The sequence below is a fragment of the Piliocolobus tephrosceles genome, chromosome 9 (genome assembly GCF_002776525.5).
Source record: "Piliocolobus tephrosceles isolate RC106 chromosome 9, ASM277652v3, whole genome shotgun sequence".
Lineage (NCBI taxonomy): Eukaryota > Metazoa > Chordata > Mammalia > Primates > Cercopithecidae > Piliocolobus > Piliocolobus tephrosceles.
In genome coordinates, this window is record NC_045442.1 from 103,430,779 (window position 1) to 103,500,348 (window position 69,570).

General features: G+C 38.1%; 1 protein-coding gene and 1 pseudogene across 1 annotated transcript; one reads left to right on the forward strand and one right to left on the reverse strand.

Annotated features, from left to right (window-relative positions):
* Window positions 1-6,688: 6,688 nt before the first annotated feature.
* LOC111528045 lies at window positions 6,689-7,485 on the reverse strand (annotated as a pseudogene).
* A 34,829-nt stretch (window positions 7,486-42,314) lies between these two features.
* LOC113219918 (armadillo repeat-containing protein 4-like) lies at window positions 42,315-59,763 on the forward strand. The gene is made up of 7 exons (XM_026448216.1): window positions 42,315-42,419; window positions 46,013-46,275; window positions 53,675-53,832; window positions 56,007-56,199; window positions 56,916-57,022; window positions 57,224-57,360; window positions 59,614-59,763. The coding sequence occupies exons 2-7, from the start codon at window positions 46,052-46,054 to the stop codon at window positions 59,761-59,763; spliced, it is 969 nt and encodes a 322-aa protein (XP_026304001.1). The 5' UTR covers window positions 42,315-42,419; window positions 46,013-46,051.
* The last annotated feature ends 9,807 nt before the right edge of the window (window positions 59,764-69,570 follow it).

Consider the following 69,570-nt stretch of genomic DNA (forward strand, 5'->3'; position numbering starts at 1 on the left):
ACTCAAGTCAGCAGAGGTAACCAGAGGGGAGGGACAACTTGTTGAAAGTTCAGGAGCGAGAAGTTGGACTTCTCACAGCATGATTGGATCACAGATTTTACAGGATTTTGTGTTTTGCAGCACAAGATGAAACCAAAGAAATAAGCAAGGGTCATATGCTGGGCTTCATAAACTCAATGGAGATTAACATGCTCTTTATATATGAAGAGAAAAGAAGTAATGCTGATGAGGAATGATGGTGGCCTAAACTAGGGTGGTGGCCATGGAAATGGAGAAAAGTCAATAGACACTGGAGAATCTTGGCTAGAATCAACAGATCATGGTGTTTTGGAGGTGTAGGTGGTTGGGGAGAAGGTATTACCGTGGGTGCCTAGATGATAGTGAAACAGGTTAAAGTGGGTAGGGAGAGAGGAGTTCAAGTTTAAATATGGTTAAGTTTGAGGGGTCTGTGTAGGAACCAGGTGACATTTGGATATATGGATCTGAAGCTCTGGAGAAATAACAAGATCTACAGCTCTTTGGAGTCATACATGTGAGAGTTATCACCATGAAAATGGAAATCTAAGGATAGAGTATCACCAGATAATGTGTAGAATAAGAAGAAAGGTAAGCCCCGGATGGACTTCAGAGAGTTGCCTGAATTTAAGGGACAGACAAAAGAGAAAGAGTGTCAAAGGAGACACGGGGAGATCAGCAACAAGCATAGGAGAACCAGGAGAGTACAGTATCATTCAAGCTCCTGAAATGAATGTTTAAAGGATGAGGTGGCCAACAATGCCAAATGCTGGTAAAAGGTCAAATTTTAAAACCATTTATTGCATCTGGCAACAAGAAGCTTGTTAGTGATCTTGAGAGGTTAAATGAGGTGCTGAGCAAAAATATAAGATTATAGATGGTTAAGAAGTGAGTGGAAGGGCCGGGCGCAGTGGCTCACGCCTGTAATTCCAGCACTTTGGGAGGCTGAGGTGGGTGCAACACGAGGTCAGGAGATAGAGACCATCCTGGCTAACAAGGTGAAACCCCTTCTCTACTAAAACTGCAAAAAAATTAGCTAGGCATGGTGGTGGGTGCCTGTAGTCCCAGCTACTAGGGAGGCTGAGGCAGGAGAATGGCGTGAACCCAGGAGGCGGAGCTTGCAGTGAGCCAAGGTCATGCCACTGCACTCCAACCTGGGTGACAGACTGAGACTCTGTTAAAAAAAAAAAAAAAAGTGAGTGAAAGCTGAGAAGGCAGAAGCTGTAAGCATAAAACCTTTTAGGAATTAAGTGTAAGCCTTTCGAAAATTAAGCTTAGACAGAAGTTGAAGATATGGGAGAGAAAGAGGCGATATTAAAGAGAGACACTGGTAAGGTGAAAACTAATTAAATCATTAATTCTTGAGGAATACTTTTCTGAAAAAAGGCATTTGAGCCAAGCCATGAAGGAAGTGAGGGAGTGAACCATGTGGACATTGAGGGTAAAGTGTGTCAAGCACAGAAAATAGCAAGTACAAAGGCCTTGAGCATACATCATTGATCAAGAAACAGCAAGAAGACCAACATAGCTAGAATAAGTATGAATGTTATGGTTTGAATATTTGTAGCCTCCAAAACTCCTGTTGATTCTTAATCCCCAATGTTGCATTATGGAGAGGTGGAATCTTTAAGAGGTGGGGCCTTCGAAAGGCAGACCCTTCATGCATGGATTAACTGATTTGTTAATTAATAAATTAATGGGTTAATGGATTAATGGGTTATCATGAAAACCAGACTTATGGACTTATAAGAAGGGGAACATATAATTCCCTGTGCCACCTCAGGACTCTGCAGAGAGTCCCCATGAGAACGAAGGCTTTCACCAGATATATCTCCTCAACCTTGGACTTCCCAGCCTCCAGAACTGTAAAAAAGAAATATTATTTCTTATAAATGGCCTAGTTTCAGGTATTCTGTTATAAGCAACAGAAAATGGCCTAAGACAATGAACAATATGAAAGTGGTAAAAAATGAGATCAGCGAGGTAGTGGGAGGCAGATTTTGGAAGACCTCTTAGATGGCAAGGGCTCTGGATTTTGCTCTGAGTGAGATGGGAAATCATTGGAAGGTTTAGCAAAAAAGTGATGAGTTTCATTTGGGAGTAAAGACATCTCTTCTATAATGGCAGGGAGAAGATAAAGAATTTGTAAGCTAGAAAAAAGAGATTCCCATTCGATTTCTTCTGAGATAGGGAGGTCAACTACCAAGACAGACATGAAGAAAGGCATGGTTAAAGTTTGCATAGAGTAAACAAGTGTTAAAAATAACATTGAGAGCATTTCTTGAATAGTAGATTAAGGACCTCCAAAATCCACAGTGAGACACTTGCAAAAGTGGTTAAAATCAACTTTATTACAACTTTACGACTTGCAACAATCTAAAGAATATTTATTTAGAAAAACCAACTGATTCTAGGTAAAGTAGCAACGTTTGTGATTTGCAGTATTTCCATTGTCCTCTCTCACCTCTGAGGTAACAACTCCACCATTAATTATGTGGGAACTTGAAAACCAACAGCCCCACAACTGCACTGAAAACCAGCAGCCTAGAAGCCACAGGAGGGGGCAAAATGGGACGAGAGCCCTCCCAAAGGTCCATCCTAAGGTAATTGCCACTATTTGACCTGCATGGCAGCTTCCCGAACAGTTTCAATAGTGGATCTTGTCTTTATTTAACCTATTCAGAACTGACTTAATATGAACAGCTGTATTCCCATGTCATAGTAGAACAATCAGTGGCAATTGTTTAGCACTACAGTTGTCTGAGGCAGCAATACCATTTGGGACTAATAAGAGGCTGACCTGAAAACATAAATGGAAAAACTGGAAAATCAGATGTTCACATGGGGCTTTCAGGAGCTCTGACATTCTCAGAAATCTAGAATGCCATGTTCATATGCAGAGCTGTGCACATGCTCAGGAAAGACCTGAGAAGAGGTGACCTAATCTCTCACTTCCAGCTGAACTTAAAGCTCTGAACAGGTAGAAAGCCAAGGCTAAGCTGGAGTTAAAACTTGCATGACAGAGTATTGAAGGCATAACTCAACACACCAAAAAACAATGACAACAATAATAACAAAAACAAACAAACAACCCCCCCTCCAAAAAATCTCCATAAAGGATTGGAAGCTTATTGGTTCAAGACATTTAAGGAATCTCTGCCCAATCGTTAGCTGACCAAACTAAACTAACCGAGCAAAGACTTCAATTGCTAAGGACAAGAAAGATACAAATTCTACAAAATTATTCCAGGAGAATCATTAAACAAGTAAGCAGCAATAACACAATGAACTTCAACAACACCAGAAACTGAGGAGGTGGCAGGTCATCTGATTTTCTGAGTTTCCACATCAAATTATTTTAAATATCCAGCTGTCATGAACAGATTGAGATATGGAAAGAAACAGGAAAATATGTCCCCCTCTACACACACACACAAAGCAAACAATAGAAACTGTCCCTAAGAAAGCCTAGACATTAGATTTACTAGATAAAAATTTTAAGTCAATTATTATAAAGAAGTTCAAAGAACTAAATAATACTATATCCAAAGAAGTAAAGTATGAAAACAACATCTTATGAAGTAGAGAATATCAATAAAGACATAGAAATTATAGGGAATAACCCAATAGAAATTCAAAAAGTATCAACATGTACAATAACTGAAATGAAAAATGTATTACCGGATCTCAACAGCAGGTCTGAACTATCAAAAGAAGGAAGAGGCAAACTTTAAGGTTAGTTGAGATTTTCCAGTCTGAGGGCCAGATTTTTTAAAAAGAATGAAGAAAAAGGAACAGGACTTCAGATACCTGTGGAATATTAACACATGCATAACGAAAGTCTGTTAATGAGAGGAGAAATAGGAGCAGAACAAAGTTCCAAATTTGATTAAAAAAAATTAATGTGCACATCTAAAAAGCTCAACAAACTCCAAGTAGGATAAGCTCAGAGATCCACAGCTACACAAATTATAATCAAACTGTTAAATTAAAAAGAGAATCTGGAAAGCTAGAAGAGGCAAAGAACTCATTAAATAAAGAAGACGCCTCAATAAGATTCGCAGCTCACTTAGAAATCATGGAGGCCACAGAGCAGCAGGGTAACTTAGTCAACATGCTCAAAGGAAAAGAATGTTAACCAAGAATTCCATATATATTAAAAGTATACTTCAGAAAAAAGGAATAAACCAAGATATTCCTAGATAAACAAAACTGGAGATAATTTTATATTAACAGAACTGCGCTACAAGAAAAAGAAAAGGAAATCCTTCAGAATGAAATTAAACATAACTTGAATCTACATGAAAAAATAAAGGAGCACTGATAAAAGTAATTGCATAAGGAAATATAAAAGATGCTATATATATTTTTGTTTGTAACTCTTTTCTTCTCCTATCTAATTTAAAAGAAAGTTGTGGAGACTTCTGCTTCTTGAAACATGGAGATGTACTTTATCCTGTTCCTCTAAGTTCAACTAAAAACCTTAGATGTTATATACATAACAACCATTAAAAGACTCTAAAAGTCGGAAAGAAGATAGACTGGCAAGGGACTTTGGGACTTGAGAAATGACACAGTGGTGAGAGCCCTGGATTTGTTTTTTTTTTGTTTTTTTTTTTTGTTTTTTTTTTTGGTCTCATATATCCCAGACTTGTAACTGAAGAAGTTAGAAACCCAGCAACACTAATGGGTGCAGACAAAACAAACAAACAAAATCCCTTAACAAAAGCCTGCTCTCACTTGACAAAAGAACAGAATAGGGGCAGCCTAGCAAGACAAAAAAATGTCAAGACAATAATTGCTTTACTCCAGCCAAAAATCCTAGAAAAAAACTGTAACTCCACTCCCATCCATGCTAACACAGTCCAAGAGGAGAACCTAGACTTATAACCCTCCTGAGACTAAAGTGAAGTATCCTACACCCACGCTGGGAAGGTATCAAAGAAGGCCAACGAAGGATCCAGGACTCTCATTCCAACTGCCCAGTGATGAGTCTCTGGTGATGTCAGTGGAGATCACGAGGGAAGCCTACACTTTCACTCCCATGGCAGATACCCCTTCTCCTCCCTGCTCAGGGACCTAGTGGAAAGTCAGGACTTTCATCATTGCCAAGGAGTAAGGCTGTGCCACCTTCATCTGCTGTTGGAGTGATGTCAGAGAAAGCCAGGTAACACAGAGGTTTTAAAAAATAGATCCAGAGTCTTATAAAGTAATATAAAATGCCCATGTTTTAATTTTAAAAAATCATTTATCATACCAAGAAAGAGTAGTCTCAAACTGAATGGAAAAGTATGACCAATGAGTAGCAACACCAAGATGACAGAGATGTTAGAATTAACTGCTAGGAATTTTAAAGCAACCATAATTTTTAAAAGCTTCAATAGCAAATACAAATATTCTGGAAACAAATAAAAAAAGAAAAAGAAACAAGTCTCAGAAAGGAAATAGAAGACCTTGGTAAACTGATAGAGCATATAATGAAGAACCTAAAGGAAATTTTAGAAGTGAAAAATGCAATAACCCAGGTAGAAAGCTAAGTTAATGGACTCTATTGCAGAATGGAGAGACAGATAGAATCAGTAAACTAGAGAATAGAACAATAAAAATGAATTAATCTAGACTACAGAGATAAAGTAGAGTTAAAAAAAATAAAAGACCTTTCAGGGAACTGTGTGATAACAAAACAGTTAACATATATTTCATCAGAGTCCCAAAGGAGGAGAGAAAAAAGGTGGAGTTGAAAAACATACTCAAAGATAAAATGCCTGAAAATTTCCTAAATATGGCAACAGAAGTAATTCAAAAGCTAAGCAAATGACAAACAGAATAAACCCAAAGAAATTCATGCCAATACACATCAAAAAAAGTTCTGAAAATGAAAAGGCAAAGAAAAAAAAATCCTGAAAGCAGCCAGAGACAAACAAAACCTTGCTTACAGGGAACAAACAACGCAATAATGGTTTTCTATCCAAACTGTCAGGCCAAAAGTGACAAAATATTTTCCAAGTAATGAAAAAAAAAGGTACTGTCAATCCAAATATTATACCCAGTAAAAATATCCAGGAATAAAGGGGAAATCAAGACATTCTGAAATGATGGAAAGCTAAGAGAAATCACTGTCAGACTTACTCTAAAAAAATGGCTGAAGGAAGTTCTCTGAACAGAAAAAAAAAAAAAAAAGGAGGAAACTTGGAACTTTAAAAGGAAAGAGAGGCCACAATAAGCAAAAATATGAGTAAATAAATAGACTTTCCTTATCCTTTTGAATTTTCAAAATTATGTTTGGTGACTAAAACAAAAAATATCTTTGGAATGGGTAAAAAGTGATAGCATGTACTGAATTGTAATTACTATTAAAATTCAAAAAACTGAACACATTCTTTTAACCATAAGCCAGTCTTAGTTAAATCAGGACTGCTCAACAAAAATATTTTGTAAGTCATTCAGGATCTGAATTCTGGCATAGGATATCTATTAAATTATGGTATGCATGAAAAAGTCATGAGACATTTCTGTTTTGAAATAAATAAGGCAGTAGCTAATTATTATTATTATTATTTTTAATTTTCCAAAAGCGTTGTTTTTATTTATATAGAGTCCTAACCACTTCAGTGGCAGGAGGAGTGGGAGAGGTTCCTTTTTCAATCCAGGGACCTCCATAATATTGGTTTGTTGTTACCAAACACACAGGTAAGTGGCATCACGGATCTGGTAAACTAACGACAATGTTTAGTCTCTCTCTGCTAGAGCAACAAGGTGAGCATCAATCTCTGCTTCCTTAAGAATCCTGAATTTAGGATTTTCAACTGTCACTACTCCAACTTCTATTTCTGAAGGTTTGAAATCAACTGATAAAACAGTAGACAGGCACGTAATTGCAGTTTCCACTGTCTGTTCAAATGTCCAATCAAATTTCTTCTTCACTTTTTTTTCAAGGAAGCTGGTTGACTCAGTTTGTTTAACTCCTGCTGCAGTGGCTTTAAACCCACAGTAGTGACCTGCAGGATCACACTTATATACCTGAGGGCCTTGCTCTTCATCTATACCAATTAAAATCATACAACAACCAAGAGGCCTCATTTCAACATTCTGTGTGCAGACGTGAGAAATATCGGCAATTCTTTTACACAACATGTCCACAGGAATCTCATAGCCATACTTGTATTTCCAGTTAGCTACCTCATAGCGTGCCCTCTGTACCTGGGATCTGCTGTCAGCTGTCATTCCGGTCATCACACAACCAATGTTTTCAGTTATCTTGAATAAGTGAGTCACTGTGCTGGAATCCAATAATTTGTCAGGTACTTTCTTCTGTGTGACAATTACTGCACAGTCTTTCCCTCTGACAGCTACTGATGTAAGACCACCCTGGTTAATAGCCTTAAAAGCATATTCTACTTAGTAGAGCCGACCTTCGGGTGAAAAAATTGTAATGTGGTGGTCAAAACCAGCGCTAGAACCACGGGACATGTTGGTAGAAGCACTACTTCAAACACAATCCCCAATTATTACTCAGTACCTTTTTTGAGGTAAGCTATCAGGTCTGCCCTTTCTACTTCATCTTAATGCCAGCAAAGATCATTTTAGCAAAGTTCAACTGTTCACAGAGATCTTAAAACCTATTGGAGATTGGTTTTATATTTATATGTATCTAATTGGTTATATGAATACATTTAAATATCGGAGAAATTCCTTCAATGTCTTATAACAAAGCAAGATTCACCTGTGTTTTGTGTTCATTTACCTCTCTTAAAGGCAAGGGCTGAAAATAAGGTAGCAATATCAACTTTATATTTTTGGCCTTATGCCAATCTAATTAGAATTCCATGTATCTAAAATAGTTCCTTTTACTTATTGAAAGGCATTTCAGTGTGGTTTATGTGTAATATCAGAGATTATTTAACACTTCAAAAAATTATAACACTCTCTGACGTGGTCCTAAATGTACATAGAAAAAATATTTTTAAGACAATGAAATTATCTGAAAGGTAAAGGGGTTAAAAGAAAGGTAAAATTTTCTGTACTTCACTAAAACTGATAAATTTCATTAAAATTGGTAAACTGATGACACTCATAGATGTGAGAAGTTATGTATAAGTTCTGTAACATACACAGCAACTGCTGAAACTGCTATGTAAAGAAATATACTCAAAAACCTCATAGATAAAATGGAATTCTAAAACATACGTAAGTAACTCATAGGAAGTGAGATAAAGAAGACAGAGAAATAAAAAACATTAAAAATAAAATCATAGACTTACGTCTACAAACATATCAATAATTATGTTACGTGAAAATGATCTAAATGCACAATCAAAAGATAGGTTAACAGAGATGATTGAAAAATATGATCTAACAGTATGCTGTCTACAAACAACTTACTTCAATATTATAATACAGACGCAGTGAAAGTGAAAGAGTAGAAAAATTATATTAAACATGTATTAATTAAAGGACAGCAGAGTGGCTTAACAGCAGATCAAATGAACTTCAGAGCAAAAAACATTATCAGGAAGAGAGACGGGAATGGTATAATGATGAAAGAATCAATCCACCAAGAAAATCTAGCAATTCTAAGTGTGCATGAAACAAAAAAATAGGATTCCAATTATATGAAACTAAAACAGATACAAAGAGAAGTAAACAACTCAACAATTATAGTTGAAACCTTCAAAACCTCTTCTCAACAACTGATAGAACAAAACCTGTTTCAACAATTGATAGAACAACTAGATACAAGATATGCCATTATGAAATTGAAAAACCACCAATCAACAAGATGGAATCCATATTTAGAGAATGCTCCACCCAATAACATCAAAATACACATTCTTTTTAAGCAGCCGTGCAATGTGCGTGCCAAGATATATCACATGCTGGGCTATCAACAAAACAAAACAAAACAAAACATCTCAGCGAGTTGAAAAGAATTGACATCACAGGGCTGTGTTCTCTGAACACAATGGAATCAAACTACAAATCAATAACATACATTATTTTAAGAACTCCAAAAACTTGAAACTAAATGACGTCCTTCTAAATAAGCCATGGATCAAACATGAATTCTCAAGAGAAATAAAAAGGAGTATATATAAAGTTATAACTATATATAACTAATATATATATAACTATATATGTTATAACCATATATAACATATATATAACTATAGTTATAGAAAACAGAACTTGGTTCACTATTAATATATAGTTCTTTATAACTATGCATTAACTGTTCTTTATAACTATATGTAGTCATGACTATATAATTCTTTATAACTATATATTTCTCTATTAATATATAGTATTGATTATATATTATTAATTTATATAGTATTAACAATATGATATATGATAGATTATTAATCACATATTTTATATTGTATAATATTCATTAATTATATAATATATTTAATGTATTAATTATATATAATTAATTGTATAAGACATTACACAAATTTAAAATATACTATATATAGTTATATATAGTTACAACTATATATAGTTATAAAGAACAGAAATTTATTTCTCACAGTTCTGGAGGCTGAGAAGTCCAAGATCAAGGCACTGGCTGTATCCTCACATGGTTGACGGTGGAAGGAGGTAAAACTACTCCGGCAAGCCCTTCATGGTGGTATTACTTCATTAATGAGGGCAGAGCCCTTATGGCCTAAACACTTCCCATTAGGCCCCACCTCTCAACATTGTTGCATTGGGGATTAGGTTTCCAACACGTGAATTTGGAGAGATACATTCAGACAATAGCAAGAACACACCCTCTAAACAAAGGCTTAGAATATTACAATTTCCAGAGGCCCTTTCTATCCCTTTAATTACTTACTCATGCCCACAGTGAACACGAGCCTGATTTGTAAGAGCAAAGTTTACTTTTGCTTCTTCTTAACCTTATTTTTGAAATGTTTTCCTTTTTAAAAATAAATTTTTAATTATTATGGGCACATAACAGTTGAATGTATTTATGAGGTATATGTGATATTTTGATACAGGCCCACAATGTGTAATAATTAAATTAGAGTAATTTGGGTATCCATCATCTCAAGCATTTACCTTTTTTTGTTAGAAATATTCCAATTCTACTATTTCAGTTATTTTAAAATGTACAATAAATTATTGTTGACTATACTCACTCTTTTGTGCTTTCAAATACTGTATCTTATTCAATCTGCCTATGTTTTTATAATCATTAATCATCCCCAACTTAACCTCCTTCTCCCTGCTACCCTTTTCATCACTCTATTCTCTATTTCCATGAGATCAGTTGTTTTTTTAAGCTCCCACATATGAGTGAGAACATGTGAAATTTGTCTTTCTGTGCTTGTTACTTCATTTAACATAATGTCCTCCAGTTTTATCTATGTTGTTGCAAATGACAGGATTTCATTCTTTTGTATGGCTGAATAATATTCTATCATGTATATATACCATACTTTCTTTATCCATTCACTTATTGGTGGACACAGGTTGATTCCAAATCTTTGCTATTGTGAATAGTGCTGTAATAAACATGGGAGTGGATATATCTCTTCAATACACTGACTTCCTTTCTTTAGAATATATACCTAGCAGTGGAATTGCTGGATCATATGGTAGTTTTATTTCGTTTTTTTCAGAAACTTCCATATTGTTCTCCATAGTGGTTGTACTAATTTACATTCCCACCAACAGTGTAGGAAGGTTCCACTTTCTCCACATCCTTGCCACCATTTGCTATTGCCAGTCTTTTAGATATAAGCCATTTTACTGGGGTGAGATGATATCTCATTGTGGTTTTGATTTGCATTTCTTTGATGGTCAATGATATTGAGCAAATTTTCATATACTGTTAGCCATTTGTAGGCCTTCTTTTGAGAAATATCAATTCAGATCTTTTGCCTATTATTCTTTTGGAGGAAACACAAAAATATTAATTATAACTAAATTTGAGTGGTGAAATTATTCAGAGATGATCTTTCCTTTTCTTATGCTAATCTGTATTTTCTCCCTTTCTTTTTCAGACTGAAAACAACAAAAAATTATAGAGTAAAAAAATGAATTCAGCATTTCCAAAGCACAAGAATGATACCAAATACTTGTTTTAGAATCCACGAGACCTGGTCTCAGAAAAAGGCCATTGTGAATGTTAGAAAACAGAAGTTTTACTTTTGCTTAGAAAATGAGAGTTATTACAAATTCTACACTTGTAATTACTGTCCTAATACCTTATGTGTACAAAAATAATTTTTAAAAATTTAACTATATTATGTAAGTTTTAAAAAAAATTTTCTACTTTTATTTCAGATTTGAGGGTATATGTGCAGGTTTGTTACACGGGTTTATTGCATGAGGCCAAGGTTTGATTCTATCACCTACCATCCAAGTAGTGAGCATAGTACCCGACAGGTAGTTTTCCAGCTCCTCGTGCCCTTCCTCTCTCCCACTTCTGGTAGTCCCCAGGGTATATTGTTCCCATCTTTATGTTCTTGTGTACCCAATGTTTAGCTTCCACTTATAAAAGAGAACACACAGTATTTGGTTTTCTGTTCCTGTGTTAATTCTTTTAGGATAATGGCCTCCAGCTGCATCCCATCCATGTTGACGTAAAGGACATTATTTCATTCCTTTTTATGATTGCATAGTATTCATGCTGTATATGTATCCCATTTTCTTTATCCAATCCACCATTGATGGGCACCTAGATTGATTCCATTACTTTGCTATTGTGAATAGCTTTGCAGTGAACATACAAATGTCTGTGTCATTTTTGTAGAATGATTTATGATTCTAGAAACTAGACTGATGTGGTCTAGTTTCATTTTTCTGTATTTGGATATCCAATTTTTCCAGCATCATTGATTAAAAAGACTGTCCATTCCCCCAGTGTATGTTCTTGGGACCTTTGTTGAAAATGAGCACTGTAGATGTGTGGATTTATTTCCATGTTCTCTATTCTGGTCCATCGGTGTATGTGTTTGTTTTTATGTCAGTACCATGCTGTTTTTGTTCCTGTAGCTGCACTATAATTTGAAGTTAAGTAATGCGATTCTTCTGGTTTTGTTCTTTTTACTCAGGATAGCTTTGGTTATTGTGGGTCTTTTGTCATTCCATATAAAATTTTATGATTACTTTTTCTGCCTCTGTGAAGAATGTGATTGGTATTTTGATAGGGATTGCATTAAATGTGTAGATTGCTTTGGGTAGTAAGGACATTTTAACAATATTGATCCTTCCAATCCCTGGACATGTAATATCTTTCAATTTTTGGTGTCTTCTTCAATTTCTTAAAAAGTATATTAAACTGGATGAAAATACAGCATAACAAAATGTGTGGAATGCAACTAAAGACAGTACAGAGAGGGAAATATATAGCACTTTATGTGTGCAGTAGAAAAAAAGGAAAGGTTTGAAATTAATAATCTAAATTCTCATTTTAAGAACCAGAAAAAGAAGAGCAAAAAAATCCCAAATCAAGCACAAGGAAGGAACTAATAAAATTAAGAGCAGAAATCAATGAAATTAAACACAGAAAAAAGAAAGAAAAATCGGTGAAACAAAGAGCTCATTCTTTAAAAAAATCAACAAAATTGACAAACCTCTAACAAGATTGACAAAGATAAAAAGACTGAAGACCAATGTACAGAAGGAAATAGTGGGCTATCGCTACAAACCATGCAGATTTTACAAGATAATGAGGGAATATATCAAATAACTCAAAACATATACATTTGACAACTTAGATGAAATGGACTAAGTCTTTGAAAAATAAAAATGAGCATAACTCTTATGAATTATAAAATGGATAATTAGAGTGGCCTTATAACTATTAAGGAAACTGAAGTCAAATTTAAAAACTCCCAGAAAAGAAATTTCCATAGCCAGATCATTTCACTAGAGAATACTTTAAAACATTAAAATGAATTCTACATTGTCTTCCAAAAAACAGAAGGGAGGGAACCCTTGTCAGTTTATTTTGTTAAGCTATTATTCTCCTGACACCAAAACGAAAGATAGTTTTTTTAAAAAGAATATTATGGAGCAATATTTCTTATAAATATAGACACAGATATTTTAACAAAATATTAGCAGATAGAATTCAGTAACATACAAAAAGAACATACACATGAGCAAGTGAGGTTTATTTCCAAGAAGCAAGATTGGTTTAATATTAAAAACATCAATCAATGTATCCACCACATTAACAGGCTGAAGAAGAAAAATTACATGATCGTATCTATTGATGCAGAAAGAGTATTTGATAAAATCTCACACAAATTCATAATTTTTTAAAAACTCTCAGAAAAATGGGAAGAGAGGGGAACTTTCTTCATATGATAAAGTATATGTACAGAAAACTATAGCCAGCATCACACTTCATGTGAAAGGCTGATTGCCTATAGCAGCTTTACTCATTATTGCCAAAACTTGGAAGCAACCGAGATATCCTTCAGTAATGAATTAATAAACCATGGTACATGTAGACAATGGGATATTCTCTTTAGCACTGAGAAAGAATGAACTATCAGGCCATGAAAAGACATGGAGTGTCTCAGTCTATTTGGGCTACTATAAAAAAACACCATAGGCTGGGCATGGTGGCTCATGCCTATAATCCCAACACTTTGGGAAGCCAAGGCAGATGAATCATGAGGCTAAGAGATCGAGACCATCCTGGCTAACATGCTGAAACCCCGTCTCTACTAAAAATACAAAAATTAGCTGGGCATGGTGGCATGCACCTGTAGTCCCAGCTACTCAGGAGGCCGAGGCAGGAGAATTGCTTGAACCTGGGTGCCAGAGGTTGCAGTGAGCCAAGATCACTCTAGCCTGCGATAGAGCAAGACTCTGTCTCAAAAACAAACAAACAAACAAAAACCCATAAACTGGGTAACTTATAAATAACAGAAATTTATTTCTCATGGTTCTAGAGGCTGGGAATTCCAAGATCAAAGCACTGGCAGGTTTGGTATCTGGTGAAGGCCTACTTTCTAGACAACCATCTTTTTCTGTAACCTCACCTGGAAGAATTCATGAACGAATTCTTTGAAATCTCTTTTATAAGGATACTAATTCGATTCATAAAGGTTGAAGCCATTATGGCCTAATCACCTCCCTAAATCCCTACCTCCTAATACAATCACTGTCGTGGTTGGATTTCAACATGAAAATTGGGAGGGCACATAAGCATTCAGACTATAGCATGGAAGAACCTTAAATGCACACTATTAAGCAAAAGAAGTCAGTCTGAAAAGACTACATACTGCATAATCCCAACTGCATAACATTCTAGAAAACGCAAATGTGCGGAGACCGTGACAAGATCCATGATTGGTGGTAGAGAGGGATGAGTAGGTGGAGCACAGAAGACTTTTAGGGTAGTGAAAAAATTACATATGATACTATTATTGCAGATACTTTACACATTTGCCAATACCCAAAGAATGTACAGCAACAAGAGTGAACCCTTTTGTATATTAGGAGCTTTGGGTGACAAAATCAGTTGTTTTAAGCACTACCCTGTAGAACCTTGGGGGCAGAACACCTGGAGCCTTGGTGGTGCGACCTCCACCCAGCAGAGCCAAGGAGGTGGGACCACCCACTTGGTAGGTCCGGAAAGTGACAAAAAGGCAAAGAGGATTAGTCTCACACCTTAAGGCAGAGTTTGCCTTGCTAGGTGTGGGACTTGCTTGGGATTCACCACCTCTTTCTTTCTCCTTTGGAAGGGAAATGTTTATTTTACAGCTGTCCTACCATTATGTTTGGAAGCACATACTTGTCTGATTTCATACAGGTTCACCATTGGGGAGAAATTTTGCCTCAGGATGATTTGTACCTTGAGTGTTACCCATATCTGATTTAGATATTTTGGTAGATTTTGTACTTTTGGAGTTGATGGTGGAATGAGTTAAGATCTTTGGAGATGTTGGGATGGAATTTTGCTTGTGAGAGGGGCATGACGTTTGAGGGGCCGGGTGCAGAAAGCTATGGGCTTCATGAATTGTGTCTCCCTAAATCCAGATGTTGAAGACCTGACCCCTAATGTGAAGATATTTGGAGATGGGCCTTTGGGAGGTAATTAGAGTTAGATGAATCATGAAGGTGGGACCCTCATAATGAGATTAGTGGCTTTATAACAAGAGGAAGAGAAAGAGATTGTTCTTGCTCCACCATGTGAGGACACAGTAAGAAGATAGCTGTCTGCAAGTCAGACAGAGGGCCCATGGTTATTTTTGTTATAGCAGCCCAAACAAAAAACACGGGTATGGATGCAGAGAAAATGAGTTTCCATACACTGCTGATGGAACTGTAATATGGCAAAATTATTCCGGAAAACAGTTTGGCAGTTTTCAAAGTAAACATGCAAGATCCATACTATGCAGGAACTGCATTCTTGGCCATTTATCTCAGAAAAAATAGAGTTATGTCTACAGAAAAACCTATATATGATGGTTTATAGAAGTTTTCCTTGTAATAGCCAAAAGCTAGAGGCAACTGTAATGTCCTTAAGTAGGTACCAGTTAAACAAACTGAAGTACATCTATACCATTGGATATTACTCTGCATCATTAAAAGGTAATAATCTCTCAATACACACAACAGTTTGGATGAATCTCCAGAGACTTCTGCTGAGTGAAGCAAGCCAATTCTAAATTGTTTCATAACAAAACAATTTATTTATATAAAATTATTGAAATAACAACATTGTATAAACAGAGAACAAATTAATGGTTGCCAGAAGTTAAGGGGAAGATAGAAATTGGAGGGAAGTGCATGTGGCTATATATGGACAATAAGAAGGATCTTCGTGGAGATGGCATATTCTGTATCTTGACACTATCAATGTCAATATCCTGAGTGTGATATTATACTACAGTTTTGAAGGTGGGTAGTGAGAAAAAGTTGGGTAACAGGTACATGAGAAAAGCTGGGAACAGCTGGGAAAAGCTGGGTAACAGGCACATGAGACCTCTATTATTATTTCTTACAACTGCATGGGAATCTATGCTTATCTCAAAACTAAAAAAAAAGAAGAAAAGAAAGAAAAACACACAATGCAATAGTAGAATTGTGCTGATGAGTTTATCGTGTATAAAAATGTAATTCATATAATAATAATGGTACAAAGAGGAAGGTCACAGAAGTATATTAGAACAAGCTTTTAAGATATTATTGAAATTAAATTGGTATTAATCTGAGCTAGATCATTTTAAATTAAATGTTACTTGCAAACCCTAAGGCAATCCAAGAGGAAAATAAGCAGACAAATATACTCTAAGAAGCAACAAGGAAATTAAAATGGCTAGAAAATATTTATTTTACACAAAAGAAGGCAGCACTGAAGAACAGAGAAACAAAGAAAGACAATGAAAGAAAACAAGTAGCAACATGGCAGATGTAAATTCGACTTCAGTTAATCAGCATATTTCTAGTCCCTCTGCCATGGATTATTTAGCAATGGGCATGTGACACAGGTTGATTTAATGTGAGGTTAGCCTATTCAGTGATTGGGGCGCTCAGCCTCCTACTGAACAAGAAAAAAGAAGACTTGGTTGATGCTGCCATCCCTCTGGCAAACATGAGTGGAGCCTATCTACGAATGTAGTTCCCTGTGGATGTAGCTGACATAAGGAAAAGCAGAACAGAGAAGTGAAAATAAACTGATTCTTGGCTGACATTGCTGAACTCAAGGGTCCCACTGTTAGCATAAGTCACTTTTGGATGGATTAACTGAGCAAAGTAACTTGCAGGAACATGGCTTTGTGATTAATTAGAGGCTTCTCGGTGTAATTAAAATGGTACCCTTTTTTCAGGGTTGGATGCAGCCCCAAGCTTAGATTCAGCTCCCACTTGACCTCTTACCCAGGCACCTCCATGCAGGACATAATCTATGCAAACAAACACCGGATCTCTGAGCCTTGAAACCTGCTCTCCTCTGGAGTTTTTACATGAACTAATACATTTTATTGATTAAGTCAGTTTGAGTAGATCTTTTATATTACTTGCAATCAAAAGTAGCACAATCATAGGGAATTTGCTATTAGAAAATGGGATGTTACAAATACTAGATCCTAAAACGTGTACTTATCTGAACTAGTAAGGTAGGCTGGAAGGTAATGAGAATGATTTTACCTACTCCAAGCAGGAAAGTTGGTGACCTTTGTATGTTGCAACAAAAGAGCTGCTTAAAATCTTTTCTATCATACGTTGGACTGCTGACCACATTTCTACCGGGACTATAGCATTAAGACATATGGAAGAGGAAAAAAAAAATCGGATTTTGGAGATTTTGAATACAACTTTTGGCTTTGAGTTAGGTCTTATACAAGCAATACAAGTTTAGACTACAAGTGCCTCTTCTTAAAGCAGAAAGGAACCTAATCTAATAGTTACTTTCTTAATCAGTCTCTATTAAACAGGCTTGCTAGTCACCTAACATGTTCCACACTTCTCTAAAACATCCTGACTATATCCCATGGTCGTCAGATGTTCTTGGCTATGGGTACCACCTTTAACCTACAAGCACATCTGTTCCCACAAACTGAGTTTTATGACTAGCTACTTTATTTGTTTCCAAACTTATTTATGGCAATTATGTTTATTGTAATTAAATAATTTAAGTCAATATTACAGAAACCAAGAAACTATGATTATGAAAACAGGAGGTTTCTTCCTATGAGCACTAAATTAAATGCTCTGGAAAGACTTGATAAAGGTCAATTGCTTAAAAATTGTTCTCAAATTATAAAAATTGGAGAGAAATTATGAAAATGCGAAAAGATTCTACTCTCATGTATTTCACAAGGGTCTTTACATTCTCACTCCACATTAAAAAAAAAGAAACTGAAACTAGAAACCTTAGATACTCTGATGCATTGTGGCTAAGGTTTATGCGAAAAAGACCCACGCTCAAAGAAGAGGCCTTAGTCCCATACCAAATTATTAGTGAATAGGAGATGAGTTAAAATAAAATACTGACCCTTTTATGCTTCCCTTTGAACTTAAATAGACCAACATGTAGTTCTACCACTTTGGGTAAGAGGCTTCTACTTTCTGGCTTCACTAAGAGGTACCTTTCTATGGAGCTGGCCATCCATAGCATCTGGGGATCCCGTAATCTGAAGGCTTTCAAGGTTGGAAAAGCTTAATTCTCCTTCACAAACTAAGGTTGTTCCTAGAGAAAGAAGAAAAGTGGGAATTATCTGTAATAGCAAATAACTTTGGCCGGACATCCGTGCTTCCATGCCCCATATTCATTTCAAAATCCTTTAGTTACGCATTAGTGACCATATGAACGGCAGAGGGAGGAAATTGCTAAATTTCTGAAGAAGTGTTATTTCCAAAGGAATTCCAAGCCTGGTTAATAAATATTGGTGGTCTTCAAGTTATAGTGTTGAGGGAAGAGACATTCTCTCTCTCCTCCTGGGCTTGCTGTTGGGAGCCATCCTACAACCACGAAGCCAACAATGAAGAAGGCAGGAACTTTGATGACATCATTGGGCTGTGGATTAAGACCAGCCTGAAGTCAACCCAGATGCTTGCTTTTTAAATTACATGAGCCAACATATTTCCTTCACTGTTTGGATTTGGTGTTCTGTTCGTTTCCAAACAGTTACACAGAGCAGTTTTTTGGCTTGGGGCATGGTGGGGAGAAAGTGTCTAAAAGTGGATTGAAAAGTCCAACCAGATAAAGTGCATATCTCCTTTAGAGGAATTTTAAGAAATGCAAGTTTGTTTGTTTGTTGCCAGCTAGAAACATTTCCAGAGGTTTCAATGCACCACAGGTCTCTCAGTGCCCTTCATAGGTTAGTACCATGGACAACTGCCCAGCTGGACTTCCACTTAACCTGTCTCTGATGTTGTTATAAAGTTTGCTCTGCCCAAAGACCAGTGGATGAATTATAGCAGGACACCCAGACTATCAACCTAGTGGCCCCTTTGAAAAATGTGTATGGACAAAATGAAACATTACTTTAAGCAACACAGCAGACCAATGCTGTCAAGATCACAAGGAGAAGTTGGGCTGAATCTACTTACTTTGAGCAAAGGCCTTGTGCATCAGGAGGGAGTCCTGTGGTCACCCTGGTATGATGCAAACTCTCCCAGGGGGATGTCCTCACCAGAACATAGAGTCGTGCCTCTGCTCATGCAGACAATACTTGTGCTGGTCCCGGGCCTGATTGCCTTTGGATCCATTCCTCACCCATCCCCTTGCACAAGAAAATAACACTGCAGATTATTTTCCAGGATGGGAATGGCCCAGGTAGACACTAGAGGCAGATGGGGTAGTAGGCTGGAGAGAGAAGCCAGGGTTTTTCTCCCACTCTCTGTTTTTGGCAACATCTGATGCAATAGTTGAGTCTCTTCTAGTCCCCATCTAAGGACCTTAGCTCTCTGCCTCCTCACTCTGGCCCAGAGAAGGTTGTGGTTTTCTGGGAGTGTTTACCTCTAGGTTCTCTCCCTGTTTGCTGCTAAGCATTTCAGCTCTTCCTTCTCCAGGGTGATCAGTTTCCTGCACCAGACTCCTCTGTTTTAAATACTCAAGTGTGTTCTCTTTCTTCAGAGGACGCTGACTGGTAAGTAGATAATGCAAAATCTTAGTATAGAACTTCAGAAGGATGGATCCAAAATATATTGTCATGTCGCTATTCTAAATCTGAAGGTTTTCAGTCTGTTTGTTTCCCGTTTCATAAGTGCTCATGTTATTATTTTCCCCTTTGCATTCTCAACATTTCTTCTATTTACGACTTGAAGTTGCACTTCATCTTATAAATGGACTTTCTTGTTTTCTAGTTATTACATCTTGGCATAATAGTTTCCAAACACTGTTTTATTATGTTCCACACTTAAAAAGCCACCTGGATATTCTCCCTTTCTAGTCTTTTTGCTAAACTATCTTTAAGCCTCCTTGCGTGTTTTTGTAATGTGGAACGCAGACTTCGTTACGACAGAACAGTTTCAAAAGACTTGTGCAGCTGGGAACTTTTTGATGATTTCATTTTATAAGTCCTTTGGAATGAACATGGGCATTAAGAGGCACAATGAATACAATATCAGTTTAACAAGATTTGAGTGGCCTTATTTTTTACAGAGAAGTTAACATTTCTAGACATGGTGATTCCACCAGTGGCTTTCTCCATAATGTTTAAAAAATGGAATTTAGCAGACGTATAAAATGGAAAAAAACCCAGAAAAGTTGTCATAAATCTTTTATACTAAAGTGTTTTGTGATTGCTTAAGAAAGAAACAAGACGAGAAAGTCCAGGTGCTATTTGTTAAAGCAGAGGGTTGATGTTTCACCATCTCAAAGGGATAGAATGAAAGAAACCGAATAACATAGGTCACATGTTTTACAGTAACTCACCAGAGAAATCAAGCCCATCTGGCCTCTGCACAAAACAGGAATGTCCAAGGCCCGCCAAAGAAATGAAAGTGCCCATCATGGCAGAATTCATCAGACCCTTTCTCTGGGGGCAGGCCTCAATCTGCTTCCATGCTGGCCACGGTGCCTCTCTGTGAGTCCCCATAGGACAGCCAGAGAGCAGTCTGCAGGTGTGGGATTTCCTGACCTTTGTGACTACACATCAGCCATTTGTACCACCAGTGCTACTTGTCCCCAAGGGAGATTACATGGTCACATCGCTTGGGCCAAAAGGGCTAGGAGACCCCTCAAGCCTTGCTTTTCTCTTCAGTCTGTATATTGTTCAGCACCAAAAGACTTCCTTATTGACTTGTGCCTTTGGGCCAGCTGTATTCCTCCATAGACCATCTTTTTCTCTAGTGTCTTTGATTTAGTAGATAGTTTGCACTTCACCCTCTAAAAAATGCTTGAAGATTCACCAGTGTCTTACAGTTGTAATCCCAGTGCTTTGGGAGGTCGAGGTGGGAGGATTGCTTGAGGCCAGGAGTTCAAGACCAGCCTGGGCAAATAGCAAGTCCGTGTCTCTACGAAAAACATTTTTTAAATTTGCTGGGCACAGAGGCATGCACTTGTAGTCCCAGCTACTTGGAAGGCTGTGACAGGAGGATTTCTTGAGCCTAGGAGATCAAGGCTTCAGTGAGCCGTGATCCCACCAGTGCACCCCAGCCTGGGTAACACAATGAGACCCTGTTTCTAAATAAACAAATAAATTAATTAAAAATTAAAAATACTTTAAGACTGTTAATCTTGACTCTGTGTGTGTGTGTGTATATATATATATACACATATATGCCAGCTTTCTATATTAGTCTATATGATTTCTGTCATCTTTTAAAATAACTGTGGAGGCTGGGTATGGTGGCTCATGCCTGTAATCCCAGCACTTTGGGAGGCTGAGGTGGGAGGATCATGAGGTCAGGAGTTTGAGACCAGCGTGACCGACAGGCAGAAACCCCATCTCTACTAAAAATACAAAATTAGCCAGGTGTGGTGGTACAAGCCTGTAATCCCAGCTACTGGGGAGGCAGAGGCAGGAGAATTGCTTGGACCTGGGAGGTGGAGGTTGCAATGAGCCAAGATCATGCCACTGCACTCCAGTCTGGGCAACAGAGTGAGACTCCGTTTAAAAAAAAATGGCTGTGTAATAATTTTTCACCTGGATATAAGGTATTTGTTTAAATTTATGGCATATTGGTGAACATTTAGGATTTTTCTCATTTTTTACTATTACATACACAGTTGCAGTAAATATCTATGAACATTTTTCTTTAGTGAACTTACTACTTCTATGAGATGAACTTCTAGCAGTGGAATTTCAGGGTCAAAGGGTATAAACATTTTACATTTTGATAGATATTGTGCAGTGTATTTGTGGCATATTAGGCCATTTTATACTCATACAAACATAGCATGTTTGTAAACATTATTATTTCCTTTTAGTTTTCAAAGTTGCATAGCTTGGTTATTTAAAATCAGTTTTAAAGGAGTGTGGTTCCTGAAAATTGCAGAATACTTTTGTTTCCTGAATGCCTTATAAAATTGGTTTGGTAAGCAAGTTTAAATTTTTAAATTTTTATTTTATTTTATTTTTTGAGACAGAGTCTCGCTCTGTTGCCCAGACTGGAGTGCAGGGGTGTGATCTTGGCTCACTGCAACCTCCGCCTCATGGGCTTAAGCTATTCTCCTGCTTCAGCCTCCCAAGTAACTGGGACTACAGGTATGTGCCACCATGCCCTGCTAATTTTTTTTTTTTTTTCTTTTTGGTATTGTTAGTAGGGGGGTTTCACCATGTTGGTTAGGCTGGTCTCAAACTCCTGACCTCAAATGATCAACCTGCCTCGGCCTCCCAAAGTGCTGGGATTACAGGAGTGAGTCAGTGCGCCCAGCCGGTAAGCAAGTTTAGAGGCAGGAACTAAGGCACAGTTAAATCTTCTTGAATAATTTCAGGGGAGAGAAACCCAAAGGGAGAGGTGGAATTCTGGAGGTCAAAGACTGGAGTAAGATCTAGACCTGTGGTGATGTGGTGCTTGAAGGACAGAAGAAAGAATGGTTTTCATGGCACGACAGCACAGAAGGGATTCTGGGAAAAAGGCTCTCAAAGGGGCTTTCAAATTCTCTGATGTGGGACATCTCTTCTGTCCCACAGAAGATAATGTTAAATATCTCTTCTCCGTTACCTAATTGTCAATAAACTGCATGTTCATCGTTAACTTATTTTTCAGTAAATTCTTTTGAGAAAGCCCAGCCAAAAAGACAAAGGAGCATTAGGCATCAGCATTACAGTAGTTTGACTACATTGCATTTCATTTGGAAAATCAAGGCAAAGGCAAGCAAAACAGCCATGGTTCTATAACCCGAACATAAGCATGACTACAATTTTGTTGGGTTCCTGGCCATCCATTCATTTTCCTATGCATTTTTACATAGTTGTAATCACAGTCTATATGCAATTTTGCATCCTGCTTTGTAAATTTGTTATTAAGGTGTATGTGTGTACTTATAAGACAAAATTACAAGATGGAGAAACAAACCTTTTATATTCTTATTTTTCATTTTATTCATAGGTTTTATTGTGGCCAGAAGTAATTATAGACATATGTGTATAGTGAATGTTTGGGATTCTGTTCTCATGGCTGAAAGTTCAGTGCATATGTTACACGGCCTTGTTTGGAGATAAAAAATATGACAATAAGTAAGTTGCTGAGGGCTGTTGATGTCACTTTTCAGTTCTAAATATAGAAAATGGTATTGACTGAAACATCTACTCCTTCAACTTTTGCAGATATAGCTTCTGCAGCTACATTAACAAAAGTTAGTATTTTGGTTTTTAATCAGATTAAATTAATTTTCTTTTCTAGAGCTAGAGTCTTGCCTGTTACGCAGGTTGGAGTGCAGTGATGAAATCATAGCTCACTGTAACCTCTAACCCCTGGGATTGAGTGATCCTCCTGGCTCAGCCTCCTGAGCAGCTGGGACTACAGGTACATGCCACCACCATGCCTAGCTCATTTAAAAAATGTTTTTGTAGAGATGGGCCCTTGTTTATGTTAGTTAGGTTCGCCTCAAGCCCCTGGGCTCAAGCAATCTCCCTGCCTTGGCATCCCAAAGCACTGGGATTACAGGTATGAGCCATTGTGCCTGACCTTATTTGTATTATTTTTTACTGTTTTTTAAAAATATTTTCAATCTGCAGTTGGTTGATCCACAGTTGGTTGAATCTGCAGAACCCACAGATATGAAGGGCTGAATGTCATGCAAATTTTCAAAAACAATAAAATATTAATTAGTGAAACTTCAAATTTCAACAATGTTATTAACTCCCACCTGCAGAGTTTTAAAATATAAACGTAACTGCTCTAGCTAAACAAAGAAGATGGAAATAGCTGGTGAAAATTGGTTATATGTCAAGCCCTTGAAATGAAAAAAATATATCTCTTTGAAAATAAGTATTCATCTAGTAAAACAGAAAAACAGAAACCTGATTAGAAATATCTCTCTAATTATGATTATTAGTACACAAATTTCTAACACTTTAAAGACTGAAGAAGTAATTAGATTGAATTTTTCTCAGCAATAACATATACAGTCACTACTAACTTGTAGGCTTTTTTGTCTCAACTAGAATACTCACACATTTCAAGTAAAGCACTCATTTTAGGTAATGACCAGAAACAGGAATTTTAAAAATATCAATTCCAAAAGTAGCCACAAAAAGCACTGTTGTAAAACTTGAGAAGAATAGCAAAAAACTAGTGGAGGAAATTATTAAACCATTTAAGACAATTATACAATGCTTATCTTTGCATTAAAACAGTATCTATTATGAAAAATCTTCAATACTAATTTATATTAGCTTATATTTATATTTTAAAAGTTATTCCTCAGTAAAATGTTTAAAAGCAAGATATTACAATTCTGAAGTTTAAAGTTCAAATTAGTGAGAAAATAGTCCAGAATAAAAATTATAAAAATGGGCAGAGTGAATGAGCAGCAATTTCACAGAAGATAAGCAAATGGTCTATGGATATATGCAAATATGTTCAGCCTAATTGGTAGTAAGACATTAGCAGATTAAAACAATAAGATTCTCATCAGATCAGCAAAATGTAAAGATTAATGACATCCAGTGCTTTCAAGAACATGGTTATATATTGGTGGGCTGTAAAAAGATAGAGTCTTTTTGAAAAATTGTGTGTAATTAAGTTTTTTTTCTTTTTCTCCTTTTTTCTTTTTTTTTTTTTTTTGAGAAGGAGGTTTGCTCTCGCCCAGGCTGGAGTGCAGTGGTACAATCTCGGCTCAATGCAAGCTCCATCTCCTGGGTTCACGCCATTCTCCTGCCTCAGCCTCCCAAGTAGCTGGGACCACAGGCACCCGCCACCATGCCCAGCTAATTTTTTTGTATTTTTAGTAGAGACGGGGTTTCACCGTGTTAGCCAGGATGGTCTTGATCTCCTGACCTCGTGATCCACCTGCCTCAGCCTCACAAAGTCTTTAATGTTTAAAATATATTTTTAACATGTTCTCAGGGAGGGCATAAGAACCAACTCATGGCCTTGTCTGAGACAGAGCATTTGTTCTTGCTGGGATTACAGGCGTGAGCCACCACACCCGGCCAATTAAATTTTTTAATGCAAATTCTCTTTGTCATAGCACTCCCACTTTTAGGAATGTTTATACAGACATATATGTGTGTATGTGTCTATAAGAAGAAATACACATTTGAAGTGATGTCTGTTTTTAATAGCAAAAACTTAGAAATCACTTAAAAGTCCACCAACAGTTGAAGGGTTAAATCAATTACAATATGTTTTTATTATGGAAATCTATGCAGCCAAAATAATGAGTAGATAAAATTTACTTTCAATGACAACCATTTCATGATACATTGTTAAGTGAAAAATTACAGACCACATGCATAAAATGACACCAGTAGTTTAAAGTGGTCATAAATATGTAGTGTCTGGCAGAAGCAAACACCAATCCTGTTTAGAGGCAACTTATTTTTCCCAGTTCTTAAGGAATTTCCTTGAAAAACAAATTTCCAAGTAAATGAACAGCTTACAGCCAAAAAGACTTTCAAAATATAGGGAAACAAGGTACAAAGAGTAAAAAGCAGCAAGAATACAATCAACAGAAACAAACTAAAAAATACTTCAGATATTGTATAATGAGATGAAGATGATAAAATAATTATGTTTAGTGTGTTTAAATAAATAAAGTTTAAAAATCCTTATAGAGAATAATAAACTGTATAGAGTGATCAATCACATTTGAGAAAGAACCAAATAGAGCACCTAGAAATGAAAAATATATTAACTAAAATGAACAAAAATCTCAGTGGATGGACTTGACAGTAGATTAGATGTGGATGAAGAAAGAATGAGTGATCTTGAAGACAAAGAGGTGTGAAGAAGTTACCCAAAATGTTGCACAGAAATGAGATGCAAAATGGTTTTTGGAGGGGGGTAGCTAAGAAAAATGGTGGATAGAGTGGAAATGTGCCTAACTGAAATTTTAGATGGAAAAGAGAGAGAAAAGGAGGACAGATGTAATATTTGAGAAAAGATGACTAAGAATTTTCCAGAATGTATCAAAAATATATTCTTCTAGATTTAAGAGCACAGCAAGAATCAGACAGAATAAATATAAAGAAATGCAAAAGCTACATAACTCATGGTGAAACTGGAGAGCCAAGAAGATGCAGAGGTCTTAAAGGAGATATGTTACCTTCAAAGAAACAACAAACTGACAGCTCATTTCTTGACCACAACAAGGGAAACCTCCAAGAGACAGTGGAATAACATATTCAATATGCAAAGGAAAAACTGTCTTCAATCCAAATGTACAAAACTTTCTTTTCTACATAGAGCCAAACTGATGACATTCTAAATCCATCAAAAACTTAGGGGAGTTTGCCATTAGCAGATCTTTGCTAAAGGAAAATCTAAAGGGTGTACTAAAGATGAAAAGAAAGTGATCTCATATTCCAAGTCTGAGATACAAACAGTAATGGAGAGGGACTTTCACTAGCAGCCAAGATAGAGTAACAGGATTTGGCTTTAGGCTTCTGCCTGAAACACCTCCACTACCAAAATAGAGTGCAGTGGCAGAAGTGACAGATTGAAAAAGGACCTAAGAAATCTTTTTTTTACAAATTATACTTGAAGTTCTAGGGTACATGTGCACAACGTGCAGGTTTGTTACGTATGTATACATGTGTCCTGTTGTTGTGCTGTACCCATTAACTCGTCATTTACATTAGGTATATCTTCTAATGCTAGCCCTCCTCCCTCCCTCCTCTCCACAACAAGACCCAGTGTGTGATGTTCCCCTTCCCGTGTCCAAGTGTTTTCATTGTTCAATTCCCACCTGTGAGTGAGAACATGCGGTGTTTGGTGTTTTGTCCTTGCGATAGTTTGCTGAGAACGATGGTTTCCAGCTGGACCTAAGAAATCTTTTGGAGGTGAGGAGATGATCATTCTCTTGATTGTAGCAATTGTTTCACATATGTCAAAACTTATGAAATTGGGCAATTTAAATATGTGCAGTTTATTGTATGCCATTCATGCCTCAACAATTCTATTTTTAAAAGAAATAGAAGGCCAGAGAATTTGGAGAACATATGGATAAATATAAACAAAATAATGATTGCATAAAACAGCGATCTCTGTGTTTTGAGTGAAAAAAAAAAAAAGAATTTAATTGCATGACCACAATGGCATCTTATTCCAGAGGGAGACATAATTCTAATAGGGGTGAAAGCAATGTTCCGTAGGTAGGTATTGATTAACTTCAATCTTTGATAAATTAATGATGCATGTTATTTTGGCAGTAAACACTAAAAGAATAGTATCAGACTGCATGACTTCCAAATAGTAGCAGACAAAGTAAAATGTAGAAAAAATAGTCAATCCAAACAGAAGGCAACAGAGGAGAGAAAAAGAATCGAAGAAAAGGTAGAACAAATAGCACATAACAAGATTGCACTTAGTGCAAATAAATTAATGCCAACATTAAACACCAAGATTGTCAGGCCAGATTTTCTTTAAAAAGCACCTACATTCTGTTACAATAAACAGGTCTAAAATATAAGTTTCTGGAAGAGTTAAAAGTAAAAGACAGGAAAAGACATACCTGGAAAACACCAAAAAGAAAGCTGGTGTACCTCTATTAAAATCAGAAAAATTAGACTTTCAGGCAAAAATCATTACTAGAGAAAAATAGGGTCACTTTATATTGATAAGAGGATCAATCCCATGAAAATATAACAAATTTAAATTTCTGTGTACCTGTAGCCCTAGCTAGTGAGGAGGCTGAGGCAGGAGGATTGCTTGAGCTCAGGAGGTTGAGGCTGCCATGATTGCCTCATTCTACTCCAGCCTGGATGACAGAGTGATATCCTCCCTCAAAAAAACAAAAAAAAAAAAAAAAAAAAAAAAAAAAGACATAGCTTCCAAATATTCAAAATGCAGAAAACCAAAAACATTTTATATGATTCATTTTGGCCAAAGAGATACAAATAGAATTGTGGTGTAGCAATTTCCAGAAAGAAAGTCAGTTTGTGACTTTTGCCCCTTCTCTTGAGGCTTCTCTCCTCTTGGCCAGAATGTAGTCATGATGGCTGGAGACAAAGCACATCTTGGAAACCTGGGTCTTGCACAGTGGAGGAGGAGCTTAGGTCCCTTGTGACTCTGCAGAGTCAAGCCACTGCTGCAGACCTAAACTGTTAACTCCAGACGATTGTTGTAAGTAATCAATTTCTGTCTTTTGAAAGGCTCTGTTTTTAAGAGTCTGTTTCTCACACCGGAACCTAATCTTAATTAACACAGAGTGAGTTTACAGAAGCCAAGGAAGTGGATACTTTTGCAAAGGAAGGAAAAAAATCATCATTGCTTTCCTAATTCCAAAGTACTCCTGAGACATTATTATAACACTTAGGTAATCAATATGACAGAAGAAAAATAGTTCCCTCAAATGACAACTGGCAATACATTGCATATGGTTATTAATCTATGCTCTGCCCCCTTTCAGCTGATTTACCAGTTAAGAAGGAAATAGAAAATTAGAAGATTAGTTTGGTTCATTTAGACTTCCATTTTTTTTCTTTCTTCGTCAAGCACTTAATATCCATGGAAATTGCCAAATGGTCCATTTGTGCTTAATATCCTCTATAGGAAATTTAATTGAGTAAGAGAAATATCCCTCAGAGAATGCACACATTCGAATTTCTGTTCTATAATATCGGATTACAATCTGTTTGTGTTCCTTAAAAACTCATTTTGCCCCTGCTGCTGTTGCCGCTGCTGTTGTTTTTCAATCCAGTGACAAGACCCATAGAATTGTTCAAGCGCAAACTCTTGCCAGGTAATAAAGAGATGTGAAAATTAACCACAGAGTAAGTCAAAGGAAGATTTCAATATAGAAAACTAAAAGGCAGTGACCTCACTAAATGCATTTCATGATGCTAGCTCTGAAAGCTAATAGGTTCTGGTGCATTTTGATTGGTGCAAATCTATAATGGAGTGTGTTGGAGGAAATGACTTAAGACCTTGAAGGGCGTAGAAATACGGGAATTCTATCAATGAACTAAGTAAGTGGTCTACAAACTGAGGTACACATGAACTTTTTTCAAAGGTTATGTGGGTATAAGATGGTTTATGGGAAATCAATTTCCAGATTCCAGTTCTTTCAAAAATTTATGTTTCTAAGAACGTTCCTGTGTGCAAAGCGTCATCCCGGTTTTCTTGTTCTACCTTCCTTTTTACAATCATCCTCCTTCCACTGTACAAGACTTTGAACTATATTCCAGTCAGTGAAATAAACAAATCATCTCACCATAAACCCTGATTTACTTATGTTCTTACGAATAAATCACATTGAATGGTAAAACTGATTTTCATTGCAAATAGTTTATTCATCATTTCATTATTTGAAAAGGATAATGCCTTTGGCTTTTATCTCTTTAATAATATTACAAAGTTGAAGTGCAAAATACTACTAGTCACCCAAAGAATGCATCCCTTCTCAAAATAAGAAACATTCTCCCTTAGCCGTGTTCTCATTTGGTATGGACACTTGATTTACTAGGCATCTGGAAGCCATTCCTTTAAGACGTCTTCAGTGTTTCCTTTGGTGTTATTGGGAGACATCACCCGGATATTATTAATCCTCGGTTTGTTTTTCCAAAATATCAAGTCTCACATTAAATCCTTTATCCTCCATGAGGTTTTCTGGAGTAATCACTTCTTGGCTAGACTACACATTTTCTATATCAAATAACTTTCCCTACATTCCAAGGTATTTTGCTGTGAGTTTCGACTTTTAAAAAATCCAGAACAAGTGCCACTTGACATAAAATGAGTTCAAACATTTTTAAAGAGTAAAATATATTCCTATTTATTCTTTAGATAAAAGAGAGAGCCTAGAATAAAACAGTGTTTAAATACAATAATTTATAACAATATTAAATAAGATTTTAACTAACTGCATAAAAAAGAAGCAAATTCGTACACTTAGTCATTAATTCTGCTGTTCATCCTAGATATTCTTGCTAAGAGGATGGAATAGGATAAAATGACCAAACTACCACGGTAATATAATGGAAATGATGACCAAGATCAGAACATATTTGATAAATGATGAATGATGTGATTAAGAAGGGTGCTTTGGCAGATTGAATTGCTGGTCTCAATGATTTTTTTCACTCTCTCATAGTGATGTCATCTCTCTACACTCTTGCCATGGCTTCATGGTGGACAAATAATAGTTCCCCACACTTTGACTTTGGGCTTGACATATGACTTGATTTGGTCAACGGGATGTCAGTGGATATGATGCAATCAAAGATTTGGAATGTCCACGGAAGTGATCCACCGTGACAAGAACATGTCACCAGTAGTCACTGCCTCTGAATCCGGAGTGAGACCTGTGGAGCAGATTCACAACCTGCAACCAAGCCCAGAAGAAACACAGCCTGAAGCAGAGCCTGAGTCAGGCCCAACCTATATCAGCCAAACTGCAATTGAAACTCCGAATGGCCTGTAGATTCTGGAGTGTGAGCATAAATACACACATGCCACTGAGTTTTGGGGCAGTTTGTTATGCAACATTGTTGTACCTGTCATTCACTGTCACAGAAGCTTCAGCTCCTTTGTTGGTCTGTGTTCATCAGGACTGAATGTATTTAAGCCTTTGTGATGATTAGCCAGGCCTGGATAATGGAGAGCAAGGCTGCTACAAAGTGGTCGATGCTGGTTCTTCTTGAGAAGTTGATTTGCTCCTGGTTGTTCTTTTCCTGAAAGTCATAGTGATGGGCAACAACTCTTACCATTGTCTTCAACATTGTTCAACATTTCTGCATTTCTAAATTACATGCTTAAACTGCTATTGTTTTCTTTATTTTATTTGTTTAATTTTAATCTTTTTTTAAGAGACAAGGTCTTGCTCTGTTGTTGAGGCTGGAGTGCAGTGGTGCAATCATAGCTCACTGCAGCCTTGAACTCCTGGGCTCGAGTGATCCTCCTGCCTCAGCCTCCCTAAGTGCTGGGATTACAGGAATGTCCCATTGTATCCAGCCCTGATTTTTCTTTTTAAGAGATTATCATTGACTTCTTACTCTGGAAGAAGAGGGTATAATTCTGTTCCATCACACCTTCCCCACTCTACCCACACACTTGCCCTATTCCAAGACCTGCATATTTGATTGAAAAGACTCTTAAGTGTGAGCACCTATAGATCTTTGCTTTCAGGCTGGTCAGACTCAGATCTGCCTGCTGATATATACTGGGTTTCTAGTGCAAGGAAGGTGACCAAGAGAAGAGGTTGAGGGGCTCTCAGCATTCAGCATGCCAGTTATGTTAGTACAGTGTTCATGGTTGTGCCTGGTGCTCTGAGTTATAAACTTGTCTATTGATAAAAAGCATATGGGGTCCAACTACCCTTTGAACGAGGTTTTCAAGCAGTTTTCGTTTTCAGCCCACCTCTATCCTGGCCTTAAGAGATGATTCACAAAAGCATGAACAGAAAAGTTACAGAAGACAAAAATACTAAAATTAAAAGTATCTTGAAATTGCAACAAATTAACAGTAATATAATCAAATAAATTCAAATTAGAGCAAGAACGAGCTCTGAAATTCAGAAGACTACTTCAGTGCTGGATACTTCATGGTGAGAAAAGAAAAGCTCCAACACTGAAGATAGAGAACGAATTGACTAAAACTCTGAGAAGCAATCTGGTGAAATTCATTAAAAACTTTAGAAGTATTTATGTCCCTTGACTCAACTCAACTTCTAGGATCATATACTTCCAAATAACAATAAATATTTGAGAATAAATATACTCATTTCTGGGTTATTGCTAATAAAAATCAACTAAACTCAATGTCTAGCAATATGAAATTATGACACATTTGTATGAAAGAATCTTTGTAAATATCAAAATTGTTTATGTCAAACTTGATGACTGGGCAAAGAAAATTTAATTTGCAGTTAACTGGAAAAAGAGAAAGATGCCTGGAAATTCTGAGCCTTCCCGGAGTCTGATTTGCAAATATATTTTTGTTGGCTTTTACCTCTTAGAGCATTTAGATTTCATCTCTCTCTGATCTGCTAAGCTAGTTCAACACCTTTGATTTCTATCGTTCACATTTTGTTGACATGTTTTGTCTACTTCTTCTTTCCTGCCATTCTTTTTCCCCACTGTCATTTTAGTGGGCTTTTGGAATGCGCCCAATAACTGTATTTGACTGGATGTTTCGTAATGTTGCATGTAGGTTTAAAATACCATTGAGCCCATGACCACTTTCATCATTTCTAGAGGTGTTGACCAAACTGAGAAGAGAATATACTTTCCTGGGTTTATTTCCTTCTTTTTTGTATAGAGTACTGAAGCTCATAACATCCTTATCCTGTCCCCCAAAATTCAATTTCAGATTCCAGTCATTTTGATTATTTTCTTGCCCATGTTTTCTAGTCAGAAGTTCAGCCAACTGCATCACATGTAAATACTAGATAAGGATTAGAGAGAACACCTTTTCTCTATGAAGTTTCTTCAAGCCAAAATGTTTAAGGCAATTCTACAGCTTTATTCCAGAACCAAAATCATTTTGTTTGATATATATGAAATAACCCATTATACTTGGATATTTGACAGATGGCCTAATTTTAATTATATATAAAATTTAAATTTACTCATAGGTTCTATGTTCATTGTCTCTTATACCATCCTAATTTTTGTTACTTAAGGAACATAGGCTCATTGTAACATGTTAAAAGATAAAGAGGTAAATAAATTCAAAAATTAACAGTTTTTCTCCATCCATTCACTTCCTAAGGCAATATATATACATTATTGATCTGTTGCATAACCATTCATAGTTTGTACGTATACCTAAGAAATAGGATGTTAGAATGGTTTCACTAGTTCAAGATACAATAGACAATTCATTCCACAGTTGGGTACAAGGCTAAGATATAAAACTGTAAAATAACTGGAAAGTCAATTACCTGACTCACTCACACTGACGTTATAGAAGGGAAATGAGTGGATTTCCAGGGAGGAGTTCTTTGGAGAGTCATTCTAGGCATTGCCTCTCTACTTGCTGCCCTCTTGGCTCCCAACATCAATTTAGAGGGGAAAGGAGAAAAGGGACTCCAAGGGACTACTCAGAGAGCAAAATATATGTCCTGTGCGGCTGGGGGTCGGAGAGGACAGAGTGAACAAATGTCTGACTCCCAGCTGAGAACTCTTGGGGTTAAGAGACAGGCTGGGTCTGGTGGCTTTGGTGGAAAAGAGCAAGAGAGCTTCTATAGTGATGGGATTGACCTGCACTGCTAGAATTCGCTGGGCAAATAATGTGTGAGTGCTTCCCATGGATCAGATTTAGGCTGTTGGGGTAGGGGGAGGGAAATTCACTGGTTGGGGAAGATGGAGGTGGGATGGCAGCTATAGGACCTATGTAGTGAACTGCCAGATTCCCAGGACTACAGCCAGAATAGAGAAGCTTGTTCTGGGATGGAGCAAAACACAAGGGAAAGGACACCAACCAGGCAAGGTTTCTGTATAGCCAAGAAAAATACCCACAAGAGAGACAGCCAGCCTAGGCTTTGTTCAGAGAATGCAAAACCAGCTTATGGCAGGACCAGACAATTTAACAGGTTCCTTGTTCCTTTTTTTTCCCCTTCCCTGGCCCTTTTCACCTGAAGGGTTAGAGTGAACTGCCAGGTAGGAAATGGCGAAGCCAAGCTAGAAAGAGGAAAGTGATCACACATTATAAATGTCCTTTGCCCTCAGGCTGACACTTTGTCTGGTCTGGGATGCTTGCCTGATGGGACCCAGATCTCTGTTTCTGAGAGGTTTGAGCCCTTAGCTGCCTTGTCTTGATCAGGCTGTGGTTACTGTAAGTCATGGAGGAGCAATGAAGTGAATTCTCAGGGTCCCTGGGTACTAAACATCCTCTTTCCTGGTGGTCGCACCCTAGCTCCCATGCAATCATGGCCAATCATGACCTGATGGGTGTAACAACTCCCCCACCTGCCCCTTTTTTTTTGGCCTACTGGTTTACTTGCATGAGGAGTTCAACATAGCCAGGTGGTAGTTAACAGCCTCAAGTTCAATGGAACCCTTACTCTATTCCCTGATGGATGGAGTCTCCCCATGACAAGTAGAGCTTCTAGTATGGCAGAGCCCAAGATTGGTGATAATTGGAAGCTCAAATTCCATAAGTAGGTAGGTCACTGAGAGCTCCGGTGATAAGATTCACTCCTTGTTTTGCACACCTAGGAATTCCAGCAATGAAGGAAAACAGCACTGTGTATCACACATCCACTGTTAATTCCGAGCACATGCCACATCTTGGAGGATGAAGACCCAGCCCTAAAAAGAGTTCTGCCATACTAGCACCTTACCTGAGTCCTCAACGTGTCATTCTTCTGTGCTATCAGGCTGTCTGTTTCTAGGTGATATGGTCCAAGGTAAGACTGGTGGCTCTCACAGTCACAAGCCTATTGTTGTATCTTTCTTTTTGTGTGTTTGTTTTATTTTAGATTCAGAAAGTACATGTAAGAGTTTGGTACATGGATACATTGCATGATGCTGAGATTTGAGCTTCTAATAATCCCATAGACCAAGTAGTAAATACAGTACCTGATAGGTAGTTTTTAACCCTTGCCCCTTCCCTCCCCATTTTTGAATTCCCAGTGTTTATTGTTCTCATATTTGTGTCTGTGGTGCCCAATATTTAGTTTTCATTTATAAGTGAGAACATGTGCTACATGGTTTTCTGTTTATGCAATAATTCACTTAGAATAATGGTCTGCAATGGCAAAGAACATGATTTCATTCTTCTTTTTGGCTGTGTAGTATCCCATGTTGTATATGTACCACATTTTCTTTATCCAATCCAACCAAATGTATCCAACTCAGATGGGCATCTGGGTTGATTCCATGTCTTTCATTGTTGCATCTTTGCTGCTCTCAAATGAGTCTCTTTTTCTGAGGTATATATTGCTGTGGTGAATCTGAGGTAATCATGTGGGTGAATCAGGCTTTTTTTTTTTTTTTTTTCCCAAGACAGGATCTTGCTCTGTTGCCCAGGCTAGAGTGTGGTGGTGCAATCACATCTCACTGTAGCCTTGAACTTCTGGGTTCAAGTAATCTTCTGCATAGCTAGGACTACAGACATATGCCACCATGCCCAGCTATTTAAACAATGTTTTGTAGAGAAGGGGTCATACTATGTGTCCCAAGATTGTCTCAAACTCCTGACTTCAAGCGATCCTCCCATGATGCAGGCATTTTGATGGTGGTGCTGGTGGAAGCACTGTGTGCAGAGAAAGCAAACTCACATTTGGAAGACATGTCAGCCCTAGTAGGGAGGAAGTTTTTTGCCACCTCCAAGGTAGAAGGGGTATGATGTAATTGACCTGCTACCAGGGCCTGGTTGGTCTCTCCAGGAATGGTGCCATATTAAGGGCTTGGTGTCAGTTTCTGCTGTTGGCAGGCTGGAAACTATCAGTGTCATTGGTCAGACTGGTGTCAGCAAGAAGGGACTCACATTGCTGGGCCCATGCATAGCCTCCATCCCTGTCAATTTCTTCTACATCTCTTCTTCTACATCTCTTCTCTTACATTTGGTCATCCAGTCTCAACACTTTCAGTGAAGGGGCACTTAGATCTACAACAAAGTAGATTTCACCATTTCTACTGTCAGCTACTGCTCTGATAGAGCCATGGAGCCTTTTTGGAGGTGTGGCTGAAATGCCAGTTTGGTGGTGGGGCCCCGTGGGGGTGGGGTGCCATCCTACAGGCTGCAGTATATGCCCCATATCAACAGCCATTCTATGAGGTATGACTCCTAAGGGTAAATTGCACCAGTTCTAGAACCAAGAGATGGAATAAGTGGCCATGTTTACCCATCACTTGGGAAAATTTGTGCTTCCTGTCACCACAGATCTGGGCTCTGCACATTTCTATTTTCTTTAGACATAAAAAATTTTTATTGTAGTAAAAGTGTAAAATTTACCATCTTAACCATTCAAGTCTACAGTTCAGTGGGACTAAGTACATTCACATTTTTGCGCAACCATCACCACCATCCATTTCCAGAAATTTTTCATCTTCCCAAACTGAAACTCTGTACTTATTAAACAATAACTCCCCACTATCCCCTCTTCCAGTCCCTGGCAAACACCATTGTGTTTCGGACTCAGTTTGATCTTTCACTTAGTAAAAGAGAGGATGCACTGCTGGCTAATAGGATAGTTCTCTATGTGCAGGCCTTCTTGCATCTATGTGATTGCGTTTATTGTAGAGAAAGGTACTAGAAAACAGAGTTGTAGAAAGAAAGCAGGTGGTGGAGACATAAACTGGACAAGGGTTTTCATGCTGGGCGTCCTGTCCAAAGGCCTTAGCAGTCCTGCCACAGGTCTGTCCAATTCTTTTGCATCAGGAATTTGATCTTGCGAGTCATTTCAGTGCTACAGGACTGCCAGCAGGTTTCACAGCTTTCCTGCTGTCAACGGCGGCATGGCTTCTCATAGTACCCCTGACGGTATCCCCGATGCTTAATGTCCTCAATGAGTCCATCTACGGTGAGGATTCCGTTGAGGGTCTTGTATCCTCCACGGTCCTTCCTGTACAATCATAGTCCCGGCAATGAACTTCAGATGTTTTGCCATGACCTTGGATTTAAGTCTCCACTCTGCAGGGCCTCATGCACTCAGTATCCAGTGAACCTGATGCCTATTTTGCACATTTAGAGGTCCTGGCTCGGAGAGGAGAATGTTCCACCAAGAGACATAAAACTTTAAGTTATGGTGGCTATGTTGTAGTAACTTTGGACTCTTTACGTGAGACAAAGAGGCAAGTAAAGGAGTCATGATCCCTATAGGAGAAACTGACCTAGATCATCAGGAAGAGGGAGGTTGCTGTTGCAAAGTGGGGTAAGGATGTCTTTGCCCAGTTTTGATGGTAAAGGTATAGAGTAGTCACCACTTGAGAAGGTCATGATAGCAGAAACTCAGTACTGAGGGTCAGGATCACCCCCACCAAGGAAACCATCTAGATTAGCAAAAGTGCTAGTGAAACATGCCGGGAATCTGGAATGGGCAGAAGAGGAGGGCAGAAATGGATACGTTTTGGCATAGAGACCAACTGCAGAGCCAGGGCTTGCAATTTTTTCTCATCTTTCACTTGTAAGTTTCCCCAGGGAAAGCTGACCACCAGGATCCCGGAAGAGTTGCTCCCAGATACCGCTCTCAGAGCTGTATTGCATGATGCTAGTGATCTCAGCTGTGCAAGGGGTGGACAGTAGGGGATGCTGTGGACTGTCCAGATATCTGACCCCTTCCCACCTCTCTAAGACTGAAGCACTCCTGCCCTCAGCTACTGGGGAGTATGGGCAGCTGATAGCCCTCAACTGAAAGAGTAAGGTTATGCCCTCGTCCTGGGGACAGCCTGCACCCAGGGACTGGCTGATAATGATCAGTTGATGAGAAGATCTAAAGGTCCAGCCCCTTTGCCTCAATATGGGAAAACTATTGGGCTGTCCCAGCTTCAGGGTTCTCCGTGGAATGGTTGTGACTGCACGGCAGTTCAGCTTCTCTCTTGGTCTAATCTTCTTGCCTTCACTCTCCTGAGGGCACTTCTCAATACATTTCTCACACGCCCTTCTCTATCTCAGAGTCTATTTCTCAGGGGAACCTGAGTCCAGGTGTCTTATTAATAGTCTCTTTCTTTCTACTCATGCATTTCTCTAATTTACTTCCACCATGTAACCAGAACAGCTTCTTAACAACAGAAATCAGAGCATGTCACTCCCTGCTAAAAATCTTCCAGTAACTTTCATTTGTTCTTGGAAGAATATTTCAATCATTATAATGGCTTAAAGTCTCCACCTCATGCAATCCTTCCCACTGATTCAGTCTCTTCTCCTTTCTCTCCTTTGCTACTGTGCTTCATGTCAGTGGCTCTCCTTCTAGTCCAGGAATTCTGAGTTGAGTTTAGTAGGCTCCTTTTTTGGCCAGGACTTGAACTGGATAATCAAGTTCTGCCAGTGGAGTGCCTGGCACAAATTGGCATCCAAAAAGCATTTATTGAGTAAATGAATGTCTAGGAGATTAGAATCTGAGAAGAAGGAGCCATTTGATTTCCAGGCCGTGGGCCTTGGTCCACAATGCATCACTGAGAAATATCAGAGGGCCCAGGGAGGCAGCTGAGGCTGCACTTCTTTGACATTTTGTCTTTATCTATGAGAGAAGGTAGAATCTGGTGAATTTGGTCTTTAGGACTTCATAAGACTTCATGCAATTTTCTCTCATTGGAATTTCTATTGAAAAACTGAAAAAATTCCGCAGAGAGGGAATTCTGTCCTATAATGAGACTTACCCCCATTATGACACAATATAAATGACTGTAATTCCCTGCAAACCTCAGGAGGTTTATTTCATCTGTCTTAGTCCTTTACTGATTGAGGTACTGGATGCTTAAACCAACCTTGCCTCTTACTTTTTCCCTGGTTATGGCCTATAAATTCTTAGTTGGCTTCACTCTAACACGGATGAATGGGCCCTGGAAGCCTGCTGATCACATCTTTACAGAATGCTATGTGTGACTTTGTTTCCCCCTAAAATCATATGCTGAAGTCCTAATCTCCAGTACTTCAGAGTGCAACCGTACTGAACACAGGATTTTTATAGAAGTAATCAAGTTAAAATGAGTTTATGAGGGTAAGTCCTGATCCAGTGTGACTGGTGTTCATAAAAAAAGGAGGAAATAAGCCAGGAGGAGTGTCTCACACCTATAATCCCAGCACTCTGGGAGGCTGAGGCAGGCAGATCACTTGAACCCAGGAGTTCAAGACCAGCCTGGGGAAGATGACAAGACCCCATCTCTACCAAAAAAAAAAAAAAAAACACACCCCATAAAACTTAGCTGAGTATGGTGGTGCATGCCTGCAGTCTCAACTACTTGGGAGGATGAGGCAGGGGATCACTTGAGTCTGGGAGGTCGAGGCTACAGTGAGCCGTGATTGCGCTATTGCACTCCAGCCTGGGTCCTGCCTCAAATGCAGAAATTTGCGTACAGAGACAAGCACACAGGGATAACATCATATGAATGTGAAAACAGCCATCTACAAGCTGAGGAGAAGAGCCTAGAATAGATCCATTCCCCATAGCTCTCAGAAGGGATCAATTCTGCCAACACCTTGATCTTGGACTTCTAGCCTCCAGTGCTGTGAGATAAGACATTTCTGATATTTAAGCCACCCAGTCTGCGATACTTTGTTACAAAAGCCCTAGCAAACTAATGTGTGCAATCTGTGTCTGAACTCTCTGATACATGAGAGGAACAGATTTGCCCAAGCCAGGGTGGATGGTTTCATAAGAATCCCTGTAGATCAGCAGGCCCCAGGGATGGGTTTCATGGCTGACAATTTTTCCATGGATAGGGTGTGGGGCAGGGGATGGTTTCAGGATGATTTAAGCTCATTACATTTCTTGTGCACTTTATTTCTACTATTATTACATTGTAATATATAATGAAATAGTTATACAACTCACCATAATGTAGAATCAGTGGGAGTCCTGAGCTGGTTTTCCTGCAACTAGATAGTCCCATCTGGGGGTCATGAGTGACAGGGACAGATCAAGCATCAGATTCCCATTAGGAGCTTGTAACCTAGATCCTTCACATGCACAGTTCACAATAGGGTTCATGCTTCTATAAGAACCTAATGCCACTGCTGATCTGACAGAAGGTGTGGTGCGGGGGTGGGGAACCCCTGCTGAGGATGACGTAGTGCTGCAGAGGTGGACCAAAAACTATCAAGTCTTTGCCAGGAGCCTGTGGCAGATTTTCTCTAAAGTTTCAGTGGACAGCGCTGCACCATGTGCTTGTGCTCTAGCCATAGGCAGGGCTGGTAAAGGCCTCTGGTACAGCAAACCTTGGGTGTGCTCTCAGTGATGAAGGCTCTTTCCAAGATCATGCCTACTTAGAATCCTCAGGCTGGTTCTACTAACCCTAAGAAAATGCAGGCCTTGCCTTTCTGGGGCTTGGTGAAGAGTGTCAGGAAGCAAGGAATCTTTGACTACGGGATTCATGAATTTAGCTCCTTCTACATGTCAGTCATCCTTCTAGATCTTAGGAGTACAGACCTGAAGGAGGCAGAAACGCTCCCTATTTTCATAAAGCTTACCTTGTAGGGGTAGCAGATGGGCAACAAGACAAAGACAAGTTATCGCCAGGTACAATGGCTCATGGCTATAATCCCAGTGCTTTTGGAGGCCATGGCTGGAGGATCACTTGAGCCCAGGAATTAGAGGCTGCAGTGAGCTATGATTATGATTATGTCACTGCACTCCAGCCTGGGTGACAGAGTGTGACCTTGTCTTAAAAAAAAAAAAAAAAGACAAGTCATGATAAATCCTTCAGGGAGTGACTTGGCTCAGGTAGTGTTTAATCACGGCAAGGAAAAATTGGAAAGAGGCGACTGGGACTCCTTCAAATTTAAATATTATTAAGTTATTTTTGCTTGGAAAGTCTCAGGTAAAATAAATTCACATTTTGGCATCAGATTAAGCAATGTTAGATTTTGACACTTGGCGTGAATTTGGCAAACGAAGATATAGTTGCTCAGATCTTGGTGGGTTCTGGCTCTTTCCAGCTTTGCAAACCAAGGTGAAATGTCCTGAACTTGGAATATCTCTGGCTGGCATCCACATTGGACCCAGTAATGCTCCCTCATGTCATATAGCTGATTAAAATGTGCAGAGGAACTAAAGTACCCACAGAAGCTTCCCTGCTTCCGGGACTGGGACTACTCCAGGATCCTTCTGAAAGATGCTCGCTGCTCCTCACCAGGTTGTGACCTGCATTACTGCCACAAGTGTGATATTGTTGTCTCAGACTGTAATCCACCCATTTTTAAAAGGGCTTCTCTATATACCTATTAGCATAAGCCCCTTTCTCACTGGTTGCAAGTCTAATCTCTGCAGGTAGCAGCTCCTTTAGGCGAAACTATTCCATCCCTAACAACTTTTGCACTTTAAAAAAGAAAGAAAAGAACCCAAAACAGGCTGGGGGCGGTGGCTCACGCCTGTAATCCTAGCACTTTGGGAGGCCGAGGTGGGTGGATCACTTGAGGTCAGGAGTTCAAGACCCACCTGGCCAACATGGTGAAACTTCGTCTCTACTAAAAGTACAAAAATTAGCCGGGCGTGGCGGCGCATTCCTGTAATCCCAGCTACTCAGGAAACTGAGGGGAGAGGATCTCTTGAACTCCGGAGGCAGAGGTTGCGGTGAGCAGAGATCCTGCCACTGCCCTTCAGCCTGGGTGACAGAGCCAGACTCCGTTCCCCACCCCGCAAAAAACCCAAAACAAAGGACAAATATCTATACCTCATATCCCTACATGTTTGCTGAAAGGTTCTGCTTTGAGCTGGATCCGTATATTATGACAGGTGATATCCTAACATCATTCCACATTTGCCTCTTTGGCATCCGGAAAATAATCCAGTTTTAATTCCGAAACACCCCATCACCCTAAACGCTCCGACACTGGTCCTTAAACACCGTGTCCCCCCACCCCAAGATAGTGCATTCTTCTCCTCACCCCCCTCCCCCACCGCCCGCCAATAGTCCTACTCCCTTATCCCTCACTGGTGTTCCAGTTGGGACTGTTGCTGGTAGGGTGTCTAGAGGTGGGTTCAAAACGTAGAAAGGTAAAAGCCATTTAAAGAAAGAGATAGAGGACATGTTTTCCTTTCACTCCGATCATCTGCCTTATTGAAGAGCGCTTTCTGCTTTCCCAGTGAATATCAGAGTATTCTAACATATTCGTTTTCTGGAGAGAAACACGTAAGCCTCAAATATCCTACGAGAGGCCCTATGCTACTTGAGGGTACTCAGTGAAGATTTCAGATACATACAATGCGTTGTCTGGAAGCTTGTGGACAAATGTAAAAAGGGGTTTCTAGGGAATTATTTTCTGTTTCCTTTCTGCTTCATTTTAAGTTTCTGCTAACTTGCCCCTGACCCCGCAACTGCTCACCACCTCCGTCAAAGTCAACCTTTCCCACCGCGTGGAGTGAGTTGGGATGCATACCGGGAGTTGCATAAAAGTGTTTGAGAAAGGGAGATGCAGAGTTGAACAAAAGTGTTTCCCGGGTTGGGGGGCCGAGCGGAAAGCAGCAGGTGGCCGGGGCGGGGGGCGGGGGGGAACCCAGCGCGGGCGCAGAGTACCTCTGGCGCGGGTATTCGGTGCAGCGGGTCCGCGGGAACCTTGGATGCACGGAAGTCCCGGGACTGGGTGACGGACTGGGCTGCGACTGCGGCCGGGTGAGATTGGGAGCGGAAGGCGGCGGCGGCGCCCTGGGAGGGCACCGGCCCTGTAGGCCTCCAACAAGTACGCAGCCGTGCGCTGCGCCCGGGCGCGCAGTGTTGACCCGCGTCCTAGCAACAGGCGGGCGCCGACTGCGGCGGGGCAGGGCGCTGCAGGTGAGTGCGGCTGGGGGTCTCCACGCCCACCCCCGCGGGGGCTCTGCAGCAGGCCGCATGGATCGAGAAACCGAGGCAGCTCTCTGGCCCCGTCGCTGATGCTCTCGCCTGCTCCCCTTTCCCTCCGGGGGACCAAGACCCGCCCCCTTTCTTTCTCTCTCCCAGGCCCATCTCGCACCTTCCTCCCCGCGAGACCCTGCCTCCGCCCTAGGTTGAGGACCGTCTGCTCCTCCGTCCTCGCGCCCCGCTCTGCACTACCCCGGCCCCTTCATCTCCCGGATCCGCTCTCCACTTCTCCCGCCGCTTCCCTGCCTCTCCTTCCCCCAGCCCGTCTTTCTCCTCCGGCCTTGCGGCTCGGCCTCCCGCTCCCACCGTGGTCTTCGCCTTCCCTTCCCTCCTCGTCCTCTTAGTGAATCCATCCCTGGAAACTTAGGGTCCCAGCTCTGACGCCCACTTCTTGTAAAGAGTCTACTGGGGGCCGTCATCCCACACTAGGCTTAGCTTTAGTTTTATTTAGGGCCCTGTTCATGCCACTTCTGAAAGTTCGATTTTCTGCAGGTCTTACTGAATAACTTCTGCATTCTCGGAAAGCCGTGTGTGCGCGGACTCCCGGTGGATGTTACCAACCACATTCACAGATCTCAGAGCTGATGGCTGCCTTTCCATAGCCCCCTAAAGAATTCGGTTGTGCTTCTGTTTAAGTCTTAATGACGTGATTCCCGAATGGGTTTCATTTCACTAATGATGCTGGAAGCTTGAAATTGACCCTTAGAAAGAAAAACAATCTATGGTATCCATTGGATAAAGAGATTCCCAGTTTATGTAAACATCCCAGTTTATGTAAACACGTAACCGAAACTTTTTTCCTTTTCATCTTTAAGCTTACTTTCTTTACTTCAAAGGTATGTGCTGTGTATTTATATGGATTCATTTTAACTATGGTTCTTAAGCCAAAAGAGCTTGGCAATGGGTAGAAACTGGGGAGCAACTGGTCTTAATTTTAAAATCTCAGTTTTGAGTTATACTGACCATTTTTGAACACCATTTATTTATTTATTTTCTGATAACATTGAACTTGCCTTCTGGATTGTCATAGGCCACCCTGAGGTTTTCTTAAGCTGACCAACCTTCTTGCATAAAACTTGTGTACTGCTACGGTTCACTAGACTTGGAAATACGATTTGAATAGATTCAAATGTTTCATTTCTGTCAAAATTTGTTTTGACGAAAATAATGATTTTGCATTTCTTAATTCTGTGCTAAGGGTCCTTCAAGAAGTTACTATATGGTATGTTGACTACCATAGCGTTACATAATCTATTTAATTTCACATTTTTTCTTTAAAAATGTGCAAGAAGCAATCTTTATAAGATTACCAAAACAAGTGTTATGCTTGAGATTAAAGACAGAACTGTTCACCTAAGCCTTTCTGTGTAAGATAAAGCTATTTGCATTTATTTCACACTATTTTACACTGATTTGCACTTATTTTATGCAACAATGGGAAACTCAAGAGTCTCACACATACACATCAGAACATATTTATGTGTTTAAATCTAAAGCATTTCTCATCGGTTAGCAATTGAAACAAAATGCTGGAATACTAAAACAAACGCCCAGAACAAATTCGTGCACTAACTTCTATGCTTTATTTCATGAACACTTTGGTATATATGTCTGGATCAGTTGTTCTCAACCCTATCTGATCCAGTACTTGGGTTTTAAAACAAATATGTTGTAATGCTGCTTTGCTATCCTGAAATCAAGATGGTAGATTATAATCTTACATATTGAATGTAGTTTTAAATATTGGTAGCATGCTAACTATAAAATGAAAGAAAATAATTGTAAGAAAATACCGGCATGTAAACACTCAAGTACCACTACACTAGAATATATAAGGAAGTAGTCAGATGTCCACCCTTACACAGAATGACTGAAGACAGCAGCCCCAAATGCAGACTGATACAGACACGCCATGCAACTTAAATTTCTCAAATAACATTGCCATCAATGGTGTCATTTTCCAAAATGCTGAGCTCTTGGTAAAATTCTATGTAAAACAAAATATGTACAACCTTCCTTTCATTTACGATAGCTACAATTCTGGAAAATTCAGCGTGTATTAAAACTGTGACAAAATACTCTGCAATTTTTGCAAAGTGCAGAAAAATTCTAGGCTCAGGTAGTGCTTAGCTGAAGTTTTTCACTTACCAGATGCCTGGAGGTTACAGCAGAATTCTTCCTTTTGAGGTACTGTCTTGCACAGAAAGATATTTTACATTGTGTGTCCTCAACACTAAAGGCCGATAACGCCCCCCTTCCTATCACGTTGATAACTACACATCTCTATAATATTTCTATACTCTTTATCAGCAGTAAGTAGTGTCCTGTTGCGATCCAGTGATCTCTTGTGATTGAATTTGATAGTTCTAAGATTTAATACAGTGCGGAATGTAAAATCTTCAAGTCCAATCTTTGCACTTTAAGCCTTTGTAATAATGATGGGAGAAAAAAGCTAATTTTATTCTATATTTAACTGTATAACCGTTCTTCTAATATTCTGGAAGAAAGATTTTATCAGTAAGTGTTATTACAAATGAGAAAAGAGACGAGTATAGATTATCTGCCAAAAAAGCCTTCAGTGTTCATTTGAAGTCAGAACTTGCTTTCTAACTTGGCTTTTATTTAATGTTACAGGTATTGTTACTTTTTAAAAGATCTTCTTTTATAGACTAATTTCTATTTAGCCAATGTGAAATTTGTCTCACTTGAATTTGTTTTAAATTTTACTGCTAGACTCTTCCGATAACTAATTCAGATAAAAAGTCTGAAAGACTTTCACTTATTCCTACATCTCTCACATTAACTCTTAAGAAGGTTGTGAATTACAGTAAAATGTTATTCTGGGCAGGATATACAGGCAGGGAAAACAGTATTTGGATTGTCCAGATATTCTGGTAATAGGATCAATGTGTCCTATATCAATTTTAAGAAAAAAATTATATTTCACAATACTGTTCTTATTCTATTTCTTTTTTAACTCAGAGGGCACTTGGGGAACCTGGAGCTATTAGAATCATGTTCTTCAGTCATCATTGTGATGATGCAGATATTATCACTATAAGAAAGTCGGGGTAACAGTATTCAGTTTAACAGTGTAATTCTAAACAGTGTGTGTCCTGGCTCAAAGGAGTGTTTGTCCCTGAAACTGCTGGCTCCCAACAGAACTGTGAACAAAAGCCCTTAATACTAACCTCTTCCACTTCTTTGTTTTCCACTCTTGGAGTTTTCTGTTTGGGTTTTATGCTTATCTGTTTGAATCCTCTCTCTTAGGCCCCAGGGAAATTAGAAAGAAGTTATTAATTTCAGGGCAAATACTGGAAATTTCTTAAATACTAGTCAATTTTACCTAGTGCTGGTTTACTACTTCATTGAACTGAAGAGCAATTAGATAATTTTAAAAAATCAGTCTTTGAATATTAATAAGCAGACTGTGGGGTGGGGAGTACTAGTTTAAAGTCTTGAGAATGAAAAATGTTCCAAGGAAAAGGTGGATGCTATTGTCTCTTTCTCTTTCTACTCTGATGTAGTGCATGTGCTAAGCTCAGGTCTGAGCACTGGCGGATCCCATGGGTGTGGCTCTGACAAAATCGGCGCAGTGGACTGCTGCTGGGCATGGAACTAGAACCCTCGAAATCACCCCTCTAAATGAAGCGATATTGAAAGAAATTATTATGTTTGTGGAGAGTTTTATCTATAAACATCCTCAAGAGGCAAAATTTGTTTTTGCGGAACCACTTGAGTGGAACACAAGTTTGGAGCCCTCAGCATTTGGATCAGGTTATGTTGTCAGGTAAGCCAGTTACGTGCTTCTAGGATTTGATATCTTCGTTGTACATATTTTTATCAATTGGTTCTAGGTATGGGGGTAAGTCACCTAACCTCTCTGAACCTCACAAGCCCTCTAAACCAGGGATTGTGAACCAGAGATACACAGGTGAAGTCAGGATATTCAGCTTGGCCAAAACATTATCTTTCTAAGTTTTAAATTTAAGTTTTTAAATTAAACACAATTTTAATTTTCGTGGGTAAATTTCTTTGGACAAGGTATCCATTATCCAAGGCACTACACTGCCAACATTTATTGCTGCTTTATGCCTGGCCTTTCCACCCATATGTGTGTGTGTGTGTGTGTGTGTGTGTGTGTGTATGTATGTATATATATATATATATGAGATAGGGTCTCGCTATGTTGCCCAGGGTGGTCTCAAATTTCTGACCTCAAGTGATTCTCCTGTCTCAGCCTTCTAAAATGCTAGGATTACAGGCATGAGCCACCACCCCAGGTCATCCATATTGTTCTGAATTTTATTTCTATAAATGTGTATGGTACTTCTGTATTACCTGCCAGATGCCAGGAGCCGTTGGTTTTGTGGCCTCTGATGTAGATGATATCTCTTCTGGTATTTAAATTGATCAGTTCCTGGGATAGAAGCAGGAGGCGGCGGGGAGGGGTGATGAATAATGAATTTTGATTTTGCTCAATATAAGGGAGAGAATTCTTAAGAATTACTGTTGTCCTCAGATGAGAGCCTTTCAAATCTGAGATGAAAAAAATTTACTTCTGTCTCAAACAGTGAACTCTCAATCTATCTCATTCAAACATGGCTAAAAAATACATACATACACAAAAAAATGCACAAATTATGTGAACAAATTAAATATAATTATATAAGAATGTATTATTTCATTAAGCATAATTACACAATAAGCAAGCTAACACACACACACATACACACACACGCACACACATATATTTTTGCCAGTCGCAGTTTGTTTTGCACTTTAGGCATTCTATTTTCTACCGCCTTGTTCTTCTTTGGTTTGGATATGAACTTTTAAAGTCCGCGTATTAAAAACAGTTCCATAGGAAGCCAAAGCTTCCTCTAGATGCCTTTTCCCTTTTCTCCCTTTGGGATTATTTGTGAGAATAAATTCAGAATTTCATTTTTAGAACTGCAGAAAAACCATTCTTAAACTGCATTTCAAGAGCTCTTTAATTTGGTCGGCCTTCTCTCTGAGTTGTTTGAAGTCATATTTATTTATTTATTTTTTCTGGAGACGGAGTCTCGCTCTTTTGCCCAAGCTGGAGTGCAGTGGTGCAGTGTCGGCTCACCGCAACTTCTACCTCTCAGATTCAAGTGGTTCTCCTGCCTCAGCCTCCTAAGTAGCTGGGAATATAGGCGCCCGCCACCACACCTGGCTAATTTTTTGTATTTTAGTAGAGATGGGGTTTCACTGTGTTGCCCAGGCTGGTCTTGAACTCCTGAGCTCAGGCAACCCACCTGCCTCAGCCTCCCAAAGGGTTAGGATTACAGGTGTGAACCACCAAGCCCAGCCTGAAATCTTATTTTTTTTTTTAATGGTGCATTTTATTTCTAACTGTGCCAGTGGTAACTTTCTCCAGAAGTGCTTGTTATTTCTGTATTGTTCAGCTTTTTTCCTAACCTTTGAAATATAGTCTTCTATGTAAAACAAATTTAAAACATATTAACTACTTGGCTGATCACATGGCTCACACCTGTAATCCCAACACTTTGAGAGGCCGAGGTGGGCCGATCACCGGAGATCAGGAGTTCAAGACCAGACTAGCCAACATGATGAAATCCCGTCTCTACTGAAAAGACAAAAACTAGCTGGATATGGTGGCATGTTCCTATAATCCCAGCTACTAGGGAGGCTGAGGCAGGAGAATTCTTGAATCTGGGAGGTAGAGATTGCAGTGAGCCCATATTGTGCCACAGAACTCCAACCTGGGCGACAGAGACAAACTCCATCTCAAAAAAAAATTATTTTTTTTAAATAAAAATGCATTTAAAGCAGATGACAGAAAAGAATATCATGATTGTAACTGCTTTGCCTCTGTACAAATTTTGTGCTCCAAGCACAAACATGACCACATCTGACCCCTGGTTAAGTTGGCTGTGACACACACCACTCAAATCTATCACTATTTCCCCTCTATTCTTGTCTAGATTCTTTTTGCTTTGTTTCCATTCTTATATCTCAGCACACAATTATGTTTGTATTTATTTAAGACAGGGTCTGGCTCTGTTGCCCAGGCTGGACTGCAGTGGTGTGATCATAGCTCACTGCAGCTCAAACTCCTGGGCTCAATGGATCCTCCCACCTCAGCCCCTCAAGCAGCTAGAACTATAGGCACATACTACTACGCCTGGTCAATTTTTCTAATTTTTTGTAGAGACAGGATCTCACCATGTTGCTCTGACCCGTCTTGTACTTTTGGCCTCAAGAGATCCTTCTACCTTAGCCCCCTGAATTGCTGGCATTTCAGACCTGAGCCGCTGTGCCCAGCTCTGCATACAGTCTTTATGCACAGTGTTCCCTCCTGAGAAGGACATTTTTACATTTTGAAACAATTACCCCTTGATTTTTATACTTCTGTCATGTTTACTGTGCAACTTTTCCTTGGGCTAATTTCTCAGTCCGTTCTTTTTGTGTCTGACCGTTATTGATGATATCTTTGATGTTGGAAGGGTAAGAGAGAGGTATTGCTGTTGTATCTGAAGGAAACTGTGCTTGCCTGGCTCTGATGAAAACCAAGATCACCTTGAAGACGGCAAAGGGTACGGCTGAGATTTTGGTCAATAATGGACAATACCAGATGCTTTAACATGCAGATCTTGACTATACCCCTTGGTCTACTCCCCAAACCAAAGAAAGTTCAGTAACCTGTAGCCACTCGGTGTTTGCTACGACAACAGGTGATGTCAACCAGAAGTATTCTCAATTGCCCAAAGAATTTATTATCAAAACAGTCCCCATGATCTCATTCATTGCCCTTTGGACCAAGCACACTCTTTTGACTTCTCTGCTGTTAGTACACTACTTATACATTTATTGAAAGTGAGGAAGCTACTTTCCTTCCAGACAGGACTCAGGTCTGGGCATCCATGTGTAAGACCAAGATTATCCTGAAGGATTTGAGCTTGGAGTCTCTGGATGTGTTTCTACCAAATAGGAATGTCCTTGGATCTTTTAAAGTAAAGGTGGATGCCTCTCCTTGTGGGTAGACCTCTCAGGCCTCCTATTCCAAAATAAGTTAAGTTTTATCTACACTGGAATTCTGCCAAAGTAGATAAATTGCCCCTTTTTTGTTAGTCTCTGCAGACATTGATGGGAATATATTTATATTTGTGGCCTTAGTTCTCATTTGATGTTGCACATTTCAAATGCACTGTGGGCAACAGTCAATAGAAGTTTGATCATCCTTTTTCTGATTAGGCTAATGAGCATCTGATACTGAAACTGATATTTCAGTCACACACTGGAAAGGTTTTATGTTTCATCAACCGCCTTCTGTCCTTTTGTGCAGATTGTTATTGATTGAATAGATGGGCATAGCCCTGTTCATGTTACATGATTATCTTTTCCTTAGAATCATTCCAGTGTTTTCACCCTGTTAAAACATTTGTCATCATCTCTCCACGTTCCCTCTTGGGGTGGGGGGTGGGGATCAAATAGCTCTACTTTCATTTCATGGAAATTGTAGGTCTCTTTGTATTATCATTTGCAATTGCTTTTGTTCTTGTCAGACCGGATGAAATTAATAATCTTCCTAAAACACCTCAGAATGAAGCCTAAATATGCTGTAAACGAAGAACAAATGATGCCACTCAATGGCAGTACCATCTGTGGTGCGTAGAACTGAGGCACTTTGATTCATTTGAATGTAGCTTAGGAAATTTGTAAATTGGATAAGTGCTTAGAATCACGTAGTGAAAATGTTGTGACGTGATTTTTTTTCCTTCTCTGGTAGAACTACAGTATGATTTTGAATCAAATGTGCTATAATATTGTCATATTTTAGTTTTAAATCTCACTCTGCTGCATCTCAGTGATATATATGCATTGAGATAAAAATATGTTCTGGTAGGAGTTGGGACAGGAAGTCAGATTGCCTGAGCAATACGTCTCTTCCCTGCAAGAATGCACAATTCACACACAATTCATACCTTTCTGGACCTTAGCTTTATGATCAATGTCATGAAAGGCTGAATTTACATGATCTCTAAGGTTACACTCAACTTATAAAATAATATTGTTTTATGAGACAGTAATTATTGCATTTTGGTAAAATTTCTAAGTCACAGTAGTAGGGTCAGTGGCCATAAGTTTTATTACTGAGCTCTTTATTTTTTGTCTCTGAGAACTGCTAGTTTCTTAGCTATAGCCTTATTTTCTATGTTACTATTTAGACATACATTTATTAAGTAATAAGACACTAAATGAGGCCAGGTGTTGTGGCCCATGCCAGTAATCCCAGCACTTTGGGAGGTGGCGATGGAAGGATGAGTTGAATGCAGGAGTCCAAGGCTAGCCTAGGCAACATAGCAAGACCCTGTCTCTAAAAAATAAATAATAAATAAATAAACAGACCAATAAATAAATAAACAGCCAGCTGTGGTGGTGTGTGGCTGTAGTCCTATCAACTTGGGAGGCTGAGGGAGAAGGATCCCTTGAGCCCAGGAGTTTGAGGCTGCAGGGAGCTATGACTGTGCCACTGCACTCCAGCCTGGGTGACAGAGCAAGATCTTGTCTCTTAAAAAAAAGGGACACTAAACTCGATACTGGGGATTAAAGAAAAAAGACATTTTTCTGTTTTCTTGCTGTAGAATATAAACAGAATTTTTAGCACCCTTCCATGGCTCTGGTTTAAAAGTGTCTCCATCAGGTCATTGGAGTTTTTGATAGCTCATTCTTCCTGACGTTCACAAGGTGGGTGCAGCATTTTTCTTTCCAAGAGCTCATTCTTCAGGTGTTAGAAACTGTGAGCCTAAAAACTGAAGCTTCCTTTTCAAAATCTTGTCCATAGCTGTGTTTTTTATTTTTTAAATCTATTTTTATTTTATTTTTTTGAGATGGAGTCTCACTCTGTCACTCAGGTTGGAGTACAGTGGTGTGATGTTGGCTCACTGCAACCTCCACCTCCCAGGCTCAAGTGATCCTCCCACCTCAGCCTCCCAAGTAGCTGGGACCACAAGCACATGCCACCATGCCTGGTTAATGTAGCTGGCATTTTATTTCTTACTTCTCTGTTAAGTTACAGGCTTCAACTGGTAGGAGCAAGGAAAAATGTCACCCGTACCCTTTGCTTTCTCACCAGAAGTTTCACTCTCTCTAGTTAAGTAGCTTGGTATCTTTGGCATTCGGTCAGCCTATTACTTAGCCCTCTCACCATCCACTTAGTGTAAGTGGCCAGCCCTTGATGTGAGTAACTTTTAGGTAACAGGTCTTTAAGAAATCTCTTCAGTACTAAGGACATTATTCCGGAAGCTAAATTTTAGAGAAAATATACATTTTGTCAACAATGCATATCATTGGCAAGTCTGGAAATATTTTATTCATTTATTTATTCCACAGATGTTTATCAAATGTCTTCTATGTGCAGTTCCTATATGAAGTGCTGGAGATAGGGGCAGTCCCTATGTGCACCCAGCAGAATCAGACTCATCAAGTCCTTCTGTGAGCCCTCTTTTGCTGCTGTAACACATTGCCACAAATCTAATGGCTTAACACACACAAATGTATTTTCTGATAGTTCTAGAGGTCAGAAGTCTAAAATGAATCTGCAGGGCTAAAATCAAGGTATCGGCAGGGTTGCATTCCTTCTGGAGGCTTAAGAATTTATTCTTTGCTTTTCCAACTTCTAGAGGCCCCTGTGTTCCTTGGCTCATGACTCATAGCTCATGGCTCCTTGGCTCAAGGCCCCACATCACTCTGACCACTGCTTCCATCAGCATATCCATGTCACTGCCTCTGTCCCTCCTGTCTTCCTCTTATAAGAACCCTGGTGATTATGTTTGGCTCCCTCCAGATACCCAGAATAGTCTCCCCATCTCAGGATCCTTGACTTAATTTCTACGCAAAGTCCCTTTTGCCATGTAAGGTGACATGTTCGTAGATTTTGGAGATTCGGATGTGAACATTATTCTGTCTCCCTTAGTTCCTATCCTCTTGTTTTTATTCTAGTGAGATCATCAGTAATAAGTAATCTGGGTCAGTCAGATTTACTTTTTCTGATGAACCAGCAACATTTTATATCTATGTATCTACATTGCAATTCAAAATATATTAGATTAGACCAGGTGTGGTGGCTCATGCCTGTAATCCCAGTACTCTGGGAGGCTGAGGTGTGTGGATCCCTTAAGCTCAGGAATTCAAGACTAGCCTGGCCAACATGGTGTAACCCTGTGTCTACTAAAAATACAAAAATTCGCGACGCATAGTGGCGCACACCTCTAGTTGCAGCTACTTGGAGGCTGAGGTGGGAGGATTGCTTGAGCTCAGGAGGCAGATGTTGCAGTGACCCGAGATCATGCCACTGCACTCCAACCTGGGTGACAGAGTGATACCCTGTCTCAAAAAAAAAAAAAAAAAAAAAAGGCTAGATCAGGTGTTAAGCTGTCAGGAGTTTCATCAGAGATAGCCTCCTGTAATACAAAACCTAGACAGTTTAGTTAATGTTGTAAGTGGTAGAAATCTGTAGAAATCACTTCCTTGAAAACATCTTAATATTTTTTTAAATGCCAACCTGAAAAAAAAATCACTAAAATGGATAGAAACACAAAGCTAGGAGACTCAATAACTTTTGATCAGAAAGAGTCTGTTGAGAAAAGTTGCCTGTTATCCCAAGGCAAACCAAATAAAGGAGTTTAGAATGGGAAAGGAATTCACAGAGAGGATCCAGTTTGCCTTGAATTTGCTTTTTTTTTTTTTCCTGTAGCTTTTTTATTCATAAACACAGTGTAGCCAAGAAAACTTCTAACCACTAGTTACTGTGGTGTAAAAATTTTATAAATAAAATAACATTAGAAATCTCCAAAGCATGAATGGTTTTGCAGAACCAATGATTTTTAAAAAGATGCCAGAAATCAACACATTTTAGAAAACAAAAACTGTGACTCTTTGAGTCCAATTGTGAATTCAAGAAATTGCTAAAAAAAAAAAAATATTCCTTGGTTATATCCTATTGGTCACTAGGGTTGCTGGTAAGTTTGAGGATTTAAGTGGAAGAAAGTGGGAAAATAGATGAGCTACCAACCAGATATATTTATATTTTCTGTATTTTATAATGAGATATAGGAATAATCTGTCTACATGTCTTAAATTTAACTTCTATTGGCCTCCAGGTAGCATGAAGCTTTCCATTTTTTTATTTTTATTTTTAGTGAAACAACAGTCAAATCAGAAGAAGTTGATAAAAATGGACAGCCTTTGCTATTTCTCTCTGTACCACAAATTAAAATCAGGAGCTTTGGGCAGCTGTCACGCTTGTTACTTATTGCCAAAACTGCGAAGTTGAAGGAAGCCCAAGCATGTGTTGAAGGTGATCTTAATGCTCCAGTCTGTGATTTGAACTTTTAGAAATAATCTTGCTGGGGAAGTGGGGAAAGGGTGGGAGGATCATTTGTTAGAGTCTCTTGAAAAAATTTCTACACTCTACAAGGTAAAAAGTCAAATGTACAACTTCATGAAAATGTTATTAATTTTCCTTGGCTGCAATATTATGCTCCTATCAAATTTCAGCTTTAAAATGAAAGGCCTGTTACCTTACCACTGGTAAATTTCTAGGTTTCTGATTTTAGCATGTGGTTTGAAAGAGAACCTTCTCAGCTTCTGGAAAGCACAGGGGGCTGTAGCCTGTTAGGTCAGCGTCAGGAGAGAAGACAGATGACAAGGGCCGGCCTCTGAATCCACTCTCTCTCAGCCTACTGCCAAGGAATAGATTGAATGATTACAATCTATTTCCTTTCAAATGAACGTAGGCTCTTTCTTTAGCAGAGACAGCCTTTAATAATCTCCCTTTCCACTTTTCTCAGCCATATTCTGCTGTGGGCTTCACAGCCTTCTGTGAATAGTTACAGTCATTCAAATCTGTGACAAGTATTTTTCTTCTTCTTAAAGATATGTGATGTTTGCACTATCATCTAATCATCCAACATGCAAAAAATGAATGTGGTTGCCTGCTATAATTGTGTTTTAAATGTTTCTCATGAGTAGAAATATCTAATCATAGGTGACAATGTATGTGTTTTGCTTTATTGGAATTCTGTGACCAATGAGTTTCTGGCACAAGGTATTTGAATTCTGCCCATTTCTATGTGAGATAGGAAGAGGGTCTTTTTTAAATTTTATTTTAAAGATGCCAACCTCAGGATGGCAACCTCTTTTTATGCCTTGACTATTACTCCTTATTAGGTGAGGGTATTATGTCTTGAAGAGTAAAGCTGAATTCAAGAAGGTAGTTAATAGATGAAGGATTGTTCATTCAATTCAACTTAATTGGTAGACATAATACATAGATTTCTATATAGCTAAATACTTATCCATTAGCTAAATACTTATCCTTTGCTGCATTTTGCCATTTCTGCAAGAATTTTGGTATAACCCTTAGTTTCACGTCCAGGTTGCGTAGTACATGGCAATTTGGTAGTCAGGTTTATGCCATTCCTCAGAATCCACCTGCTCTTTTTGTAAATCTCTGTGCGATGACAGTCATAAGGTTGTTAAGTTGAGATGCTCAATAAATGATTGATTCCTTGGTCTCCTTTTCATTGCTCTTCTCCCCCAGTGAAGTCCTTTTCTCAGCCCTAAGTCTGTGGAATATCCCATGACCACATTGGAAGGTTAATGCTTTCACTGTACTTTTCTTCATTTCATTTAAGTTAAGCTTTCTGAATTAGTCTCACAGGCCTTCCTCTCCACTCTCATCTCAATGCATATATACTTTCATTTTCTCAAATTTCTCCATTCTAAACAAGGGTTTTCCCCTTTCTCCTTCATTTTCAACCATATTAGTTTTTAACATTAACCAAATTCTGTTTTCAGCATCTCTAGGTTCAATTTTCACATCTTTATCAGCCTTGATCATGAATTGGTATTTGGTTTTCACTATAATTTTAATATATATATAATTGCATTATACATATATGTATATATATGGCTAGATGTGTTTTGCAGCTGTAAGATCACATGGCATTGCAAATATTAAGCAGTTTGAATAGGTGCAAAAGAGTGCTAGGGGGTCTGTAGCCTTAGGAAAGTATGCTATTTTGGAAAGAAAGCCTTTATAAATACCCAGCCCTGCTACACACACACATACACACATGCCCGTATAGTTCTAGTGATGATTCTTTTAAGGAGATCACTATTTCTCTATCTTCAAGTAAATTCTGAATATATTAATTGAATGTGCATTCTGAACAAAGCCCCACAGCCAATTAAAAAAGAAAGAAAGAATGACTGTCTTGGTCTTTGTGCTATTAGGGAGAGATATAGATGATATTATAATAGAAACTAGAGCATCTCATGAAATAGAAGAAAGTTCCTAAAAGCAATGGAATCTCAGACGTAGAGATGAATTCTAATTGGGTCGATTAAAAAAAGCTTAATGAAAGAAACACATTTGAATGGACTTTGAAGGATTTATTAGTCTTAATGTTTCTTCTGCTAGAAGACAAGAGGATAATTTTTATTTGTCTTCCTTTTTTTTTTTGGCAGCTAACAGAGACCCCATAGTAAAAATCCTGGGCTCCGATTATAATACAATGAAAGGAGACTCAATTGCATTAAATAGTCTTGGTAAAATTACCAGAGATGATGATCCTGAAAGTGAAATTAAGATGAAGATTGCTATGCTGCTTAAGCAATTGGATCTGCACCTCCTCAATCATTCTCTAAAACATATTTCCTTGTGAGTGTTTTTCAAAAAGGAACCTCTATTGTATTGAGCAAAGATTGCGCCACTGAACTCCAGCCTGGGTGACAGAGCAAGACTGTCTCTCAAAATAGATACATAAATAAATAATAAAATATTAAAATTAAAAATTAAAAAGGAAGCTTTAAAAATTAGTTACAAAGTTGCTTTCAGAGTTTTAGGAAAAAAAGACACAAAAAATAAAGCATGGAAGTTATTGCTATGGATTTAACTTTACATTTTATTGGAACAAACAATTTTCTTGGGATTCATTTATTCCAGTTCTAAAAATTAAAAATTGCAGGTAACATTGCTAAAACATTCTGGTGAGGTTTCATGCAATTCTGAAGACATTAGATGACCTTGTTGTTTTCAAAGGCTCTCAAGACTATTGCACAAATTATTACATTATAATGCAGATATCATGTAGAGTTTGTATAGTCCAAAGCATGTTCATTTTCTAATATTTTTAGTATTAGAATATTATCAGCATGAAATAAAGTGAATATTTAATGGAGTATATTTAATGTTGCATTAAACATGAATCACTACTTGATGTGTTGACAGTGCTGTTATAAAATTATGGTATGGCTAAAATTAACTACAATTTTAATTACAAAAAAGATATTTCTCCTGATACAATGAAATGTGTTCATGTGTTTCCTAGATTCTGTTTAAAGTATTTAAGCTGACATTTTAAACATTTATTTCAGAGAAATAAGTTTAAGTCCTGTGGCGGTGAAGAAAGATATAGAACTGCTCAAACGTTTCTCAGGAAAAGGAGACCAAACAGTCTTGGAATCTATTGAATATACCTCAGGTTTGATATTTTCTGAGGCTCATTTTATGTTATTTACGTTTTCATAATTACATTTGCAAAATGCTTTCAATGTCTACAATACAAGAGAAGGTATAAGAAGGGGAAAGCTTAAAATTTCCACAATATTTATTTTGTGGAAGCCCACACTTTTTACCAAACTCTAGGTTAAAGAACTGTTAATTGCTTGATGATTGGTTTCAGATTATGAATTTTCAAATGGATGTCGAGCCCCACCGTGGAGACAAACTCACGGGGAAATTTGTTATGTGCTGGTGAAACCTCACGATGGTGAGACTCTGTGCATTACTTGCAGTGCAGGAGGAGTATTTTTAAATGGTGTAAGTACATTTTTAAAAACATAACTAAAAGCAGTGGACTTTGGTTGGTAGCTGTAGATGTCTCAAGGGTGTGTCCCAATGACCACAGAGAATGAATTACCGTTCTGTAGGATAGAAGCAGATTCCTTTGATATATGCTTGCTGGGCAAATCCAAAGTAGCTTCAGAATAAGCTCTCTTATTCTCCACTGCAGGTCATTAAGCCAATCTGATAAGAAATGGGCTTCAAAGTGACCCATTCCACTTTATAAATGTCTTTAACATAATCACTTCACTGATTTGTTACACAGCAACCAAAGGATAGAAAGGTCAAAAAAGTAACACTGAGATAATACAGATGTCCTAACTGCAGCTTGCATCCTAAGAGTTGTGCATTACTCTTAGGGACAGAGGGAAAGAGAGGGGCTTATCTAAACGTAGAAGGAGACAGTGCCCCATGAAGCTGGGACCCAGACCTCTGGGGAGGGTCCACCTCCAGGCTGTGCTGGTCGCCACAGAGTTCAGACCATCTCCATGAGGCAGGGCTGCAGATCTCTGGAGAGTGGGCACTGCCCAGTTAATGCTTGTACCTCGGGAAGAGGATCCTTGTAGAGCTGGCAGAGCTGGGACCCGGACCTGTGAAAGTGGAGCACTGGATGGCTGATAGTGATATTTCCCAGGGGGTGTGGTGAGCCTGTTTCTGGGATTGTGAAAAATAAACAAACCTGGAAACTGGAACCAACCGTTGCTACTGGAAGCAACTGCCACTGCGTGGAAGGAAGGGCCGTTGCTGGGGTGACTCTAACAGGGCCAGTGGGCCAGCAGGAAGCAGCAGGTCCCTCCTCCCTCTCCCAGCCTTTCAGTCTTCCTTTAGCTGATTCTAATGACGGAGCCTAACCTAGCCTGGCAAAGGAGAAATACGACATTGCAGATTCCCGCGTGAGTAGCACAAAGTAGAGGCTGGGTGACTGGGCTTTGAGCTGAGTGATAAACAGCACACAGTGTTCTGGATTAAAACACTTTTAGTCTCATCCCTATTCACAGAACCAGCTGGAAGGAGCTTAGCTTTCATCTCTGCAACATCCTGCCCTCAGTATCTTCAACATAAATTTAGAACTCAGAAACAAAATTCTATAATGAGGACCCAAGTCCTTAATGGGGACCCAACCATCACAGGGGACTGCCTGGAGGGTTGTTACATGTTGGCTTGGGTTGGTACCAAAATGCTGGAGCCTCCTTTCTGATTACCTGTAATCATCTTTCTGACATGCCTTTTGGTGCTTTTCTTATTAGCATGACACTGAGCTCATTTCTACAAAGAGGAAGTAGACAAATAAGATTTTGCTTTGGTTTGTCATGATATTTTAGAAAAACGAAATCTCTAATTAGGAATAAAGGGACAAAAGAAGGAATGATTTTCTTTGACTGTCTGGAGGGGGGCAGGGAGTCTTTATTTCTATCAAAGGTTATTACTGATCTACATACATATAACTTATTTGGCATGGAGATATCTAAGTACCCTTTAAGTTTTAAAAAAGTGAAAGATGAGGACAATAAAACTACTCAATAATTACAACAAAATTTAAAACACACTAGTCATATGTATAGAAATACTTTTGTGTACAGTTATATATAACACACTGCAGTTATATGTGTTTTTATATATACAGTTATGTGATGTGTGTGTACATATATATATTCTGTTATGGAAGAACAATAGAGGTAGGGAAGAAAAGGAAAATATGGAAAGGAAAGAGACAAGAAGAGAAAGAGACACATGGGTGTGTGGACAGATTGTTACATAGAGATCTAGAAAATAAGCCTATAGCAACCATGCCACAGAAGAACAGAGTGTGACAAGCAGAAACATAGGCTTTTCCATAGTTAAATTCTAACCTTGAAGACTTTTATGACATCGTCAGCTAAGGCTCGTGAGGTCATAATGCATTTTCAGAGTAGAGGAGAGCGGAGAGAAGGAAGCTCTCACTTCTCTGCTCAATAGCAGAGTGCCTTACATGCATATAGGAGGTACTCAGTAAAGCCTTGCTGAATGATTGAACAATTGAATGAAGGAAGGAATGAGTGAATGAATGGAAAAGTAGGTAACATAAAATTAAGGGGGAAGGATTTTGCCTATACATTTCATGTATAAAGGCTACCCATGTAGATCCTTCAGAGATGAAAACAATACGTGTGCTTAGCTTGTGATGTATTGATCAGGATCTTATAATTGTTCTTATGTTAAACGTAGAACGAAACTTGTTTTTTCCCAAAGGGCAAAACAGATGATGAAGGGGACGTTAATTATGAGAGAAAAAGTTCAATTTATAAAGACCTTGTCACATTTTTAAGAGAAAAATCACCAACATTTTCAGAAAATATGTCTAAACAGGTAAGTTTTATGGTTTCTTTTGAGCTTTCATAGCATTATGTTACTAAACTACAACTTTCTATGGTACAAGGAAAATAGTAACTTTGCCTATTTTTGGACACTTTTTGTTATTAGTGTTTTTTTTTACAATATAACATAACATAAAAATATTGTAAATGTAGTATCATTGTTCAGGGTTCAGTGCCATTAATTACATTCACAATGTTGTACAAATGTCACTATTGTCAATTTCCAAGTCTTTTTCATCTCTCCAACTTAAACTCTACACCCATTAAGTAGTAATTCCCCATTCCTTCTTTCCTGACTTCCTGGTTAACTCTGATCTGCTATTTCTATCAGTTTGCTTATTTTAGATATTTATTGTCACTGGAATGATATAATATTTGTCCTTTTGTGTCTGGCTTCTTTCACTTAGCATAGTGTTTTCAAGGCTCATCCATGCTATAGCATGTATGATAATTTCATTCTTTCATGGTAGAATAATATTTTGTTTATGTATAGACCACATTTGGTTTATGCATTCATCCATTGATGGACATTTGGGTTGTTTCCACCTTTCGGGTATGGTGAATAATGCTGCTATGAATATTGATGTACGGGTATCTGTTGAGTTCCTATTTTCAATTCTTTTGGATCTTTTCCTAAAAGTGGAATTTCTGGGTCATGTGGCAATTCTGTATTTAACTTTTGGAGGAACTGCCAACGTGTTTTCCACGGGGCCACACCGATTTCATTCTCACTAGTATTATCCAAAGATTCCACTTTCTTCACATCCTTGTTAACACTTCTTATTTTCTAGGTTGTTTTTTAATTACAAACATCATATATTTACAAATATAATTTACAAATACAATTACAAATAGTCAGTGTCATTAGGAATTTGATTTGCATTTCCATAACGATTAGTGATGTCAACCATATTTTCATGTATTTGTTGGTTATTTGTATATCTTCTTTGAAGAAATGTCTGCTTGAGACCTTAGCTTATATTTTAAGTTGAATCTTTCTGTTGTTGTAGTTTTTGTATATACCCGATATTAACCCCTTATCAGATATAAGGTTTGCAAATTTTTCTCTTATTATGCAGGTTGCCTTTTAACTTTCTTGATAGTGTCCTTTGATGCAGAAACATTTTTACTTTTGATGAAGCCTAATTTACCTATTTTTTCTTATGTTGCCTGTGCTTTTGAAGTCATATTTAAGAAATCATTGCCAAATCCAAGGTCATGAAAAATTTGCCCCTGTTTTTCCTCTAAGGATTGTATAGTTTTAGCCCTTAAATTTAGGCCCTTGATCTCTTTTGAGTTGATTTGTGTCCATTTGGAGACTAATGAAATTTAGGGTCCAATTTCATTCTTTTGCATGTGGATATTCAGTTTTCCCAACACCATTCGTTGAAGAGATTGTTCTTTCTCCCTTGGGTGGTCTTAGCATTCTTGTTGAAAATCAATTGATCATAGATGGAAGAGTTTACTTGGGGACTTTTAATTCTATTCCATTGGTCTGTATGTCTTTCTTTATGTCAGTATCACACTATTTTGATTACTATAGTTATAATAGTTTGACATCAGGAAGTGTGAGTCCTCAAACTTTGTTCCTGTTTTTTAATACTGTTTTGGCTATTTGGTTTTCCTTGACACTCTATATGAATTTTAGGCTTGGTTTTACATTTCTGCAAAAAGTGCCATTGGGATTTTGATAGAGATTTCATTGAATTTATGAATTGCTTTAGATAGTATTGCCATCTTAACCATATTAAGTCCTCCAGTTTATGAACAGGAGATATCTTTCCATTCAGTTGTATATTTAATGGCTTTCAGCAATGTTTAGAAGTTTTCAGTGTACAAGTTTTTCTCCTTTATTATATTTACTCATTAACATTTTATTTTTGATGCTACTATAAATGAAATTGTTTTCTAAATTTTATTTTCGATTATTCACTGCTAGTGTGTAGCAATGCAACTTTTGAGTGATCAAATCAGATCTAATTTTTGAGTGTTAAAGTCAAGATTGAATTTCACAACTTCACTGAATTCATTTAACTCTGTGTGTATGTGTTTGTGTGTGTGTATTCTTAGGTTTTTCTGCATACAAGGTCATGCCATCTGCATACAGATAGTTTTACTTCTTCCTTTCTGATTTAGATGCTTTTACAATTTCTTTTTCTTTACTTATTACTGTGGCTAGGACTTCCTGGACTATGTTGAATAAGAGTGGTAACAGCAGGCATCCTTGTCTGATTCCTGATTTTTTTTTTTTTTTTTGAGATGGAGTTTCACTCTGTCACCCAGGCTGGAGTGCAGTGGTGTGATTTTGGCTCACTGCAACCTTCACCTCCCCTCCTGGGTTCAGGTGATTCTTGTGCCTTAGGCTCCTGAGTAGCTGGGTTCACAGGCACCTGCTAGGGGCTCTGTGAATTTTTAGATTTTTAGTAGAGACGGGTTTTCACCGTATTGGCCAGGCTGGTCTCGAACTCTTGGCCTTAAGTAATCTGCCTGCCTCGGCCTCCCAAAATGCTGGAATTATAGCTGTGAGCCACAATGCCTAGCCTGACTCCTGATCTTAATTAAAAAACTTAGGCTTTCACTATTGAGCCTGATGTTAGCTGTGGGATTTTCCTATACGGCCTTTAGCATGTTGAGGAAGTTGCCTTCTATTCAGTTTTCCTTTTCTTTTCTTTTTTTGAGATGGAGTCTTGCTCTGTCACCCAGGCTGGAGTGCAGTGGTGTGATCTTGGCTCACTGCAACCTCCACCTCCCAAGTTCATGGGATTCTTCTGCCTCAACCTCCCTAGTAGCTGGGATTCCAGGTGCACACCACCACAGCCAGCTAATTTTTGTATTTTTAGTAGAGATGGGGTGTTGCCATGTTGGCCAAGCTGGTCTCAAACTCCTAACCTCAGGTGTTCCACCTGTCTCAGCCTCCCAAAGTGCTGGGATTACAGGTGTGAGCCACCATCCCGGCTCCAGTTTTCCTTTTCTTGGTGCATCCATCATTTGGTAGACCCTCCTGAGTAAAAGATGCACATTGGAGGGAAAAATTGAGGATTTGGGTGTTAGAGAATACTTTTATTATTTTCTCTCAGTTGTTTGTAGAGTAATGGTTTGAAATTAATATTTAGTTCGCATTTCAAAGGCTTATATTTCCACGCAAACTGTTTGTTTTGGCTTTTTTCCCCTCTTCGGAGGCCTTTAGCATCTTCCTTGGTGTTCTGTAATTTTTGTGGTATGGTTTGTGCAGATTTTTGTTTCTTTTTGACATTCATCTATGCTTTTGCATCTATCCTTAATTTATTGCTTTTATGGATGTGTATTATTCCATTGTATGGATATGCCACAATTTGTTTATCCACTTACCTGTTAATGGATGTGTGGTTATTTCAGGTTTTGGGCTATTACAAATAAGACTACTAAGAACATTTTTGTACAAAGATTTGTATAATCATATAGTCTCATCGTGCCTAGGTTAAAAACCTAAGAATGAAATGTTAAGGTCATATGGTAATTGTATGTTTAACTTTTTAAGCAACTGGTAAACTACTCTCCATAGTGGTTGTAATATTTTACATTGGTGTAGGCAATGTATGAGAGTCCCAGTTCTTCCACATACTCTTCACTAACCATTATGGTCAGTCCTTTAACTACAGGCATTCTAATAGGTGTGTACTGGTATCTCCTTTTGTTTCAATTTGCATTTGTTGAATGCATCTTTTCATGTGCTTATTGGCCATTCACATTATCTTATGTGCTAAAGTGTCTATTCAGACTCTGTGCATTTTTTCATTGGGCTATTCAGTTTTTTATTGAGTTGCAACAGATCTTTATATATGTTCTTGGCTTATACATTCTGGTAGATATATGAAATGTAAATATTTTGTCCCAATCTGGGTCTTGTATTTTTTATTTTTTTATTTATTTTTTTGAGACAGAGTCTTGCTCTGTTGCCCAGGCTGGAGTGCAGTGGCGCAATCTTGGTTTGTTGCAAGCTCCGCCTCCCGGGTTCACACCACTCTCCTGCCTCAGCCTTTCAAGTAGCTGGAACTACAGGCATCCGCCACTGCGCCCTGCTAATTTTTTTATTTTTTTTATTTTTAGTAGAGACGGGGTTTCCCTGTGTTAGCCAGGATGGTCTCGATCACCTTACCTCGTGATCTGCCCAACTTGGCCTCCCAAAGTGCTGGGATTACAGGCGTGAGCCACTGCGCCCTGCCGGGTCTTGTATTTTTATTCTCCAAACAGTGTCTTTCAAAGAGCAAGTGTCTTCAATTTTGGTAAAGTCCAACTTATTTTTTCCTTACAGTGTTTTATCCTATAATGCTTTCCCAAACCCAGTATAATGAAGAATTTCTCCAATATTTTCTTCTAGAGATTTTTCAATTTTACCATTCCAATCTATGTCTATGATCCACTTTAATTTGGTTTGTGTATATGAGGTATGGATCAAAGTTCATTTTTTTTTTTTTTTGCTTATCTAGTTGTTCCAGCATCATTTGTCAAAAATAAACCTATTGTTTTGCCACTGAATTACCTTTATAACTTTGTCAAAAATTAGTAGTCCATTTGTCTGTGAATGTATTTCTGAACACTTCATATTGTAACTTTGATTTCTGTATCTTTACACCAATACCACACTGTCTTGATTACTCTAGCTTTATGATAAGTCTTGAAGTTGTTTAGTTTAAATCCTCCGATAGTGTTCTTTAAAAAAGGTTTTTGGCTATTATAGGTCTTTTGCATGTCCATAAGAATATTGGAGCCAGCATGTCAATTTCTTAAAAAAAGGTCTAACGGAATTTTTGCCTTGAATTTATAGATGAATTTAGGAGAAATGGGCATCTTAACAATATTGAGTTTTCTAATCCATGAACATAGTATATCTCTCCATTTATTTAGGTCTTAATTTCTCTCACCAGTGCTTTATAGCTTTCAATATACAGGTCTTATACATCTCTTTTGAAACTTATCTGTGTTTCATATTTTGGGTCTATTGTTAATGAGTTTTAGCTTTTCTATTTCTAGTCATTTGTTGCTATTGTATAAATATATACTTGATTTTTGTATACTGATTTTATATCCTGAAATTTTGCTAAACTCCCTTATTAGTTCTAGTATCTTGTTTGTACATTCCAGAGGGTTTTCTATGTAGATATTGTCAGTGAATAAAGATCATTTTCTTACTTCTTCCTTCCTAATCTCAACTCTTCCTTCCCAATCTCAACAGTTTTTTATTTCTTCCTTAATGCGCTAGCTGGAATCACCAGTAAAACATTGAATAGAAATGGTCTCTTCTTCCTGATATTGCAGGGAAATCTTTCAGTTAAGTTTGATGCTAACCATTTGCAAGGTTAAGGCTTCTGTTCTGAATCATTGAGAACTTTTATTAGGAATGAATGCTGGATTTTATCAAATGTTTCTTTGTGTACTGTGGAGAGAATCATGTGTTTTTTTCCTCTCTTTTAGTTTGTTAATGTGATTAATTACATTGATTAATTTTTCAAGTGACAAACCAACCTTACACTTCTGAGACAAACCCCACTTGAATCTTTTATATACATTATCAGATTTAATCTGCTAAGATTTTGTGAAGTTTTGCACCTGTATTCATATAGTTATTAGTCTGTAGCTTTGTTTTCTTTAGTATCTTTGCTGGTTTTGGTATTGAAGTAATATTGACATTATAGAATGATGTGGAAAGTTTTATCTTCTCTTCAATTTTTTGGAAGAGTTTGTATAGAATTAATATTGTTTGTTTATTAAATGTTTGGTAGGTTTATTAAATGTTTGGTAGAAATGTTTGGTGAAAGCCATCTGGGCCTGGAATATTCTTTATGGGAAATATTTTAACTACAAATTCAATTTATTTGATAGTTATGACACTATACTGGTTGCCTATTTCTTCCTGAGGGAGCTTTGGTAGATTAGATTGTCCTTAAGGGAATTTTTTCATTTGGTGTAAGTTGCCAGATTTATTGGCATAAACTTTTTTCGTAGTATTCTCTTACTGACTTTTTAATATCTGTAGAATTTGTAGTCATTGTTACCTCTCTCATTCCTAATATTGGTCATTTGTGGTTTTTTAATTTTGATCCACCTATAACGATAGGACTATAGATTTACTAAATTTTCTCAAGGAGCTAACTTTAGGTTTAATTTTTATCTTTTCTACTTTATTTCGATAAAAGTGGTTTTATTTTGTGTTTATTTACTCTTATTTCTCCAGTTTCTAAAAAATGTCATGATACATTTAATTTAATCTAGTCATATTTGCATTTGAAGAAATTTTGATGAATTCAGTTGTGAATAATGTTTTACTTGGAGCATATTAAACAAGGGATCCTCAGCCCAAAACCTGCTTTAGCTGATAAACAACTTCAGTAACGTTTCAGGATACAAAATCAATGTATCAGTATATAAAAATCACCAGAATTCCTGTACACCAACAACAGCCAAGCCAAGAGCCAAATCGAGAATGCAATCCCATTCACAGTTATCACAAAAAGAATAAAATACCCAGGAATAGAGCTAACTAGAAAAGTGAAAGAGGTCTACAATGAGAATTACAAAACACTATAGAGAAATCAGAGATGACACAAACAAATGGAAAACTTCCTATGCTCATGGATTGAAAGAGTAAATATCATTCAAATGGCCATACTGCCCAAAGGAATTTATAGATTCAATGCTATTCCTATCAAATTACCAACAACATTCTTCACAGAACTAGAAAAAAATATTTTAAAATTCATATGGAACCCGAAAAGAATAGCCAAGACAATCCTAAGAAAAAAAAGAAGAAGAAAAATAAAAAAACAAAAAACAAAACTGGAGGTATCACACTACCCAACTTCAAACTATACTACAGGGCTACAGTAACCAAAACAACATGGTACTGCCATAAAAGGCAGACACATAGACCAATGGAATAGAATAGAGAGCCCAGAAACAAGGCTGCACACCTACAACCATCTGATCTACAACAAAGCTGACAAAAACAAACAATGGGGAAAGGACTCCCTATTCAATAAATGGTGCTGGGATAACTGGCTAGCTATATGCAGAAGATTGAAACTGGACCTCTTTCTTGTACCATATACAGAAATCAACTCAAGAGGGATAAAAGACTTAAACGTAAAACTCAAAACTATAAAAACCCTGGAAGACAACCTAGGCAATACCATTTTTGACATAGGAACTGGCAAAGATTTCATGATGGAGATGCCAAAAGCAATTGCAACAAAAGCAGAAATTGACAAGTGGGATCTAATTAAACCTCAGAGCTTCTGCACAGCAAACCATCAACAGGATAAACAGACAACCTACAGAATGGGAGAAAATATTTGCAAGCTATGCATCTGACAAAGGTTTAATATCCAGCATCCATAAAGAATGGATTTACAAGAAAAAAACAAACAACCCTTAAAAAGTGGTCAAAGGACATGAACAGATACTTTTCAAAAGAAGACATACATGTGGCCAACAAGCATGTGAAAAAAGCTCAATATCACTGATTATTAGAGAAACGCAAATCAAAACCACGGTGAGATATCATCTCACACCAGTCAGAATGGGTGTTATTAAAAAGTCAAAATATAGCAAATCCTGGAGAAGTTGCAGAAAAAAGGGAACACTTATACACTGTTGGTGGGTGTGTAAATTATTTCAATCATTGTGGAAAACAGTGTGGCAATTCCTCAAGGAGCTAAAAACAGAACTACCATTTAATCCAGCAACTGTATTACTGGGTATGTACCCAGAGAAATATAAATCATCACATAAAGACACATGCACACACGTGTTCATTGCAGCACTATTCACAGTAGCAAAGACATCAGATCAACCTAAATAGTCATCGGTGGTAGACTGGATAAAGAAAATATGGTACATATATGCCATGGAATACTACAAAGCCATAAAAAAGAATGTGATCCTGTCCTTTTTAGGAAGAAAACCAATTACCCCCTGTTCTCACTTATAAATGGGAGTTAAATGATGAGAACAAATGAACACAAAGGGGAACCATAGACCCTGGGGCCTACTTGAGGGTGGAGGGTGAGAAGAGGGAGAAGATCAGAAAAAATAACTATTGGGTACTAGGCTTAGTACCTGAATGATTAAATCATCTGTACAGCAAACCCCTGTGACATGAGTTTATCTATATAACAAACCTGCACCTGTACCCCTGAACCCAAAATAAATTATTTTATTTTTGGCACAGATGGGGTTTTGCCATGTTGGCCAGGCTGGTCTTGAACTCCTGGCTTCAAGTGATCTGCCTGTCTAACCTATTTATTTATTTATCATTTTTGACCATAAGAATTCATGCTGCAAATTTCTTTATGAGCATTGTGTAGACTATGTTCTACAGATTTTGATACGTGATGTTTTTATTCAATATATATGAGGAGTTTCTGTAGATGTTTTACCAATTTCTAGTTCAATTCCAATGTTTTAAGATATTTTATATTTTAGTTACTTTAAACTTGTTAATGTTCATTTTATGGCCCATAATATGACCTATTTTGGTGATTTTTTTTCCTTGTACATTTGAGGAGACTATATTCTGGTGTTATTGAGAGGTGTGTCTTTTAAATGTCCATGAAGCCAACTTGTCTGATTGTGTTGCTCAGGTCTTCTATATCATTACTGATGTTTTTTCTGCTCATTTTATTGATTACTGAGAGAGATTTGAAGTCCACCAATTATGGATTTATCTACGTTTCCTTTTAGCTCTGTGTTGCCTTCATATATAATGAAGTTCTGTTGCCGTAATTGGTGAATACACAATTACGACTGTGTGCTAATTGATTCTTTATTAGTATGTGTGCTCCTCTTTGTCCCAGTAAATAATAATATTTATTTAGATTTTATTTATTGCTTTGGAGTCGATATTGTCTGTTTTTAATATGGCCATTCCTGCTTTCTTTTGATTATTGTTTGCATAAACTATTCTTCTCCAGCCTTTTACTTCTGATGTATTTGTATCTTTACATATGAAATAGTTTCTTTAGGCCACAAATAGTTAAGTCTCCTTTTTCATCCAATTTGATGATTTCTCATTCAATTGATGTGTGTAAACCCTTTCATTTGATGTAACTACTAATATAGTTAAATCTAAATTTACTGTCTTGATACTTGTTTTCTATTTGTTTCATCAGTTCTTTGTGATTTTTTTCCTTTCTCCACCCCTTTTGAATTGAGCCTTTTAAAATGATTCCATTTTATTTGTGCTATTGCTTTACTAGGTATATATCTTATTAAAAGTTTCTTAGCTGCCCTCTGGCTTATAATATATATCTCGAATTTGTCATGTCTCCTTTAAGTAAGGTTCTAAAATTCACAAATAGTTTAAGAAACTTACAACAATATATCTTGAATACCCCTCCCTGTACTTTGTGTTATTGTCCTTACATATTTTATTTCTACATGTCATAAACCCCTCAAAACATTGTTACTATTTTTGCTTTAGATAGTCAATTATATGTGAGAATGATTAAAAATAATACACAAAGTCTTGCATATTTATTTTTACCATTTCTGCAGCTTTCAACTTTTTTGCATAGATTCATGTTTCTGTCTGGCATGATTTTATTCCTGACTGAATAATTTTATTTAACATTTCTAGCACAGGTCTTCTGGTTATTTCTCTGTTTTTGTTCATCTGTGAAGGTTTTTATTTTGCTTTCATTTTTGAAAGATTTTTGTTTTATTCTTAGTATAGAATTTTGGGTTGACATGGTTTTTTGTTTTTTCTTTTTTGGTGCTTTAAATATATTACTCTCTTTTTCTCTGGTTTGCAGTGTTTCTGATGAGAGGCCTCTTAAAATTCTTATGTTCATTCCTC

Bases quoted from the DNA above. Each gene is read 5' to 3' on its own strand.
- LOC113219918 (XM_026448216.1), top strand. From the start codon at position 46,052: ATGGGTGTGGCTCTGACAAAATCGGCGCAGTGGACTGCTGCTGGGCAT. The intron at 56,200-56,915 runs GTGAGTGTTTTT...CATTTATTTCAG, and splicing joins TCTCTAAAACATATTTCCTT to AGAAATAAGTTTAAGTCCTG. The intron at 57,023-57,223 runs GTTTGATATTTT...GATTGGTTTCAG, and splicing joins ATCTATTGAATATACCTCAG to ATTATGAATTTTCAAATGGA.